Source organism: Denticeps clupeoides, chromosome 2 (assembly GCF_900700375.1).
Source record: "Denticeps clupeoides chromosome 2, fDenClu1.1, whole genome shotgun sequence".
Classification (NCBI taxonomy): domain Eukaryota; kingdom Metazoa; phylum Chordata; class Actinopteri; order Clupeiformes; family Denticipitidae; genus Denticeps; species Denticeps clupeoides.
In genome coordinates this window covers 14,373,276-14,439,669 of record NC_041708.1, presented here as the reverse complement: position 1 = coordinate 14,439,669, position 66,394 = coordinate 14,373,276, and the positions used below count along the sequence as shown (strand labels likewise).

The following is a 66,394-nucleotide window of genomic DNA, read 5'->3' as shown; positions in this document are numbered from 1 at the left end:
GGCCGTGTCAGAATCCGCTGATCTATACGGAGAGCCATATCCACTGCCGCATCGAGGGTCTGAGGTGCTTCCTTGCCGGTCATTTCGTCCCGGACGTGATCTCTATGAAGAGAGCCCGAAGAGCGTCGTCTCCCCAAGAGAGTTTGGCTGCGAGGGTTCGGAACTCTGAAGTGTAGTGGCAGACGGAAAGAGACCCCTGACGCAGATGGAGAAGCTGGGAATCCGGAGCCCTCTCACCGCTAGCTGGGACGAAAGTCTTCCAGAGTTCCTCGGAGAAGAGAAAATAATCATTGCAGATGGGTGATTTGGTGTTGTATAGGGCCACCGTCCACTCCTGTGCACACATGTGCAGAGATGTTAAGAGAGCCACCTTGGAGCGAGACGTCTCATAATGGGAGGAGTAGCACTCGAAAATCATAGCCGTCGACCCCGTTCCACTTATCTGGCAGAGCAATGCGAGGACCGGCAGTGGCGCCGGAGAGCTGGCGCTGTAGCACAGTCATGGAGGTTGAGAGCTGCAAAATGGAGTCCTTGAGAAAATTAATGGTGGTGGCTTGCGTATCAACAATACCACGTAGATATGTGACTTCCGCCTTCACGTGCTCAAACTCCGCTGGGTCGACTACGGGCTCAGACATCCTGTCAGGCGTGTAATGACACAGACAATCGCGAGAGATCGGAACGGCCTTATAGCGTGCGGGATTGACCCAAACGCGGAGAGAACCGCATTAGGTTGGAAAACACACGCAGTTGTTGTTGTAACGCTGGAGCGCTAAAAGCGGAATCCCACTAGGGAAACGGCGTTACGATATACCAGCCGACAAAGTAGCTCATGAGCTGAAGAAACAGAGAACTCACGGTACCGGAGATGTAGAGATCTGGAGACGGGATCAGGAAATAGTAGCTACCGAACAGATAGGAGCTCATGGACAATGTAGGAAACATGATTTCTGAGCAAGGAGCAGGTGACAGGACTTCCTGTTTATATCCTGTCCTAACCAATCCTCGCTCTTCCTCGCAGTCACCTGACTCGCTCACCTGACAAGTTTCTGTAACTGAAGTCAGTCCTTGGCAAAAAGAGTTGCATTACATTTGGAAAGCTTCATATTGCCTATAGAGCCATTTGGGCATAAAAAACCTTGCTGAAGAGAGGTGGGATTTATGACAAGTGCTTGTGTCAATACCATGAAAGAGTGCAAGGAAAGTTAAATTATAGGTTATTTGACTGCATAAGAAATGCTTTACCTTTTGTTTGTTGTTGCGTACAGGGCTTTAATATGTTGAAATGACACCAACCCACCAGGTTCCCCACCGACACCGTGGGTGGTGTGCCCTTCGGTCAAGATGTGAATTTGGCAACTGAAAGACACCTGGGCCCTCATCCATCATGTCTTTGATTGAACAGTGGATTTAATCTAAAGAAACAAGCCGCATCTGGAGCTGGGTCAAGACACCCAACTCGGTGAGAAACGTGGCCTGGGACGTGTAATTGGCCCATTGGTACCACAGATTGTTCTGCACCCATGGAGATTGCAGTGGGTTGCGTGTGTGGGTTGTTGAAGCCCTGCGCTGAATAATTTTGTGCATCACTTGATGATCTTGCAGTGACCAGAAGACTGAAGTGAAGAAGAGGACTGCCATCACCAAAATGGCGCAGCCCCAGAACTGGGGTTTGGTGAGACAGGCCATTATTGTTGGTGAAGGGAGGACTAACTTCAACATTCTGGTCTCAGGGATTATTCTGCTCTGTGGCTGGGAGACCAGAATCAGCATCTAGTCCTGCAATGGCTGGCGTGCAGTGCCTTGCGTGGATCCACGTTGCACTTTCTGCTATCTTTACTGCTGTGTTGGTGACCAGTAGGACTTCATAAGGACTCCATCACCGTTTGGAGTGACTGTGCTTTCATCGAAGATCACCAACAACAACAACAACATTTATTTCTTATATAGCCCAAAATCACATACAGTATGTCTCAATGGGCATTGACAGGCCCTATAGTTGACACCCCCACACTTGACCCTTCTGCACACAAGGAAAAACTCTAGGAGAGAGAAAAAAGAAAGGAAGAAACCTTGGGAAGGAGTGATACAGAGAGGGACCCCCTTCCAGGGTAGAGTGAGCCTGCAAATGGTGTCAGTGCAGGGTTGGGGATGATATAATAATAAGTCCTACAGTTGTAGGGTTGGAGGAGTTCAGGATGTAGTCAGTGTCATGGTCTAGATTACGTGTCCACAATGATGTTACTGGTCCATTTGAAGATCCCTGAAGCTGTAGTTGTTACAGTGGGCGTGGCTGTGGTGACCCTCTGGTTTGTTTCATGGTATGTCCTTGTTTAGCAGTTGTTAGGAACCAGGATTTATTTGCTGGTCTCTTCACTGGGGTCTGCCAGTAGTCTGGGTGCTTGATTCCGTGTCTCGGAGAAAAACAAACAGAAGACGCGGCAGACGGTTGCACTGTACGACCGATACTGAAATATGTGGTTATAGTGGTATATTGGTGCTACAGTGGCCCGGTACCCTAACTAGGACAGCCTAATTAACTTTGTCTGTGTCTGTGTCTAACAGGGGGACTCTGTGATAAACTGGACTTTATAATTGACACTGCGTCAAAGTGAAGTGAAATGAGGGTCTAGGATTTTAACAAAAAGCCAGAGAAAACAGATTGAGATTGGATTTAAACACTGAGACTGTGTCTGAGTCCCAGACACTGACAGGCAAGCCGTTCCACAACTGCGGAGCTCTATAGGAGAAGGATCTGCTCCCAGCTGTGACCTTCTGCACTTTTGGTACCAGTAGTGACCCCGCACCCATTGATCGAAGTGGGCGTGGCAGTTCGTAAAGAACCAAAAGTTCACTCAGGTATTGCGGAGCAAGACCATTTAGAGCTTTATAGGTCAAAAGTAGGATTTTGTAGTCAATCCTAAATTTGATGGGTAACCAGTGCAGTGATTGTAAGACTGGGGTGATGTGGTCAAATTTCCTAGTTCTAGTTAGAACTCTGGCTGCAGCATTCTGTACTAGCTTAAGTTTACTCATGCACCTACTAGAGCATCCAGACAGTAATGCATTGCAGTAATCTAACCTTGATGTAATAAATGCATGGACCAACTTTTCTGCATCATGCATTGAAATGATATTTCTTATTTTCGCAATATTTCTAAGGTGAAAGAATGCTATGCTAGTGACATTATCTACGTGCGAATTGAATGAGAGACCTGCATCAATGATGACACCTAGATCCTTTACTTCAATACTCGGTGAGATAGAAAGGCTAACCAGGGTTATTGTGTAGTCAGCCAGCTTATGCCTGGCTGCTTGAGGCCCAAGTACAAGCACTTCTGTCTTGTCAGGGTTTAACAGGAGAAAGTTGGTGAGCATCCACTGTCTAATGTTCTTCAGAAAATTCTCTATTTTGTTCAGCTATTTTGTTTTGACAGATACAGCTGTGTGTCGACAGCGTAGCAATAAAGCTAATACCGTGTTTGCGGATGACGTCACCTAAAGGTAACATGTATAGAGAAAAAAGTAACGGACCTAAGACAGAACCAAACTCTGTGAAGACGAAACACCATTGATGTCCATAAACTGATATCGGTTGGTCAAATATGATCTGAACCATTCAAGGGCTGTTCCCTTAATCCCAATAACATTCTCTAACCTGGCAAGGAGAATAGCGTGATCGATAGTGTCAAACGCTGCACTCAGATCAAGCAGGACAAGCAGCGAGATGCATCCCTGATCAGAGGCCAACAGCAGGTCATTAACCACTTTAACCCACGCTGTCTCAGTGCTATGATGAGGTCTAAATCCCGATTTATATACTTCATGGTATATACTTCTAGGTATGCGCTCAGCTGCTGGGCTACAACTTTTTCTAAGATTTTTTATATATAAATAGAAGGTTGGATATCGGTCTATAATTTATTATTATATTAAAGAAATTCATAAAATCACCAACACAATGGAAAACAGTTCGTGAGCAAAGCATAATAACACTTCAGCAAAATTTTTGGGTTTCAGTTAAAAAACACATTTTGTTTTCTTACCACCCACAGTCTGGGGTTGCAGTATAACAGGAAAATTGGACTCTGAAAAACAAACTAATGAAGTGGCTTGTTCTTTCGGTCATTACCCAAAGCTCATGACCATAGGTGAGGATTGGGACGTAGATCGACCAGGAAAATCGAGAGCCTTGCTTTCTGGCTCAGCTCCCTCTTCACCATGACAGATTGGTTCAGTGTCCGCATCACTGCAGATGCTGCCCCAATCCGCCTGTCAATCTCCTGCTCCCTTCTTCCCTCACTCATGAACAAGACCCGAGATACTTAAAAGGTCTGAGACTGATGAAGCTAGGAGGACCACATTATCCACAAAAAGCAGAGACGAGATTCTCTTGCCCCTAAACTCGACACCCTCCACGCCACGACTGTGCCTAGAAATCCCGGCGGTGTCCAACCCTCACCGGGAAAAGGTCAGTTACTGCCAGCTATGCGGACCAAACTCATGCTCGTCTGGTACAGGGATTGAATGGCCCTTAACAAAAGGCCATCCACCCCATACTCCTGGAGTGCCCCCCATATGGTGCCCCTGGGAACACGGTCATAAGCCTTCTCCAAATCCATAAAATACATGTGGATTGGTTTGGCAAACTCCCATGCCCCCTCCATCACCCCAGCAAGCATAAAGAGCTGGTCCACAGTTCAATGGCCAGGACAAAATCCACATAGCTCCTCCTAAATCTGAGATTCAACTATTGACCAGACCCTCCTCTCCAGTACCTTGGAGTAAACCTTTCCAGCTAGGCTGAATAGTGTGATCCCCCTATAGTTGTAACACATCCTCTGGTCCCCTTTCTTAATGGGGACCACCACCCCAGTCTACCACTCCACCGGAACTGCATTTACGGCATTTATCAGAGCGACTTACAATCAGTAGTTACAGGGACAGTCCCCCCCTGGAGCAACTTAGGGTTAAGTGTCTTGCTCATGGACACAATGGCAGTAAGTGGGGTTTGAACCTGTGACTCTGTAGCATTTCAGAACTTGCCTGCGCCTGCTGGGACTCATGGCCTCTACTGTAGCGGTGGTTCCGCTGGGTCTGCTAAACATGAGGGATTTTCAGCGCTGGTCTCAGCTCTGCGTCTCTGTCCATGCCGGCACCTCGGCCGTTCTGTCACAGTCTCATAGGACTGCCTCATGGCTCTCCACTGGTGGCAGAGGGTGGGCAATTATTTGTCCGGCACGCCACTGGGTGTCATGCCTCCCTCACATGCTGGGGTGGGGTGCTGTGTACGAAGGCAGGGCGGTCAACAGGCTTTGGCCATCACGGCTTCAGGACGCCCATATAAACTACCTGGAGTTGTTGGCAGTTTTTCACACTTTGGTGTATTTTCTTCCCCACCTGCGGGGCTGTCATGTTCTTATCAGGTCAGACAATACAACCGCGGTGGTGTATATCAACCGGCAGGGCGGAAACCAGCAGGGACATTTACCACCCCTCTCCAGGTCAGCTGAATTTGTGGGTCTGGCCCGTGAGAGGCTGAATTTGGACTCGGTTGGTCTCCCTGCCTGGGAGTATGTATGATAGCAGACGCTATCGTTTTCAAACATTGGTGCAAACATAGATGGGTTGTGCCCTTTGTGTGTTTGGTTAATGATGTGTTATGTTTCCTGCAGGACATGTTGGACAAGGCATTTTCCACTGTAAAAGTTAATCTGGCTGCTATATCAGTGTGCCTCATGGGGTTTGACAACGTGTCTGTTGGTAAGCATCCTCTCATGTGCCGTTTTATGAAAGGTGCCTGCCAGCTCCGGTCAGCGTGTCAGCTTTTAGTCCCATCATGGGATTTGCCCTGGTCAGATGTTCTCAGAGCCTCTCTTTGAACCACTGGTACATGTGAGTGTGAAACTCCTGACCCTTAAGACAGCCTTGCTTCTCGCGCTGTCCTCAGCGAAGCGGGTGAGTGAGATTCATAAATAACACTGCATTTATTCCCGAGGTTGTTAACTCTTCTTATAATTGTAGCACTGTGGAGCTGAGTGCTTTTTACCCCCTTCCATTTGCTTCAGGAGAAGATCGGAGGCTGCATTGTTTGTGTCTAGTACGTGCTTTGCGGATTTACATGGACAGAACCAGAGTGGCCAGCTGTTTGTGTCCTGGGCTCCTCCATACAGAGGTAAGCCTATCTCATCTCAGCGTTTATCGCGCTGGCAGGCAATCAGCATGGCCTACCACAAACGGGGTCTCCTGCCCCTGCAGGGTCTTAGGGCTCATTCCACTAGAGCCACAGCTACCTCTTGGGCTTTATTCAGGGTGTTTCTGTACATATTTGTGCTGCTGCTAGCTGGGCCACACTGCACATCGCTGGGCCATCGCTCGTGCACGCTGTACTTAGTGTCGGTGCTGCTGATTAGTGTCTTTCCGGCTTCGCATTGATCTGGATGGAGGTACTTCGGAAATCATGCAATACGGGAGTTGGCCATATCTTTCCCATAGTGAGATACAGAGCGAATGTTTGAAAGAGAACGTTAGGGTACTTAATGTAACCCCAATTCTCTGATAACATGAGTGAGATATCTCACCACTTTCCCCTCCTTGCATTTCGCACGGGGAAGAGCATGCTAGAGAAGGCCGTTCCAGTGGACTGCAGAACCTGATATAGGGGATATATTCTGGTTCAAAGGCGAGTGTCTTACCCACTAGGCTACTACCACCTGAGCATAACAATTCATTTCACTTCTCATCAGGAGGCTTCGAGAGGGTGTCTCCCTCTCAAAGCCTCCTGATGAGAAGTGACATGAATTGGGGTGCTGACGAGAATCTAAAAAATTGCTGCTGCTCATGGACACAATGGCTGTAAGTGGGGTTTGAACCTGTGACTCTGTAGCATTTCAGAACTTGCCTGCGCCTGCTGGGACTCATGGCCTCTACTGTAGCGGTGGTTCCGCTGGGTCTGCTAAACATGAGGGATTTTCAGCGCTGGTCTCAGCTCTGCGTCTCTGTCCATGCCGGCACCTCGGCCGTTCTGTCACAGTGTCATAGGACTGCCTCATGGCTCTCCACTGGTGGCAGAGGGTGGGCAATTATTTGTCTGGCACGCCACTGGGTGTCATGCCTCCCTCACATGCTGGGGTGGGGTGCTGTGTACGAAGGCAGGGCGGTCAACAGGCTTTGGCCATCATGGCTTCAGGACGCCCATATAAACTACCTGGAGTTGTTGGCAGTTTTTCACACTTTGGTGTATTTTCTTCCCCACCTGCGGGGCTGTCATGTTCTTATCAGGTCAGACAATACAACCGCGGTGGCGTATATCAACCGGCAGGGCGGAAACCAGCAGGGACATTTACCACCCCTCTCCAGGTCAGCTGAATTTGTGGGTCTGGCCCGTGAGAGGCTGAATTTGGACTCGGTTGGTCTCCCTGCCTGGGAGTATGTATGATAGCAGACGCTATCGTTTTCAAACATTGGTGCAAACATAGATGGGTTGTGCCCTTTGTGTGTTTGGTTAATGATGTGTTATGTTTCCTGCAGGACATGTTGGACAAGGCATTTTCCACTGTAAAAGTTAATCTGGCTGCTATATCAGTGTGCCTCATGGGGTTTGACAACGTGTCTGTTGGTAAGCATCCTCTCATGTGCCGTTTTATGAAAGGTGCCTGCCAGCTCCGGTCAGCGTGTCAGCTTTTAGTCCCATCATGGGATTTGCCCTGGTCAGATGTTCTCAGAGCCTCTCTTTGAACCAACAATGAACCATTGTTGCTGCTCAGAGGACTAACATACAGACAACACGCAACGTTTACTATCCCAGAACATATACAAAACTGTCGACTTGTCATGAGGGGACTGGAAAAAAATCTCTCTCATAGTCAGGATCAGGTCCCATGGCAGAAGAAGGAAGTACAATGGATTGGGTCACATGAGATGATGGACATTCCCGGTGCAGTGTGGTCTTTGCTTAGAGACAGCCACCATGCAGAGGTGGGACTGTTGGCAATCTTCCACTGGTAAGCATATGATAACGTGGATGAACTGCAACGTAAGAATATGAAGGCTGGCTCACCTTGCTCATCGTCGGAGTGCCGTGTGACTATCAACCAGCATACGTTGATGTGATAATCAAGCACATTAGATCTCACCCAGCAATGTCTAAAAGGGTTGTAACTTTCGGCTTTGCATGCCAGATGCACAGTGAAATGCTCCTGTTGATGATGACCTGATGCTGACAGGGATATAATAGAATGACCTCCCAATGCTGGAGGTGAGAACAAGGCAGTGTGTTTCAACACAGAGCATGTGGCCCCTGAATCTACCATAGAGGAGACTAAAGTGGACTGTATCATCAGTTTAAATGTGGGGAATGCTTTGAAAGCATTATGAGATAGGTGAGCATATGTATGTGTGTTCGAAGTGTTCAGAGGCTATGCATCATGTTGGAACTCTGGGTTCAGTGTTATGTCTGGCGGCTGCGTATGTGTGAGTTGGAACTGTGGGAAGTGTGTGTTTGTTGTTATGTTTGGTGGTGTTGTATGTATAGAGTGCCAGTGTAATTGAGGTGGGATAAGAGAGTGTAAACATGTAGGTGGTGGGGTGTCACTGTCCTGTTCTTGCATTGTAGAATTTGGATGGGTGGCTGTTCTAATTGCAGTGTCTGTAGTCGTCTTCCACACCTCCACCCTCAGTCCGGCGAGGGTCTCCCGGTGCCTACTGTGGTTGCTGGGGACATTCCGTCATCCAGTATCATTGTTGTCCACACAGGTGGTATGCATCCAACCCCCAAACACCACGGAATATGCGTCCACGCTATAGGAACTTTCAAAATATTACTATCGAAAAAAACAACGATATAGACGATATAGATTTCCCCTCTCCGCGCTCGCCCCGCTCTTCATACAACACTGGCAGTCACACAACGAACATCAGTTTTACGAATGCCCTTGAATGCACCGCTAAAGACACACTACAGAGACAGCAGAGAAATTAAAAAGAAAGAAAATGAGTGCGGGATATAATGCCAAGACATAAATCATCTTCCATTAGTTGGAGGTATTTTGGATTCAGAAAAGACGATGTAAACCAGAGTGACGCGTTGTGCAGGTCGTGCTTAACAAAAATTGCGATTAAGCAAGGTAGCACAACAAACATGTTTCACCACCTGAAACAACACCATTGCGTGCTGCATGAAGAGTGCATGACAATGAGAGAAACACCGGGGACTTCTCAGTCATCCCAAAATAAGCCAAAGCAAAGTTTGATTGCTGACGCGTTCAGTAGCATTACACCGTACGAGTCGACTGTGTCTGTACACCGTACGAGTGTCTGTACACCGAAACATACCACATTGCAAATGACATGACAAGGCTTTAAAAAATGGTTTGGATGCTAGACAAGCGTTATAAAATACCATCCCGAACAATTTTTAATCAAGTGGCCATTCCGAAACTTATAATGAGTGAAAAATGAGTGTTGAATCCGAGCTCCGTGAAATCGATCATTTCGCCACAACCACGGACCTGTGGACAAGCCGGACAACTGAACCATACATAAGTTTAACAGTCCATTTTATCACAACAAACTTCGAACTCAAGACCCGCTGTCTGCAGACATCATTCTTCCCCACGGAGCATACCGGGGATAATATAGCGGAGGAGAGGACCAACAAGTTTGCTTGACAACTGATAATGCATCGAACATGATAAAGGCTATGGAGGTGAATGGCTGGATGCGCCTTCAGTGCTTTGGACACAGGCTACACCTGGCAATAGGTACGTTATGTTTATTTTTCATAACTTTGAGACAGAGAGAGAGAGGTCTGTCTGTGTGAGTGAGTGAGTGAGTGAGTGAGTGAGTGAGAGAGAGAGAGAGAAAAAAAGTCTGCATTATTATTTGGTTATTTAGCTGTTGTAATATAATCATGAATTATTTTTGTACATCTATTTTTCCAAGAAAACGCAGTGAAAGGTGACAGCCGGATCAGCCGTGCAACAGGTGTCTGCAAAAAGTTGGTGTGCGACTTCTCACATAGCTGGAAAAAGAGAGTGGCACTTGAGAAAGCCCAGAAGCGCCTCAACCTACCAGTCCACGAACTCATCACTGAGTGTCAAACTAGATGGGGGTCTAGGGTGCTCATGATTAACAGGATTCTGGAGCAGCAGAAAGCACTCCACAAGGTCCTCTCAGAGGACAGAAACACCCGGCACCTAATTCTTGGATATCAAGATCTGGATGTGCAGGAGTCAGTCAGCAAGGCACTGGGACCACTGCTTGAACTCACGGATGCTCTGTCAACTGAGGATTACATTAGTGTTTCACACATCAAACCAGTACTCAGCCTGTTTAACACAACCATCTTGGCACCAGAGGAGGGTGATACAGACATGACCAAGTCCTTAAAAAAGAACATTTTGGAGTACTTCAACAGCAAGTATGAAGAGAGAGTTTCACAAGAACTCTTGGATCTGGAATCCTTCTTAGATCCAAGATACAAGACACAATACATCAGTGTCAACGACATCCCCATCATCAAAGCCAGACTGGTGTCAGAGATGAAGATGATGGAACACAAGTTAAAAATAATGGTTAGAATGGAGTAAATGAGAAGAGTTCCTTCCATTTAAATGCATTATCTTACATTTTAGTAAATATTTAAGTTTAAATTTAGCAGAATTGTGTTGATCATACAGTAATGATCTAAAACTAATAAAATTCTTTTTTCTTGTTTGTTCTTTTGTTTTTACTATTTTCTAGCATTCTGTTGAGTGCAGAGAGACCAGCTCTCCCTTAGAGAGAATTTTTAGTGCATGAGGCAACATTGTGAGTTGTCAGAGGGCCTGTCTGAAGCCAGACATGGTTAACAAGCTAGTGTTCCTGGCAAAGAATCTGTAGAAGTTGTGCTGCCTGTAACTACCTCTCTGTTAGTAGCAAATGTATTTTCTGCATAGTTATGTGATCTTTTGAAGAATATAAATGTTGCTCTTCAATGTTCCACCAGCTGCTGCATTTGATATTTATTGTTAAAGCAGAGCTGCAGTAAAATGTTTGATTTGTAATTTATTTTTTTGGTAATTTGTTCATGTTGATGACTGGCAGTGAGTTCTTAAAAATAAAACTACACTTTCCACATTTTTTTGCATTTTGCTGATGTTTTTATTTTTCTTAGAAATGCTTGGTTTTCACCGAACCCGTAGTCATATCGTATCGATATCAAGATATCTGGCATGAAAATTGAGATATGAAATTTTGTCCATATCGTTCAGCCCTAGTCCACGCCCCCCTCTGCAACCACGCCCTCTTCCTTGGCCATGCCCTTCCACCATAGGACCCTGGGACACCATTGACAGGAGGTTCAGCATAGCTTGATACAGCTTAGAGTTTTTAAGTTTCTTTTTTTCTGGATGATGTCCTGCCCGTGCTTTGCATGGCAAATGAGTTCTTTCAGACGGACCCCATATTGCATGCCCACGTACAGCTAGTGAACTTGGGCTGCCAGTTCTGATTTCAGTCCTTCGATGATAATGGAGCAGAGTAGACGTTCCCATGGTCCAGGTTTATCACCGAGATTGGCGTTGAAACTCGTTCTCGGCTGAATGGATGAAGTCTTCAATGGTTTCATCAAGACCCTCAATCAACTTTCTCAGTGCTGTGATGTTGGTGTGATGGGGGAAATGGATTTGACATCCCTCTGCCAATCATTCTATGGAATCACGATAATTAACATTGTCGCCGTGTTCCCAGTCTGGGTGCTGAGGCTCATTCTTGAGTCTCTATGGGCAGAGTTTCGGGATGGAGCACACAAGGATCGTCTGGAGACATTGCGGAAGCCTGGACACCAGTGGAAGTGGTAGAAGTCACAGATGAATCTTGGATATGTGAGGCATGTTACGTCCCTGGACGTATGCTCCCAAGTGTTCTGTGTGGCTTGCTGTGTTTTTGTGTCCTGTCTCTTTTAGATTGACTTCATGGGAGGAGTTGAAGACTACCAGCTCCACCTACCATCTACCTATTGGTCACCTCCACCTGTATAAAGACACTTCAGATGGTGTTCGGGAGGTCCTTACTTTTTTGGGAGGTCCCGAGGGTCCATGGATATCTGCAAGGAGCTCTGTTGGGGATCTTATTTGTGTGTCTTGTTGCTTTGTGTGATAGACCCTTTGTTGTTAGCCTGTGTTAGCCTGTAAGCTTTATGTGACCTTTTCGTAAACTTTTGTGCATGTTTGAGTTATCCCCGCTGGACCCTTCCTTTAGGCTGTACTGATGTTTTTATCTGTGCTGAGTCCACTGTTTTATTGTACCTGTTGGCTCACAGTAAATAAAAGCACTTATTGAATGCATTGTTTAGTTAGGTGTGTGTAACAGTGGACCTCCTCCTCTCCACAACCTTGTTGCGTTTCTTAGACCCCTAGACTTAGGAACATAACAGGGAGGACCTGAGGCGGGAGGAACTGGGGGACAAGAGTCCGGATCATAGTCCACCTTTAATGGCATCAGTGCCTGTGAAGCAATAACACATGGAGAAGGGCGTGAGACCTCACCACCCTGATAAGGCGAAAGTACTGAAGCGACTGGGTTTTTTCTCGTTGTCACACCGGTGGCCCACATCCTTGTAGCAGTCCCAACAACCAACCATTTCTTTAAAACATATCTTTCTTTCCCTACTTCTTGCATCTCCCTCCCACAATGACCAACTTTTATTTTGTTGTTTCCACGTGTCAACCGATCTTGACTACACCATCTTGTAACTCATCAATCTTTCCCATTCCTGGGAAAGATTCTTTCCACTGACAATTTCTGACTCAAATGCAAACTTCCCCCTTCAGGAACACCATATTTATTATATCCCAAAATATTGTTGTATTGGTGAAAGTGAAGTGAAAGTGATTAATTGTCACATGTGACACACCACAGCACAGCACCCAGTGAAATGTGTGCAGCCATGACAGGCGCTCGGGGAGCAGTGTGTGGGACGGTGCTTTGCTAGGTGGCACCTCAGTGCCACCTTGGCGGGTCAAGATTCGAACCAGCAACCTTCTGATTATGCGTCTGTTGCCTTACCTGCTATCCTGACTTATCTCCCATGTTGCAACAAGTTTTACCAGCAGGACACCTCCCAGCTGGCCTTTCTTCTCCCAGCCAGCCTTCTTTGGTGTTCTATTAAAGAACTTTTCCTCAGACCCTATTCTATTTGCTTTTCCATACTGTAACTGAAGCAGAAGATTAAGCTGACCTCCCAAAAGCACAAACTGATTCCTGCAAAAAGTCAAAACACACAGGTTTACATGCATAAAAGATAGAAGAAAAAGAATGCAATTTTCCGTCATACTCTAATAAAAGCATAGGAAACATCATCAATTTCCATTACAACTTGATTGCAAAAATATTTTTAAAGCAGAAAAAAAACATGCAGAAACTTGAAGTTAAGTCATTGCTCTGATTTCAGAATGTCACCTTCTCAGAATGGATGATGAATAATGTTATTTGTAATAGTTATTTATTAAGACAGACATGATCATGGACAATTACAAGAACCAAAAAATGGGAAAATAGTTCTCTAAGAGAATCATTATACTGTTGTATGGAAATAACAGTCTAAATAAAGAAGCTGTCATCATCAGGAACCACTTGTAGGCATTAAAGTTTGTTTTAAGTTGCTAACTAACTGCTCACCAATAATATGGATTTGCTGCTTCCTGATTTATAAAGAAAATTACAGCTATGTTGGAAAATACTACATATATTACTTTAAAATTATGCAAGACTGAGAGGAAATAAACACTTCCAAATACTTTTCCTTATACATTAACTCTCTGCACATACTTTTAATACATAAACAGGGCCATGGCTTCATTTAGCTGTGCTTGTTATCTGAAACTAAATGGGCAAAAACTCTGGATTTAATTATCGTTCATCTGGATTTGAAAAGAAAACCACTGAGGAAGATTATTTTTAATGCTGACTGTTTATTAAAGAAAGCAAACAGAAATCCCAGCAGATGGGAAATGTTCCCTTTACAGAAATAAAATGGAAACATGTTGTGCCAAAATAATCAAAACCCAAAAAAATGCAGAAAAACAACCATTTTTGCAGATGGATTTTGGCTGAATATTTATGTAGATTGATTGTGTTTTACTTGGAGACTGGTGCAAGCTACAGGCCCCTAAGGAAGTGATCCATAAAATCAGACAGGTAATGAAAGACTGCCGAAAAAAAACCCTCCATAGTCAGAAACACAGAGGACACTGGCCTAACCTCTAACCCATGTTTCTATAAATATCATATGAAAGATGGCTCCTTAGATGAGAAATAGATCAATAAAAAAACATCAGGAAAGCATTAGTAGAGCATTAGTAACAGCAAAAGTAAAAGTTATTGTGATACACAGCACACACAACAACATTTGTCCTTTTCTTTTAACCCATTACCCTTAGTGAGCAGTGGTCAGCCATGACAGGCGCACGGGAAGCAGTGTGTGGGGACGGTTATTTTACTCAGTGGCACCTCAGTGACACCTTTGACGGCTGGGGATTCGAACCGGCAACCTTCTGATTACATGGCCGCTTCCTTAACTGCTAGGCCACCACTGCCCCTGACGTTTTGGCACCACCCAACAATGTATCCAGCGGCACCACCCCTATTTTTAAAAAATAAATAATGCAGTTGTTCATGTTTCAACATTTATGCTAGAATGTTTTTCTAAACGACATGTCTGTTTAAATGTAGCAATTTAAATGGTATTTAGGTTTACAAAATGAGGATAAGATCAAGTTTGTCACTGTAACTGTACCGGCTAATAGGGCTGTAGTATAATTGAACAGCAGAACATTACTTTGATACAAAAAAAATCTACATTTCTACATCAAATCAATCTCGATTTCCCCTACACACCTCACTCCCTCATTCTGATTTTAATCTCATCTTATGATCTCAGGGGGGATGGGGTATGTGTGCGTGTGTGTGGGGTGGGGTGAGGTGGGGGCGCAGACCACAAAGGACAGTGTTGGGGCAGGGCATCTATGCAGCAGGCTGCCAGTAGTGCTTGTGGGACTGAGAAGGAAACACTTCTCTACGAGACTGACTAGCCTCCCATTGAATGTTCAAATATAAGATACACTGTACAATTTTTCCTGACCATTTCCTGTTGTGGCGTAAACACAAACATTTATTTGATTTACCTCTATTAATAACCTTTCTCCCTGTTGATCCTGTCAAGATAAGTAGGTGAGACCACATTAAAAAGGTTTGCTTGTGTCTGTCACAGCTGAATGAGACGAGATTCACAGTGAGGCGAAAGCTTACAATGGGGAAACAAATTCCAAACAAATTTGATATTCTTATGACCATTTGACTGTGGGTCGTGGCCTGGTCGGGAGGTGATTGTACATCATGTACACTCTACAATGCATGACACATGATCATGCTGTGATTTGGGAAAACAAAACCGGCTCTAAAATTGCACAGTGTATGCATACTCGAGATTTTTAGATGGGCGGTGAGTGGGGATACCAAGCAGGGAGTCAAGGAGTGAACAAGGGGGAAAACCTGCCAACTAATTTGTGCCTTTTCCAGTGGATTTTTCAACTACTGTAGTAAATCTTGTCCATATTCAGTTTGAAGGTAATATATAGATTTTTTCTCAATTTTTTAGAGAGGGCATTGCCCCCTCTTGCCCCAGCATAGAGCTGGCCTGTGTTTGAGTCTTCTGTCTGAAACAGCTGCTGGTCTTAGAAATCACATAGAGGTCAGTGTTGGTAGACATACGATAATTATTGTATTTGTCCAATTTCACCATAATTCCATAATTCCTAAAATGTATGATATTTTTACCCATTAATTTTTGTTATTTCATTAGCATGACAATATATCGGCTTTCATCTGGCCGCGCAGACATACTTGACTTGTTTATGCACAGTTGTCTGCCAATTAATGCACAATGTAACATGTGGTGATGCACAAAGTAAACAATGTGTGGTTTAAGCGTGGATTTGAATGGTGGAGTTGCAGTTAGAGAAGATGCAAACAGTAAGCATACATTTTAAGCTGCTGGAATGATATTTCAAAAATTATGATCTGGCAACACCGCTAGAGGTTGAAACCCTAAAGATGCTGTGGCTTGCTGTGAATACCTGACACATGACGGACACATGACAGGTACCACAGACAGGAAAAGTATCAAGAAGGTTAAGCAAAGGACTCAGAGTGATCTGCTGAAAACAACACATTGGAATTGTAAAACCCAATTAGATAATTCATGTAGCATATGAACATCATTAAAAGCACTTCATTCATCATTGATGCCTGTTTGAGGATTTAAAAAACAAAAACCTAGGGTGCATGTAAAGAGCTCCATCTCTCTGTTAGCCCTGGCTGAGGTGTAGCAGGGAATACTGTACCAGACACGCAGCTGCTCTGAATAAATATCACTCCATGAGACCCCCTGTGACAGAAATACTGAGTCTCTTCTGTCTGAAAACCCACATGAGCCTGATGCTCCCCCACCAATCTGTCTGAGGACCTCCAAATGATTAAGATCTCAGCTATCGCTGCACTGAGCTCCTGTTCATTAGTTTCAATTAAAATCTACACCTGCTGCCTTAGCAGCAAGGACAAACAGTTTCAAAAACTAATTTGAATCAATGATGACAAACTGCTTGTTTGGTGCATTTAATGCAGGCAACACAACTGAACTAAACAATCAGAAAGTCTAATTTGTATAGCCTTTGTGTCACAATTAAACAACTATGTGTTGAGTAAAAAAATAACACCAAACACATTTATTATTGCTGTTGTTGCTATTGTTATTCTTCTTCTGACAGGAATATGACATTTGGATGCCAAAGATGCCAAAGATTATTTTACTGGGCGCTGCATGAAAATGACCTACATACTGACCAACCAATTACAACCAAACATTCATTCGGTATGTGGAATTGCTCCAGGGGAATAAAGGAAATGAATGTCAACAGTCATGTAGCTCCATCTGGCGGCCATTCTACAAACAGACGGAAAATATATATAATCCAGACAGAAACAATTAAAAGGTATTTCACTAAATTATTAATAATTATGTGTTGCCATATTAAATTATTGTTGGTACATACTACCTGGGATATATGAAATTATCTGCAATTGATTCCCAATTACAGGGGAGTTACGGTTTATAATGATTATATTTCAAAAGCTTTGGGACCTGCTGAGTCATCTTGGTCACTAGAGGGCGCTATAAATTAAACCCCACAGTTCAAGTCGGTCGTTTACGCTGTTGCCGGAACTTTACGCACGTTACGTGAAGCAACAAAGCCGAAGGTCGCTCATGTAGCTGTCGGTCTCTGCAGCGGCGTGTGAATATTTTACTGAATAACTCTGGCTCGTGGTAATAAAGGATTCGAAATATCTGCGTGTTTGTCCGGTTAGTTTTTCTACGCAGATATTTTTAGACATCAATAATCCCAGTATTAATGTTCATATTGACGTTCGGTGCCAACAACAATAGGCTAAAGCTAGTTGTCTGGATTTGTCTGAAGACGTTACAAAATACCAATATCTGATTCGAGCTACTGTTGTTTTATTGGAGTTTTGTGACGAGTCACTCTCCAAAACAGACAGAATAGCGTTCAATTTGACAACATATCAAGAAGCTCCTGAAAATACTCGGCAGATCGGCGTTTGTTCACTGGGTGGTGACATGTTTCTCATTTAAATTAATATATTATCATTCCTTAAATAGTTTTATTATTGTAAACATTGTATGACTGACTACGAAATTCACACTTCATTTATATCTGTTAGATACCCATAATGCCAACAGAAGGTAGCAAAGACCAAGACATCCCAGTTGTGACCAGTCCAGTCCCGGGTGAAGGTACATCCAGCCTTAGTACTAGTGGCCTGTCCCAGTTAGACATTGGCCATGAGGAGGCAGCAGCTGCTTGCTTAAGTGAGACAGCTGAACGCAGGAAGAAACCACAGAAGCTGCTGCAGATTGATCGGCAGCAGATCTGTGCTGTGGAACACTCTGCCCAGGCTGCTGAGCTCCTTGGTCTTGGAGTGGATGTGTATGACCAGGATGTGCTGGAGCAGGGGGTCCTTCAGCAGGTGGACAGAGCCATCCAGGAAGCCAGCCAGACAGCAGCAAGAGTCGAGGCACAAAAGGAGTACGAGTTTGTGATGGATGAGGTCAGGTAAATAAGAGTAAAGGCTAAAAGAATACTTCACCACGAGGTGACCATCAGTCACTTTTGTAATAGAACCATTACTGCATTTAGGAGAACTTTGAATCAAAAAAATAATGGTAACACTAGATCTGCAGATCCAGTTAATTTGGCAACATTAATGACACCCATGCATGTTCATGATGACATTCTGGGAGAGTAATAAACTCCAAAATTCTTAAATGAAGGTTTTGTGAATGTCCTTGTAGATCCTGTACGATTGCACTCAAACAGATCAACCGTGTGCTGGACCAGCTCACCCCGCATGCTACTTCAAGCAAAGATATAAACAGAAAACTGGACTCTGTCAAAAAACAAAAAGAGAATAAGGTAAGGGGACTAGCTGGGAGTGGCTGGAGCCTGCTGAACCTTAACTGTGTGTTTTTCCTTTACTGAGAAGGAAAAACAGCTGAAGAAGATCCGTGCAAAGCAGAAGCGGTTGCAGGCTATACTGGGTGGTGAGGATGTGCAGTTGCTGGAAGCTGTGGCTAGAACTAACGAGGATGTGGACGATGAAGGTGACAAGACAAACCCAGGACTGTTAAATCTGTTAAATCTTTTTTCATGTTGATGGCATTAGAGGTGTAATGCAGATTTTTTTCCTCTTTGTAGGATTGTCTGTTCTTGGTAGCATGCTTATGCCGTCACAGCAAAGTGAGTGGGAAGAGCTAATCCGGACTGGTCATATGACTCCATTTGGAACCCAGCTGCACCCAAAGCCAGACAAGAATCAGAAGCCAAGGAAACTCATGTTGAGTGAAAACTCTGGTTTTGACCGCTACCTGGCTGACCAGGTACAGCAGTCTAAGACCCGAAAGAAGCTCTCAGGGAGGCAGAGGCGGGTAGAAGCTTCCAAGGGTAGGACAGCAGGCACGTTCATTAAGGATCAAACTGTGAGCAAATCCTCCAGCAAAGAAAAAAAATCACAGAAGCATATGCAGAACATTCAAGTGTCTTCCTTCAGGGCTCACGCTAAAGCCCGGAATCAACGAACAAACCATTCGCCCCCCCAAAAGATTTGCCATGGTGACTCAGAGAGTAACAGCTCAGAATACGTACCCAGCATTGAGCTTATGGACCGAGATAGGGATGAAATGTTTAGTCTAGATGAGGATGAGGAATATGTTATGAAGCCATACAAGGGCAAAGGTGTTGCCAAGGCGAGGAATAAAATAGGGGGTGACGATTATGTACATAGTGACTCTGAAGAAGAGGAGGATTCTGGGAGAAAGGGCAAAGTGAACAAGTGCAAGGATGATGGGGACATGGAACACTACAGGCAGAGGATTAGGTAAGATATTAGATCTAGTGTGAATGTATAGTTGTTATAACTGCCAGTCCAACTCACTGACTAATATTTTTTTGACCTCCTTTAGCCTTGATTATGGGACACATTCACTGTGGAATTTCTTGTAAAGATGATGGCGTAATCAGACCACCATGCAAATTCTTAATCACCATATGTGTGAAAATGATGCTCTAGGGGTCTCATGCTCTCTGAATCTTAGACTATATCTTGGAACCTGGTCATTCAGTATAGTCAGGTAGTCAGATGACCTGATCATTCTTTTGGGACCAACTGTAGCAACTTCAGATCATAGCACTTCCCCCACAGGCATGTACGGTAGGAACTAGTCATGATGGCTGCATCTTGGTGGGTAACACATCCTCCTATGAACCAGAAAAACCTCCAGGGTGACAGAGTGATACTGTATAAGGGCATCTGATAAATGCTGTAAATATCTTCATGCGCCTCTCTTATTACCCTAACACTCATGAACAGGGTAAGTCTGACCACTTATGAGACCACATGATCTTCTTACATTTCTCCAGAGTATTGATTTCGCCAAACATTTTAGAATGATCATGATCATTCAGGGTTTTTTTTTTGTCAAATTTCTTTCACAAAGACGATGGAACTCCACTACCTTTCCAGTACCTTTAATAATGTGTTGGACAGTTCTTACACGAGTGTTTGCAATCCCCTTAGATTTTTTCTTTTATTGATACAATTTGACTCTTCTGAATCATATTAACATCTTTTCCACAACCACAGGATGTGTCTTTCGACATTGTGTAAGAAATGAGGTTGTGTAAGAAATGAGAAGCTACTCACTGCATCAGTTTGTGTTAAATAACTTTCTGCTAGCTGAAACATAATCATCCATGTAGTAATTATCCAACGGGAGCATCATTTTTTAAAAGTTAAGGTGATTGTGAATGGAATTTGCAACCTTTTGATTACGAGTCCACTTTCTTACACGCTACTACTGAAATATTTCCTTTGTTAAATCCAGGTGGTAAAAGGTATTTTGCTAATCCTTTTGAAAGCTGCAATATATCAGATTTTATGTTCAATGTTGTAAGATTTGTTCTCCAGCTATTATCTCCAGCTAACCCTAACCCTTGTCTAATAATACCACTGTGTACAATAGTTAGGTTGAGTCAAGTCTGTCCTATCTAAGTTTATCATTAGAGAAGTAAATGGATATGTAAATGGATAAATAACAGGATCAGCACTAATTATGTACTATGATTAATCAAAATAACTCTCAGTGAATCTGAAACAGAATGCTCTTTCTCTGTTTTCTGAATGGGTGGAGCCTTAAGCAGTTAATCAACTGAGACATTATTTAGTTCTGACTTAATTATTGGAGTCTGCAGGTAGAGGGAGAAGGCGGCTTATGGAGTGACAGCAATGGGGCTGAAATGAAGATAAATAATTTTTTCTTGCTCTTGTCTTTCCACTCCTTTTGGAGTTGATGCGGCTCATAATCACCTGTATCAATCTTCATTTGCTTTCTGAAGACAGCCACTAACTACCACCTCACAGCCAGAACCAGATCAATTAAAACCACTCAAGAGAGGGGAGTAAACAGAGGCTCTTGTCTGGACCTATGCTGTTTGGGACACATACTCTATTCTTACACACAGACAGCGATTTTGATTAAATTCTGCTTTGAATTTTGCTTAGTTTTCATCTTTTATTTCTGCTTTTCTGATTGTTAGGGATGTGAGAAGACATCATTTGATTAAAAAAACTCCCAGAGCCCTCATTATATTACTGCATTTTCTTTTCTCCACAGCAAACTCCTGGTTGCCACTATAATGCGTGCAGCTAGTGCTAATCAATTGTGAAGCTTTGTTATGTCTGGAATTTAAGCGGTTCAGAAACATGTTCTTCTTTGACTGTTCAACTTTTTGGCAGGTTATTACTGAAAGTTTGGCAGGTTATTACTGAAACAAGTTTGACTCAAGGCACTGCTACCTTGTTAAAAACATTTGATTCAATTTTCTGGAAGCATTATATTTTTAGTAGAAACAGATTGTGTGTAGCATTGTAGAATATTCTCCAGCTTTTGACACTATAATACATTGAGGAATTTTATGTTTTAGTCATACACAGTAAAAATATTTCTATAATATTTTTTGGTAAAAAAAATGTTTTGTTGGTAATGACATCTTTTTTGTTGGAAAAAGCATTTGTTGGTAATGACATCTTAAACATAACTCCTGTATTGAGAAACTAATCGCATGTCATTGTGACTTTGACTGTGTGTTTGGGATGTTTGTCTTGCTTAAATGTCCACCCTCTTTTCAAGTGGGCAGATTCCCATCAAGAATGTCTCAGTAGATTTCCAGTACAATATGCTGAAAATCAGCCCCACAACCATGGTTGAGTGCATTACTTTGAGTTCTTTGAAACAACTATATGTACAATTTTTTTCTGAAGCTTTGTGTGAGTGCTGATGGTGCTCACTGGAACATTCAGAATTGTATAAATACGTCTCCAACCCATGCCATCAGTATGTTTTGAAACAAGTTTGCAAAGGTTTTTTACAATCATGAGATGCTTCTTGTGTGGGAAATCTGTTTATAAACCATCAAAGATGACTAAAACAGCTGATATTAAGTTGCACTTAATATCATTGGTCATAATGTTTTGGTTGTTCTGTAAGTGCTGCTTCACCTATATGACACACCAAATTTACTGCAAATGTGGTGACACTAGGTAGATGTGTCTAAGCTCATTTGTTTTGCTTCTGTGTGTGTGTGTGTGTGTGTGTGTGTGTGTGTGTGTGTGTGTGTGTGTGTGTAATATGAGCAAGTTTTTATATTGCAGGCACTGGAAAAAGCAGAAGTTACATGAGAGGAGGTTGGAGACTGGAGAAGATGAGTCAGAGGACAGCAATGTGGAGTTTGATGAGGGCTTTAAAATACCAGAGTTCCTCTGGAAGAAGCTCTTTAAGTAAGACAGTGCACTTTGACAGGACACAAAACATACAAGATTAAGGTATGAACAGGAGAGCACGGTGTGACAATGCATGGTTGCATGAGTCCATGCTTCCATGTTTTCTGTGGTGATAGTGAAGGGTGCATCTACACCAAAACACTTAGTGTACACTCATCTACAGTCAATAGAGATAATGGATCATAATTAATTCATGGCTGCATGAGTGTGTGTGCACAAGTACATCATTGCTATATGCCTGACTCTACGCAACTGTGTGTCTGTGCACACAGATACCAGCAGACAGGTGTACGCTGGATGTGGGAGTTACACTGCCAGCAAGCAGGGGGAATTCTGGGAGATGAGATGGGCCTTGGAAAAACAATCCAGATTATCGCCTTCCTTGCTGCTCTCAGCTACAGCAAATTAAGAACCCGGGGATCAAATTACAGGCAAGAGACACCAGTAACACACAAACAATCATTATTTCTTTCACCAGTCTCACAAATTGGGCGCAGCATGCACACACTTTTGCACATGCAAACACCTCTGCAGACTGTCAGTCTGGCTAGCATGAATATTTCAGCAGTTGTATTGTGGTTGAGAGAGCTTCAGTGTGAATTATTAAAGACATTTCAATTACAATGTTCCTGTGATTGTCTGAGTGCAGCTGATCACCGTAGAATTAAAGGGAAGGTTCCAGGGATGGGGATTAGACATGAAACATGTAATTAAATACACTGAAAAAGGGCCTTTAGTATATGTCACACTTAGTGAAGATTTGCATGTGTCTGTGTGCATGCGCATGCACATGCTTCGAAAAAGAAGCTTTCAGTTCATCAATACCTTGCCTGGCGTCAACCATCCGCAAATTGATTGTTTGTAAACTCAATTATGGCTCAGTATCAGTGGCCTGTTGCCATCACCAGCTCAATCATTTACATTTACAGCATTTATCAGACGCCCTTATCCAGAGCGACTTACAATCAGTAGTTACAGGGACAGTCCCCCTGGAGAAACTTAGGGTTAAGTGTCTTGCTCAGGGACACAATGGTAGTAAGCGGGATTTGAACCTGGGTCTTCTTGTTCATAGGCAAGTGTGTTACCCACTAGGCTACTACCACCCCCAATCATGCCTTGAATTAATTGAAATTAATTTAATTAGAAATTAATATGAATAATATATTTAATGATCTATGGGTGTCTACAAGTGAAAACATTTCGGTGAGGACATTTGGTAATGCTCATTTTGTTATTCCTCACCAACAGCACTAGTAAGTGAACAGGCTTTTAAGAATTGTTTTTACTGTAAGCATGATGAAATACCTGATATTGCTGACAAACTATGTGGTGTGGTAGAATGCCTGATTTGGAGAACAAGATTTATTATTAGCATCTTAATAGGTCTTGTTACTTATCTGACTTATCCGATAGTCTCTGTTAAACTAATAGTTGTTGATTTAAGTCTAGCTATACAGGTATGAAGATCAGATACAGACTACAAACGACTGATTTAAATCTGCTAATTGCTGATTTAACAGTGGTAGCCAAACAAGTACGTAAACGGACACGTAATCTGTTGCCGGTTCGAATCCAGAACCGCCAAGGTGCCACCAAGCAAAGTACCGTTCCCACACACTGCTCCCCGGTCAACAATTGTCAACAATTCTGTATTTTTCTGTCAATATGGGGTGCTGTGTGTAAGGAATAACGTGAACTGATTTTAGCAATAAATACAAAGAGATATACTTTCCGTACCCTCTGTGTGTGGTCAACTTCGTCTGCCTGAATTAATTGTCTGAGAGACAGCATGTGCAATTTTATATATAAAAATTATATTACAGTAACTACAGTAGTTAATCAGGACTTCACAATCTGAAAAAAACAGCATTTATATATAACACACATATGTCACTTACATACACCCACAGTTGAGTGCACATTTGCTCACACAGCTCTGGTTCTCTGTGTTTAGGTATGTGGGTCTAGGTCCCAGCATGATCGTTTGCCCAGCTACAGTGATGCATCAGTGGGTGAAGGAGTTCCACAATTGGTGGCCACCTTTCCGTGTAGCAGTTCTTCATGAGACTGGCTCTTTCACCAGCAAGAAAGTAAGTGTTTGTGTTTTAGTTTTTTTTGTAGAAATGTATAAGTGTGTGTGTAGTTGATTTGGGTCAGAGTAAGTTGTAAATTAATTAAAGGTGAGTAGACCTAGATATCTGCAGGGGATCCACCCTTCCCCCATTCCCCAATTCCCTACACTCTCCTTTTCTTTGCCTGACAATGTGATTAATGGGCTGTGTATTTGTATTTTTGGTCTCAGGGGCCCAGAGTGTGTGTGTGTGTTGCTGTGAGAGTGTGTTAGGTCAGATTGCCTGATCATGCTAGTTTAATTTTAATGTTAACTCTGCCTAATAACAGATTAATTAAATCAAAGCTGAACCACAGGAGACAGCTTTCATTCCAAAATACAGACTGCAGATTAAACTGAACAATATGTTTTCCTCTCAGAATCACTGCAATTATACAACAGCTGTTATTTAGTTATAGTTTCATTTCATTAACTGTTATCTTATTGGAAAAAACAACAACATTGCTTTATGTAAATATTCTTCTGTTTAGTGGCTCCATGGTAATAGTAAATGTACTATTGTACTATTATTGTACTAATATTTTACAATTACTAAATGTACTATTATTACTAGTAATAGTTAATACATAGTAATTAGTAATAATAAATACACATTAAATGTATTAATAACTGCAAAACATATCTATGTGTGTCCATGTGGCTCCAACAGGAGAAGCTGATCCCGGAGATTATTGCTTGCCATGGCATTTTGATCACTTCGTACTCATATGTGCGTATAATGCAGGACTACCTACAGCGCTATGACTGGCACTACATCATCTTGGATGAGGGCCACAAGATCCGCAACCCCAATGCACGTGTCACCATAGCCTGCAAGCAGGTGGGCAGATACTGCTCATTGCAACACACACTCTGCAGACAGGTGTATAACTTGAATGGTAATCTGTGATTGTCCATTTACCAGTTTCGGACGCCACACCGCTTCATCCTGTCAGGCTCACCCATGCAAAACAACATGAAAGAACTGTGGTCGCTCTTTGACTTTGTGTTCCCAGGAAAACTTGGCACTCTGCCAACTTTTATGGAGCAATTTTCTGTCCCCATCACCATGGGTGGCTATGCCAATGCCACTCCTGTTCAGGTACACTTGTAAAACTCTGCTGATTGGGTGTTGAGAACCTTTTATCATAAACTAATGCCGGCCTAAATTTCTTAATTATTGCACTTAGACTGTAAATAGACAGATAGGTAAAGATTCAGTAAAACATTAATATTATAGACTGGCTGAGGAAGTATAATTTGCAGTGGATGCAGTCCAGCTCTTTAATAATACATGACTTTATGGAGATAATTTCCTAACTGCTTTAAAACAAGTATTGATGTCTCTGTGGCCAATAATAAAAACCTTTACTAAATATTAATGCTATTAAATTGCTGGAGATAGATAACCTTAGAATTCTAGTTTTCCACAGGTTTTTGAGGAAGTAGTGATGGTTTTATTTAAGGATGGAGCAAAAAGTGTCTACAAAAATAATGATATAGTTTTAATAGTTTTTCCATAGCATTTTACATTTATTATGTACACTGTTGACACTGTATACACTAAAGGAACATTACTGTTTGTGCTATTTCCCTTTGTCTAGAAGTTACCTTGTCTATTATATATGAATTCATGAATTTATTTTCACTAATGTATTTCTATAGAAATTTATTTCTATACAGATTTTTCCCCTTTTTCCCATATTAACTAAATAGTTACAAATACAAATAGCATATTATCTAATGAGCCCTCCCCTCTCTGTTTTAACTATTAACTATTCAGAGCTGCAAGGAACTCTGCTTTTGATCTTGGTGCTCTATGGTTTTTACTACTGTACTCCATTTGGCTGCAGGATTAGGCAACATTATTGATAGAGAGCATGCAACCTCCTCTCCACTCCACCTACAAGGCCTAAGCAGCGCTCTCATAAATCTTTAATGTGCCATCCTGCTGAGAGCTCACTGTAAACACTCCACCCGTGTGCAGGTTCAGACTGCTTACAAGTGTGCATGCATTCTGCGTGACACTATCAACCCTTACCTGCTACGGAGAATGAAGGCAGATGTGAAAGCCAGTCTCTCACTACCTGACAAGAATGAGCAGGTACACATCTCTGCCAAAACTCAATTAATTCACTCTGAAACTTCAGCTTCTCATGTTCATTTTCCACAGGTTCTGTTTTGCAGGTTAACTGAGGAGCAGCGGCAAGTCTATCAGAATTTCCTTGACTCCAAAGAGGTTTATCAGATCATCAATGGAGATAAGCAGGTGTGGGGTCATTTAATAAGGTTACCCAAATGAATAAGGCAACATTTTTAAGGCAACCTTTTTTTTTTTTTTTTTTTTAAATGAGAGCCATTTGCGATCATATATGGAATGAGATTTGTGCACATGATCAACTGCATGATTAACCAATTGTAAGTATTGATTAAATACACTGATGTGATCCGTATGTGAAAACTAATAGCTGATTCTGCTCTGCGTGTTCTTGAAGCCCACGTATCTCGTAGTGACAGAGTTTACATTTACATAAGGCATTTGGCAGACACCCTTATCCAGAGCGATTTACAATGTGCTTCCATGTTGCAATCAATGAAGTGATCAATTCTGGTTTACTAGGATCCCCAACTATGAATACAATACAAGTTAAAACAAGTTAATCTAAATATTCTCTAAAGAGGAAGGTCTTGAGCTGCCGTGTGAAAGTGCACAGTGACTGAGCTGTTCTGACCTCAAGGGGAAGTTCATTCCACCACCAAGGGGCCAAGACAGAGAAGAGTCTGGATGAGTGTCTTCCTTTTACTTTCAGAGATGGCTTGGAGTATACGAAGTGCAGTGCGAGGTATAATAAGGGCTGTGAGGTAGAATGTTGCTATGTAGGCCAGAATCAGTATTTTGAATATGATGCGTGCAGCTACTGGGAGCCAGTGGCGAGAACGTATCAGAGGGGTGTTGTGGGAGAATTTGGGAAGGTTGAAGATCAGACGTGCTGTTGCATTTTGTCACTCAAATACCTGCTGACCAATGAGGCCAAAAGTCCAAATGAATCCTCAGACAACGTAAACGTGAAACGGGGCAGAGCGACTGAAAAGCTAGCAATGAAACTGAAGAAATTAGCAGCATAACTGAAAATGAAAAAGAGCGAAACATAAACAAAAAATGTATGTTGTCAAAATTCCAGCCTCTTATTTTACATTTCAATGGCGTTTTTTATTTTTTGACATTAGGAAAGTTTTGTTTCAAAATTTTGGCACAAATTTTATTCCATAAGGGAGGAGTTTCAATCGGAGGATGTTTTGGTATCATTCTTTATTCATGGCTGTGTTCCTAGGCAAAATTGTGAGTGAGCCCACTTCTTTGGATGAGAAACCTGAATGGTCTCAGGATGCTTTACTGTTGGCACGAGACAGGACTGATGGTAGCGCTCAACTTTCCTTTTCTTCTTGGGACAATTATTTTTCTAGATGCCCCAAACAATCGTAAAAGAGATTCATCAGAGAAAATGACTTTAGTCCAGTCCAATCTCAATTTGCAGAATATTGAAGTTTTTCCTGGAGAGAAGTGGCTGCCATTTTGACAACAGGCCATCCTCCAAATGTCTGCATGCAGATGCAATCACACCTGCCTGCTGCCATTCCTGAGCAAGCTGAATCATCTTTAGGAGACGGTCCTGGAGCTTGCTGAGCTTTCTTGGGCACCATGAAGCTTTATTCACAACACTTGAACCTCTCACCTTGAAGTTTCTTGATGAAACTAGCAGTTAAGGAAGCAGCCCTGTAATCAGAAGGTTGCCGGATTGAATACCGATCCACCAAGGTGCCACTGAGCAAAGCACCATCCCCACACACTGCTCCCCGGGCGCCTGTCATAGCTGCCCACTGCTCACCAAGGGTGATTGGTTAAAAGCAGGTGTGCACTGTGTGCTGTGCTGCAGTGTATCACAATGATAATCACTTCACTTTCACTTTAGGTGCAATTTTAGTTGAAGCAATATCCTTTCCTGTGAAGCCCTTTTTATGCTACGTAATGATGACAGCATGATCAATGATCCTTTTAAAACATAAATGACAGTTCACGAGAGGACTCAAAGAGGGACTTTGCAATTCAGCTGATCTCTCTTCATAACATTCCGGAGTATATGCAAATTGCCATAATAAAAACAGAAGCAGCAAACTTTGTGAAAACCAGTATTCATGTCATTCTCAAAACTTTTGGCCATGGCTGTAGTGTGACATTGAAATTATTTTGTTTATTCTCTGGTTTGGCTATGTTTGGTTACATTTACAAGCACTGACCATTACGTCAGTCTTGACGGTGTCTGAATAATAGGATCTGCTAAAAAGCAACTGAAATGATAAAATACCCTTGTTGCCCTCCTTCTCTGTTTTTATAGGTATTCTCAGGCCTCATTGCCCTAAGGAAGATCTGCAACCATCCAGACCTTTTCTCAGGGGGTCCATGCTTACTACGAGGGGTCCCAGCAGAGCAGCTGAGGGAGGAGGAGCACTTTGGCTTCTGGAAACGGTCTGGGAAGTTAATTGTGGTGGAGTCCCTCCTGCGCCTCTGGTTCAAACAGGGACATCGAGTCCTGCTGTTCACACAGTCCAGACAGGTCAGGGTGAAGGGTTGGACTGGGAAGTTACAGTTACACTGTTTTGATGTTAGGGCAAGAAAAGTTATTTTCTGTGTGCTTGGCTGTGGAATATATGAGCAGCTATCATCATCACAGGAACCAGAAAACAATGAGAAACAGTAAACTGATCTCAGATAGGTAAATCAGAATATGGCCTATTGCTATATAAAAACTGGAAAGGAAAACATGAGAATTGATAGACATATCAATACACTCATAATCTTCAAAGAACCCACAAAAGCACTAATAAAGTTATTATGTCGTTTCGTCAGCTAATAGAATTCATTATGGCTCTTATTTCATTGCCGGGTGTTTGTCATGGCCCAGCTGTCTGTGTTCAATAGAAATGAGATTTGGCTTCAAAGAGAATCTAAAAGCTCACACAGTTGGTGCCCCTGTACATGTAATATTAATCTCAGCTAATCCTATTAGTGTCTAATCCTGTTCTCAAGGCTCCATCTGAAAGCATCTCCCTTCCACAGATGTTGGAGATCCTGGAGATCTTTGTGAGGGAGAACGGCTACCCTTACCTCAAAATGGACGGCACTACCACCATTGCATCTAGACAGCCACTCATCGCTCTATACAATGAAGTAAGTTGATAAAACAATAGAAAAATGAGACTATTTCTATTTATATTGGTTGGCCTAGCGGGTAAGGAAACGGACCTGTAATGAGAAGGTTGCTGGTTCGAAATACCGAGGTGCCACCTTTCTTGGCTGCCCACTGCTCACCAAGGGTGATGGGTTAAAAGCAGAGGACACATTTTGTTGTGTGCTGTGTTTCACAATGACAAATGCATATTCATTTATTTTTGGTGCCCTAAACATACATGAAAACTTGTCATACATGTCAAGTGCAGTGAATGTAAGAGGGGCAGAGAAATTTGGACAGCTCCACTTATCACGTTGGCATAGTCAATTCACAGCACAAAAAGTACCACTTTGCATTTTTTAATTTCATGCTTGTACACAGTTAACATGGAATTAACATGAAATTTGGATATATTGAATGGTTACTTACAGATGCCATTTCAAATACAATTCACATCCATTAGCTAAACTGTACCAAGAAAATGTATTTTTTAAATTATGTGCATTTCCCATGTCCCATAGAGCTTATTAAAGGTATGGGGTTACTTTTTTATCTTTTTTTTTTATTGAATAACGCCTTAAATTCACTTATTATGAAGTCGGGTTGCTCTCCCTCTGAGTGAGACAGCAAGAAATGACCCCTGCTTGAGACTCTGTGATGTGTCGTTAAAACCCCTCCAGGGCTTAGGTTTTTTTTTTTTATCTGAGTGAGCTGCAGTAAAGGAGGGAAGCCTGTCTCTCAGAGGAGCAGAGGGATCAGACGGCTGCTCACTGTTTAAATGAATACTGCATTTGATAAAAACATTTTGCTTGAATCCATTATTGTACAGTAACATGACGGGACATTGCACTATGGGTTCAAGGGCCCATCATCACTGCTTGCACCTATATTTAAAAATTATTCTTTGAACTTCACAGGACAAGTCCATATTCGTCTTCCTTTTGACCACCAGGGTTGGAGGTCTCGGAATCAATCTGACTGGAGCCAACCGGGTCATCATTTATGACCCGGACTGGAATCCCAGTACTGACACACAGGTGGTATACCCATGTGCACACACTCTTATACACACACAAACACACAGCCACCTAAACAATATGGGGTTGTTTTTCTTTTGTCCTGGGTAGGCCAGGGAGCGTGCATGGCGAATCGGACAAAAGCAGGAGGTGACAATCTACCGGCTGTTGACAGCAGGAACCATTGAGGAAAAAATATACCACCGGTGATTTCAGAAAGACAATTATACTAGTTCATTAACTAGCGTAGGGTTATGCTGGAACTTGTCACTAGACAAAGGGCTTAGAGAAGGGACCTCATCTGAGGTACAATCATTTGATGAAAATGTTTGAAAAGAAAATGTACTTTTCTTGGTTAAAAGAAACATATACTCCTCTCATGAAACTACCTGGACATGCTATTCCTCTGAAGTCTAGAGGAATCTGCTAAAGAACAACAATTGATTTATCAATTTTTTCATCTTATCCCTGTTACAAAGGGATGTTCATATCAAAATTGGACAAACTGTCTCTTGATTGGCCTTAATTTTTAAATGAACAGTGATCATTACATTTATTCTGCCCTGTCAGAACATTAACTAGAAAAGTTTAATCCATCACTTTTGCAGAGAATCTCGATAGACACTAATCTTTATTGTTAGATATCAGAAACAGATTTGCAAATGAGTCACTGAGGAATGCAGTTTGATCAGAATATGCAGATAATTACCGAAGATTAGATCAGACAGACTGTTTACATGTTGTTTCTCTAATTTCACACCAACTTATGACCCAATATCCCCTTTTCCAGTGGTTCAACATTTCAGTGGGGTAACATTGCGACTGGTCAGGTGGTCTATGTGGACCATTTTTGATTTTGGGTCATTATGTAAATGTCTTAACTAGAGGTCTTAAGTGTATTGTAACCTGACTAAAGTTATTTGGTGCTTCTCGGGTGAAATCCCTCAGACAAATCTTCAAACAGTTTCTGACCAATCGCGTGCTGAAGGACCCGAAGCAGCGCCGCTTTTTCAAGTCAAATGACATTTACGAGCTCTTCACACTCAGCAGCCCTGATTGCTCCCAGGGAACAGAGACCAGTGCAATATTTGCAGGTAATTTTATTTTATTTTTTACCTCCACTTTTTGCTTAAGATTGCTGTTTCATATGTAAGTAAGCTAGGTGTGGCTACATGGCTTAAGCACAGGTATTCAAACTACCATTTGTGATTGCTTATACAAATGTTAGATTATGTGTTTTGTAGTTCCAGTGGTGTGATTCAACAAAAGTTTCTTTCCAACCCAGGCACTGGCTCAGAAGTTCAGATTTCTAAAAGATCCAAGACTCAACAATCTACATACTCCAGCTCCACTGCAACTCCTCAGACTGTGTCTGCTTTAAGCCCTACAACCTCACTGGAGTACACGTCATCAGACTGCACTGCTGGGCACACTACCAATAACTTCTCGATGGATAGTAGCGTTTTCCTGCAAAGTGGAACATGTCCCAGTGGGGCAGGGGCAACTTCACGGCCCAGGGAAGTAGAACACCTATTGGCCAATAAATTAGCAGGCGACTCTGAATGCCCTCAAAAACACAAAGAGAAGAAGAAACACTGTGACAGGGACAAGGGCAGGACACACAACCGGCCAAAAGACGCAAGCTTTGAGGGGCACCGCATCTCACATTTGGTGAAGAGAAGGCGTTGTAAGAGGGTGGGGTCTGAAGCATCTGAGAAGCATGAGCAGAAGAAGGGAGATGACTATGTTCTATCTAAACTATTCAAGAAATCCGGTGAGAACAGATCCTTCTATAACATAAACATAAACAAATTTGGAACCACCAAGGTGCCACTGAGGTCACCTTTCATGGCTGCCCACTGCTCACTAAGAGTTAAACATTTTGTTGTGTGCACCATGTGCAATGTTTCACAATGACAACCACTCACAGTATATCTTCATTTCTTATTTGCATACAGAAAATATTATAGACTGTAATAGCTGCATTTTTAGGAATGCTTTTGCATTTGACTGGGTACTTCCTCAGAGTAACTCAATAGAAATACATCACTAACAGGACATTGCAATTATCGTGGGGTTTCTTTTAAGTCTTGTCTTGTTGTACTGCACCGTTTCTTTAATTATGCAATGCAGTTACTGTACCAAAGAGGCATAGTCCTTCAATCCAATAAGACCCTGTCTCCCCACTAGGCATCCACAGTGTGATGAAACATGACTCCATCATGGAGGCATCCAACCCTGACTATGTTTTGGTGGAGGCGGAAGCTGAGCGGGTCGCTAAGGATGCTCTGAAGGCCCTGAAGGTGTCCAGGCGTCAGTGCAGATTGCCATTTTTGAGAGGCACTGCCCTTAGCAGTCCTATCCTTGCCAGGTAGAGAAGAGACATCATTAATTTACTCATCCATCCATCCGCTCACACCCTGATCACTGGAACCTGACATTCTGAGCCACTGTGCCAACACTGGGTCTGTTACAGGAGGAGGTTTGGGCAGAAGAAGAATCCTCTGATCTCTCAGACACGCACAGCCGCTAATCAATCCCAGAATGAATACAAGGTATCAACAATACTGCCTCTGTTGGTGTGTGCTTTTGTGACTGTGTATGTACCTTGGCTCTCATCTGAGATTAATCTATGCCCCTTTGTGCATATATAGGATGCTGCTGTAACAAAGAATTCATCTATTAAGGCATCAGGGCTTGTGGATCATTTTAGTGGTGAGACAGGTGAAGGGGACTCTGCAGGCCTCTCATCTTCCTTGCTGCTAGCCCGCATGAGGGAAAGGAACCATGTGAGTCAACTAGAAGAGGGGAATGAGGAGGAGGAAGAACAGCAAGCTGGTGCTTCTGCCACTCCCACAGAGCATGACAGTCTACTTGTTGACCTGCGAAACTTTGTGGCATTTGGAGCCCAAGTGAATGGACAGGCGTCCACTCAGGAGGTCCTACAGCAATTTGGGCCCATCCTTAGCCCTGAACAGACACCTGTGTTTAGAGAGTTATTGCGTCGAATCTGTAGTTTTCACCGTGACCATGGCAACGAGGGAACCTGGACACTCAAAGAACATTTCCAGTGAAAGGGGGAAGACTTTGTCTAATTACTTTATCTGGAATGTACTTGAAACTCTGTTTTTAAATGTAATGAGTTGTGAATGTATATTCATCTGCAGCATGTGTGCACTGTTGCCAAGACATGACTAAAGAACAGTAAATCTGGAATTACATTATACTTAACAAATATTTTCGTTCTTCTCCATGTTGAAATGATCTACCTCTAATACATATATTAAAAACATTTTCTGTTGGTTGTTTGCTTAATTTGTGAAGCATTCTGTGAAAATTTTAAACGTTTTAATTACTGAAAAACAATTGTGTTGGTTGTAAGTGGTGTCACATTTTGCTTATTCCAAAATGATAACAATGGTACTTCCAAAAAAAAAGATTTCATTTGCAGAAGACCCAGCCTCTTTTTGGGGATGAAGCTTCATTTAGATGGGAGTGAGTGAGATGAGCTGGCCATGCAAACATTGAAAGACAAATATTCTCTTCCCTCAGCATAAATCCAGGCACAAACCTTCATTAATTAGGCTTCTTCACAGATGAGACTTTTAGTGACACAGGCCTGTTAAGATGAATTGGGGAATGATTTCTCATTAATACTGGGAATTTCCCTAAAAAATATCCTCTATCACCACAATGAAAATAAATATTCAATTTTAACAAACCAATTATTAAAAAGATATAATAAACATAAACGTCGCACATCAAAATAAGTCTAAAATCGGCACAAAATCTTAAGGCATAAAAAATATGTACTATTATTCACATATATATTAACTGCATTAAAATTTTTACTTATATATAATTTGTCCTGCCGAGATTAAAGAAAAGTACAACTCATCCAGTATCTAATAACAAAACAGCCAGAAGAATAACAATAAAAACGTTGAGGGTAGCATTCGTTTCGTAGCTCTACATGTCCCTACAGATCTTAAAGTAAAAATTAATTTCGCGTTCCTTGCAAGGACTATGAATTTTAAATACAATAATCACTTTAATCGTAAATTATTGCGCTGTGCCGTTACACCCTTCACTCGGTGCAATGAAATACAGTTTTGCGATCAAGTTATTTGATTTCAATTTTCCAGGCGACTTTTTTCCGAGGTCATAATACCAACTTTATTTTCAGCAGAGCATAAATTAATTACACGCATTTAATAACTAAAATATCATTATATCCTCCCTTTAATATCATAATCGTTTTTCGCTGGGGATGCCCTTAACCGCGCAGGGGCCCGTTAAGGGCCATTATCCGCATGTAATGCTATTAGCGAGCCAATCACGCGCCATTACGCCGCTTTTTTTCCGCGCGCGACTCCAAATTTCAGCTGCTACTCAGAGCCTAATTTTCCAGCGGTGTCCGTGCCGCTCGTCCCGCACGCGCTTTAAAAGTAATTGAAAGGGTCCCGCTGCAGACCATTTAGGCGGGGGAGGGAAATAAATCCTAGGACCCCTTGCTGTGAACAAAATCAAAAATTTGGACGTACGAGCCCTTAGCTCGCGGATACCCGCGCAAAGTGGACCCCTAACCCATATAACGGGCAATCAAAAAATGAAAAAAAAAAAAAGTAATCCAGATTTTAATATATAAAAAATCCCAGAACTCCAGAGAAATGACGTCCTCCACCACGTGCGCCATCAATGGTACCTCGAGCTGCAGTACCTAATCCAAGTGCCTGTGTGTGACGAGGTCAATTGCAAACCAAATTATGAAAAGACTTGACGTGGGGCTCCGCTCACACGCGTAAACAAACATCAGTTCTAAAGCCAAAAGACATCATGAAACATTAACATCATATACATGTCCTTATTTACTGTGATCTAGTCGTACTTATATATAATGAACTGAACATTTTCATACAGAGTTGAACCACTGTACACACTGTATAGCATTTTATTTAAGGTCTGTGGGAATTCCAGACACTTTGTGTCACTTTGACAGAGGGACAACTCTAGTGTCAAAAGCAACATACAGTGCGGTTAAGATGCAGATTGCAGTTTGAAACGTTTTTACCCTTGATTTTGTACAAAAACACACTTCTACAGAGAGAGGAAGAGGGAATGGGGAAGAAACGGGGGGGGGGGGGGGGGGGGGGGGGTTGTAGGTGGGAAGATTCTCTCTGTCTCACTGATGCTGCTGCACATCATGCTTATAAAAGAGGAGCCGTGAGAACCACCTCTGCGCGCTTCCATCGCCACTTCGTGGAGTCCGGACGCTGCTCGCGCTCTCGAGGTTTAATCATCTTGTCTACGGATAAATTTACAAAGTTTATTTCAAATACTTTATAGCATTTACATGAGCACGACGGCGATTTGCTTTAGGAACGTTTCACTTAAAACACCCTGAGTGTCAGGTTCATATTTAGTTTTATTCATTGCCGCTGTTATCTTTTTTTGTGTATGATTTAAAGACAGAGCAGAATGTTTTACTTCCACTGTCCACCGCAATTGGATGGAGAATGCTGTAGGACCAACAGCTGTGAGTATTCACGCGACTTCCTACACAAAATGGTATTACAAAACAAATCAACAACAAAACATATCTATGAGGAGAAGCATGAACAATCAAATTAAAGTCAACATTTAACCTGGGTTTTATACTTTTTATATTGCTAGATTACTGTTACTGATTTGTTAATTGTTGTTGCGCTGATAATGAAATTGTCAACACAACTTGTATCTTTCAGTTTTGGCATAGCCTATTTAAAAAACCGAGAAAAGTGTCTATCAAATTGAATTGTTCATGTGAATTCTTTCATGAATTCTTTGTGTTTGTGGTTTTTACTCTCGCCCCGCGGGCTCTACGACCGCCGTTTGTTCCGGGGTCAGGAGGCTTTTGTTGCTCCGTGCACGGGCACAGATGTTCGATGTCATGCCTTTCATCACGCATCTTTTATAGACGCCCCAACCTACCCCCAACCGCGACAAAGGAAGCGTGTCGCTTAATCAGCATCCAGAATTCAATGTTAAAATATTTTTATAAAACATAAAATACACTGGATACAGGATAAAAAGAAAATGTACATGTACAGAAGCTTACGTTGTAGGCCACGTATCTACCTGGTCTGTGTGAATTTTTTAAAAACAGTGAACTCGAACGGATTTGGGAACCACGGTTCTGGGGATTTTGACGACGGTTTTCTCAGGCGGAAGCAACGTCGAAACCGGACGACATTTACCCTACAACAGGTAGCGTCTGTTTCATCCCATGTATATTTGCTGTTTTTCTGGTTCACCTTAAAGAAAACAAATACCGCGTATTGAAACAAAGCGTGTAGATTAAAAAGAACATTGAGCATAGGAATCCGTAAAACAGTGACCTGTTTGTGCTCGCGCTCAGCTCGAGGCACTGGAAGCGGTGTTCGCCCAGACTCACTACCCCGACGTGTTCACACGCGAGGAGCTGGCCATGAAGATCAACCTGACGGAGGCGCGCGTCCAGGTGAGTGGATACTTTCAAAAATCCCATAAATGAACGCACGACGTCATTCGCACGGTCGTCATGTAGAATCCTGCTTTATATTGATTATTTGGTCATTCATAATTAAGTAGTGATAATGTTCTAGACTGTTTTTTCCCCAGAGGTTGCTGATATATAATATAATTTTGATGTGAAGTAAATGTAGTAAAATATACGAAAACTACTCTATTTATTATCATTTTAAATGGCGGATTTACAGCTTCTTGTCTGCCTGCAATTAAAATTTGCCACACCCAGATCTGTTATAATATAAATCTAGACACATAATCCAATTGCGCGTGCCCTGTACTCCTGCGCTGCAGTTTGTTGGCGGCATTTTCCTATGCTCGCAGATCTAATTGTGAGAAATATAATCGTTTTGCCATTTTTATTCCCCGCGGGTCATCTTTACTATCGCTTAAAAACCAATGGCCTCGGTGCGATAATAGAATTCGCGCTGTTAAATTTGGGGATTGTAAACAAATTACTTCAAACTAATCGGATTATTGCATGCTTCTTATTAAATCTGAACACGAATCGGTGGCAACATGCAAGATTAGACTTAAGTTATTATTAGAAAAATGTGTGCGGTGTTCTGGGTCCACCTCCCCCATTTTAAGTGTCAATTGGCTTTTGCTGCATCAAGAACAAACTGCAAATTGAGATGAATGGGCCAATTATGGGGGCGCGAGAGGGAGGAGATCACGACTCCTCTCTGGAAGGTGCAGGGGTGAGATAATACAGCCACAATTCCGTACGAAATATTGTCGTCCTGCCAGCAAAACTGCTGTCCCCCATTATTCGGAGTGAATGCAGTGTGTGTGTGTGTGTTTTTGTCTGTTGACATGATTGTACCTTAGCACAATGCTGGCCAGGCAGCGGAGATATGACTCCATTATGGGCAGTTTCCTATTCAAATATGATTAATGCGTTAGAGAGCACGGATTTAATCGAATCTGATGTTGTCAAACAATCACTAAATAGGGAAAATAAACGACTTCATCAGCACCACAGTCAGGAGCAGGGGGACTGTCAGCAAGAAGTCATTAAAATATGATAATGAAAAATTGCTCAATTAAACATTGTTATAGGCAATGACCTTCATCAAATTAAGATACAAGAAGTTCTTCCATATATGTGTTTTGGCAACTACATTTAGCAAAACTTGTAGCAAGTTTATCAGGAAATATTCTAAAGTGTGTGTGTGTGTGTGTGTGTGTGGGGGGGGGGGGGGGTTGATGCACAATCATTTTCTTGTCTATGTTTAGATTCAATGAAATTAAGATTCAAAATTCAAAACGTTATAGTGTGTACAGAAAATAAAATTGTACAAGGTTCATAAGAAATGTATAATGTACATTATTATGTGTGCTATATTGTTTCATGTACCTCTCTCTGCCACAGGTATGGTTCCAGAACCGCCGTGCAAAATGGAGGAAAACAGAACGAGGCAATTCAGAGCAGGAGGGGGTGAAGGAGCCCTTGGGGGAGGGACCTCCACCTGCCAGGACCTTCAGCCAGTCACCTGTTGATCCTGGCAGGGTCAAAAAGGATTCTGTTGATCTGCAGCCAAAGTGGGTGGAGTAATATGTATTATTATTATAATCAACAACGATAATAATAATAATAATTAATAATAATACACTCAATTAATCTCTCTTCTTCACCCACAGCATTAACCGTGCAGTGGGACCTGGGGGGGCGTTTTTCCCATCCTGTCTACCAGGGACACTGTTGAACACTGCAACATACACACAGGCGCTGGCTCAGGTGGCAACGCTCAAAGGTAAATCTGCCTTGTTAATCAACTTGATTAGATTAGCAATTGATATAGCATAGGTATGATAAATAGTGAAAACCGTATGAAGAAAAACAATCATACATAATAAAAAACAGAAAACATTAACATACAGTAGATGCGTTAATTCATAATACCGAAGACACTGATATTATTCATAAATAGTATTATTAAAATTCTGTATATGTTACCCATAATGAAGAACCATGAACTCAATAAGTAAGTGGGATAAGGATTTATGTGTGTTACATGTAATGTTTTCTGTTTTTAATATGAATGTGTGTATGTTGTCAGGTGGACCTCTCTGTTCCTGTTGTGTTTCAGACCCAATGGGACTGTCCTTCTTGCCACCATACAGTTGCCAGAGCAACCGCACTGCCAGCGTTGCGGCCCTTCGAATGAAGGCTAGAGAACATTCAGAAGCTGTACTGCAGTCTGCCAACATGCTCAATGCAGTCAGTGTAGGGGTCAGTGACCCAAGCACCGGCTTGAAATCCCCTGCAGTGACTTCCAGTGGCTCTGACAAACACCCGCATGGCCCAAAGGAGACCAACGAAAAGAAATGAAGCAACTGTTGCCTCTGCTGGATGTGAAGGCAGAGAGGACATTCCGTCCATATTTCTGAATGAGACATGCAAGATGTACAGATCATTAAAAGAGACAATTTTATTTTACTTAATTATATATTTAAGTTTGTCGCATGGGATTAGAGTTAAAAATTGATGTTTTATGCATATTGTAAGCTTTTGAATATGTATTGGTGTAAATGATCACTGTGTAAATGGAAATGATGAATGTGAATGTTCAACTTCAGACATCTGTTATCTTTTGTTATAACGGACAAAATTCTCGTCTTTATAGAATAAAATAATACTGTTCTTTGCATAAAAGTAAAGAACCTCAGGATATAATTGTGATGAACTATGAAAGATGAAACGAAAGTCTGATTCTGTAGAAATTTAGGATTAAAGTCTGGTTCCTTGCAATGAAACATGAAAACATGAAACATCTGTTCTTCTGTGTGGTGTTCATGCCATATGCCTCTCATCAATAATCAGCCAGCTTCACACACACGCACATACGCACACATACACACACACACACACACACACACACACACACAGGGAAAGATGCACTGTGTGTCTGTGTATGTGAAACGTATATGGTTTGTTACTCATAATCATATACCCACAGAGGAAAAGTGAATTTCATTGGTCTGGACAATTTTATGTGTAGCATGTTTCTGAGCTCTGTAGTGTAGCCAGGTCAGGAACTGTACAATTACTACATTACTACAGTTCACAAAGAAGAGCTCTCCTGATTAAATTCTTACGTCCTTGAGGGTTTTCAGGAAATTACTTTTGATAGTCAATAACACAATTAAGTAAACTGCACACACATTAGCATGAATAATTGAAATGAAATTATGTATTACCACAAAGTACTGATTTAATAATTCATGACGCGACACCCCAGTGACATGGCAAATAATGTTATAAGTGAAGTGGCGCATACACATGCACTCATGGAAGGTTGTGCTTTTCAACATCCTTCATGAAACATCAATGTACAGGCCATAGTTAAACACTGATATTTGATTTTATTACTGCCTCACTCAAAACAACCTCTCATTTAACACTGAATATCAGTTAACTATTGGTGATACATACAAATGGTGCTTTGTTGACCATGACACTAGCTGAAACCTACTCTCCACTGTCCAGTACCTTCAAACATGGTCAGATCTTTTCTCCAATGCACTATTGGACTATTAAATTCCAGTCTTACTCTTATGCCTATCAAACTGTTTTCTTGAACCAGTCAACACCAATTCTGCTCTGACAACTATTGCACGCTCACTCTACTCTAAAAGGGGGTCCCTTTCCCAAAGTTTCTTTTTTTTCTCCATGAGTTTTTTCTTTTGTGCAGGGTCCAAGATAGGGGGTCAACTGTAAAAGCCATAGCCTATAGTGATTTTGGGCTAAATAAGAAATAAAGGTTGTTACTATAGTTTTTACTATTACTGTAGTTAATTAGGCTAATAGTGCTTCTCTACATTACATTTTACAGGCTTTTGAGCATTAAATCTAGAAACAATAATTAAAAAAACATTCCTGCAAATCTCTGTTAATAACACCCCTCTGATAGTCTCTTTTGTCTAATGTAAAATGTGTTTTGTAGATATTTTGTCACATAAAACACACACATTGCACTGAACTGAAATATCAAATTATCTGGAAAGCAGCCAAGCAAGTGCCAAAAATGTACACAAATTGAATACAGACGGCATTTGGTGCATTTTTGCTTTTCCACAATGGCATTAATGGATTTCTTTTGTTATAATAATGAATTATTGTGCATCCAGTAGTCTCTGCGTAGGCCTGTTTTATATCACTGCTTTCCAGGTTACAATAAGGTCATAATGTCTAGTTCCCTCAGAGCTTCGCATTAAAGGATCAATAACGCAATCAATTTGGCTCATCACAAACTACAGACATTGCACTTTCTAAAGTGGCCCACTTAGTGACTTAGACATTTCCCTTGAAAACAGTGTACAGGAAGGCAAAATGATCCCATACAGCAAATTTGTAGTAATTATTGAATTAACAAAAAAGAAAACAACTGCCACAAACTTTGGACTAAATGTTAAAATACGAATTAAATGTGAATACAAAATTAGCAATTATGTAATAAAATAGTCAAATGTGTCACATTATTCCATTAATACTGAAAAAATTTATCACAATCAAAAGAAACTTTGGACAAGGCTGAGGTTTGACTGAGAGCAATTTAAGCCACTCTGTTATGGTGTATATCCTGATTAAAATGGTATAAGAACTACATTTTCTGGATATAAAAATGACAAAATCAGTTCGTTTTATTAACATTGGAGGAAACTTCCAACTATTGCCACTAGAGGGAGAAATTAAACCGAGACTGTAGAACAGTGGAGTAAAGTTGAGAAGACCTTACTATGAATCTATACTGATATTTATTTAAAAAACATTTTTGGGGGGACTTCAGTTATTGGGGACTTTCACTAGATGTGCCTTCAGAAATACACAAAAAGTAACTTAAAACCATATGCACTTTTTTTTTTTCTTAACCGGTTGCACATATTTAATCAGAGTGCAACACCAAAGAAAGGCTTATCATGCAGTGAAACAAGTTTTCCGGTCAGATGGAATCCAATATGGTTACATCCTTGCTAAGTTCTGCATTATATGCAGTAGAAAGAATTTAATTATTAGAATTTAATTGGACACTTCAGCAGAAACCTCAATTATATGTTTATGTATCTGTTTTTTAAATCATAATATCAATAATAAGAATTATAATAATGGTTCATTTTCAATTCACTGCCAGTGTCCAATTCAGAAAAGAGCCACACATTATTTTGCAGTGACTTCTTAAATTATTCTTCTATAAATTATTATGTGTATAAATGTAAATATTAATCTAGATTGTTTGTGTTGTATATTTTGAAAATCTTTGAATTGGTACAGGTGCTTTTTGGTATTTTTCCTGTTAATATGATATCTTTATAAATAAATTGTTGTCATTATCTTGACACCTTGTCATTTTCATGGAGTCGTGCATGTGCATATTTCCATGTACCATGTTTCTGAAGTGAAAGTGAAGTGATTGTCATTATGAAATAGTCAGAGGGCAGCCATGAAAGGCACCCAGGGAGCAGTGTGTGGGGATGGTTCTTTGCTCAGTGGCACCTCAGTGGCAATTTGACGATTCTAGATTCAAACTGGCAACCTTCTTATTATGGGGCCTCTTCCTTACCCGCTAGGCCACCACTGGAACACACATATACACAACCAAAGTAAATTATAGTAATAGTGTATTTATTTAATAGTAATAGTGTATTTATTTACAGTGCAGGCAAGTGAGGCAAACCAACAAACAAACCACTATGGCCCTAAGACTAGGGACATAACACACCATAGACAGGCTAGGGGAACTGGTATTATTGAAGTGAAAAAAAGTGAAAGTGAAGTGATTGTCATTGTGAAATACGATGCACACAACAAAATGTGTCCTCTACTTTTAACCCATTACCCTTGATGAGCAGTGGGCTCATCATGACATCTACTCTATGATTTTAATGTATCCTAATTCTTAAGATAACATTTGACTTTCTTTGTTTGTTGCCTTTTGCTGCTGCAGTGCTTCATTATTCATGGTTTTGTTGTAATGTATACTCACCAATAATGGAAAGAGTACTGAAAAAATGTAATTAAGTAAAAGTATCAAATTTACTAAAATTTATTTATTATACTCAAGTAAAAATAAAAGTACCAATCAAAACATTTACTTGCGTAAAAGTAAAAAATTACTTAATTTAAAATTTACTTAATTAAAAGTTACTTTCAGCAGCACTAGTCATTTTTATTGAATGGTATTTAGATGGTATAATGCTATATTCATTCCACCCCATAAAACATTTCTAAGCACAATAGGCCACAAAAGAACCAAATTCTGAATTGTATGCTCCAACTCAAATATTACAATAAAAAAGAGAAAATAAACCCAAAATCTAAGTATCCAAAATTGTGAAAATGTTACACAATTCCTTATTAAGAAACTGTGCTTTTTGTTCTTTCTATAGCAAACAGTTTTATATATGTTGTCTTTACTGACCAATGAGCACAATGACTGCAGATACTGTATAAGAAATAAAATAAAGCGCCCTGCCCCACAGAATATTAGACTGTATTAGACTGTATTAGTATTAGACTGTAATCTCTTCTTCAGTTTGAGCAAGGTAATGTATGGAATACAAAGGCAAAAAGCATATACAGTGTGTCTGGAAAGTATTCACAGCACATCACGTTTTCCACATTTTGTTATGTTGCAACCTTATTCCAACCTTTTCCTAATTTTTTGGCAAATTTCTTAAAAATAAAAATCCGAAAAGCACAGGTACATATCTATTCACAGCCTTTGCATGAAATAAAAAATTGAGCTCAGTGGCATCCTGTTTCTCCTGATCATCCTTGAGATGTTTCTGCAGCTTAATTAGAGTCCACTTGTGGAAAAAACACTTTTACATGATTTGGAAAGGCACACACCTGTCTATATAAGGTACCACAGTTGACAGTTCATGTCAGAGCACAAACCAAGCAAGAAGTTAAAGGAATTCTCTGTAGACCTCCGAGACACAATTATCTTGAGGCACAAATCTGGGGATTTCTGCTGCTTTGAAGGTCCCAATTAGCACAGTGGCCCGCATCATCCATAAGTGGAAGCAGTTCAAAACCACCAGGATACTACCTAGAGCTGGCTCGCAACCTAAACTGGGTGACTGGGGGAGAAGGCCCTCAGTCAAGGAAGTGACCAAGAACCTGAAGGTTACTCTTTCAGTGCTTCAGAGTGGACAGAGGAGAAACTTCTAGAAGGACAACAATGTCTGCAGACATCAATCATACCTTTATAGTACAGTGGCCAGACGAAAGCCACTCCTCAGTAAAAGGCCCATGGCACATGGAGTTTGCCAAAAGCCAAATGTAGAACTCTTAGACCAATAGAAACAAAACTCTCTGGTCTTTGGTATGAATGCCATGTGTAACATTTGGAGGAAACCAGGTACCGCTCATCATCAGGCCAATATCATCCTTAAAGTAAAGCATTATGGTAGCAGCATCATACTGTGGGGATGTTTTTCTAGGATCCAGCCTTTGTTTCATAGTGAGGCGCTGCTGTCCGCGGTCTGAGAAATATGTTGTTTGTAAACCTGTGCAATTTCCTTGGAGTGCAGGCAATTTTTTTCTTATACATTTCATTTTTACTCAGTAATGGAAGTTTTTTACAATGTAGCGAAGTAAAATACTTGCCTGAAAATCTCCTTGGGTAAAAGTAAAATTACCTTTTTTTTAAAACAAATAAAAAAAATTACAAAACTACTCAAATACAGTGACCTGAGTAAATGTCATTTGTTACTTTTCACCTCTGATACTCACCAGTTACTTTATTAGGTTGGATCCCCTTTTGCTTTCAGAACTTTCTTAAATATTCATTGTACAAGGTGTTTTTGATGATAACATCAAACAGCTGCTGCAGCTTTGTTGACTGCCCACCAACAATATAAAAGTATAAAAAACTATTGCTTTCCACCACGTTCCAAAGGTGCTCTGTTGGATTGATGTCTGGTTACTTGGGACACCACTCGAGTACAGTCAACTCACTGTTATGTTCAAGAGTGCAGTTTGAGATCATTTGAGCTTTATCACATGGTACATTATCCTCATTTTCAGAAGATGGATACTCTGTGGTCATTCTCATGGATGGACATGGATCCATGCTTTAATCCACTGCCCTCGGGATCTTGCAGGTTAAACCTAGACTCATTAGACCAGTCAAACTTTTTCTAATGTTCTATTGTCTGTGCAAATTGTCTAGTGCCCTTGATGCAGCCCCTGCCAACGACCATGTCAACGACCATGTCAAAAACTACTTTGTGGACATTTTCAGACATTTCTTTGACAACTTCGCTAAGATTCGATGTGTATGATGTGTTTGTTCCCATCCAATTTGTGAATATCAATGAAGCATTGGTCAAATATGGAGAAACCTATGGTTCTATCCTAAGATCTGTATTGTTCTCTATATATATGTTATAATTCGCAAACATAATATCAACTTTCACTGCTATGCAGATGAGATACAACTGTACATCTCGTGGACAAGAAGTCAAACTTTAGAGTCAACATTTAGAACGACATACTGGACACGAGTGGATGAACAGCAGCTTCCTCATGTTAAGTTCAAAGAAGACTGACATGTTGTTACTTGGTTTCTCCTCAATATTAATGTACTCCTTTGATGTACTCCTACACCTTATTACCACCAAGGACTTAACCGACAGAAATCTATCCTTTGATAGCAATATTTGTAAGACAATATGTATCACACTGATCGGTATCAGTTTGTGGACATCAATGATGATTCGTCTTCACATAGTAAAATAGAGTTTGCTGTTCCACAAAGTTCTGTCCTAGGTCCATTGCTATTTTCCTTATACATGTTACCTTTAGGTCACGTCATTCGCAAACACAGTATTAGCTTTTATTGCTACGCTGATGACACACAGTTGTATTTATCAGAAATGCCAGACAAGAGGCATCAGCTGAACAGAATAGAGAATTGTCTGAAGGACATTAGACAGAAGATGCTCACCAACTTTATTCAGTTAAAGACAAGACAATGTGGACTTTAGTACCAAGCAAGAGAGGACCCACTAGACCCCTGTCATCAACAGGAGCCCAGTGGAGAGAGTGGACAGCTTCCGATATCTCAGTGTTCACATCACACAGGACCTGTCATGGTCCTGTCACATCAACACCATGGTGAAAAAGACCCGGCAGCGTCTCTACCACCTCAGACACCTGAGAGACTTAAAACTGCCCTCCAAGGTGCTTAGGAACTTCTACTCCTGCACCTGACGGGAAACATCACCATGCAGGACAGGCAAGCCCTACAGAGATGAACGCATCATCTGTACCAAACTCCCTGACCTTCAATCAATCTACAGCAAGAGGTGCTGGACCAGGGTGTGACGTCCCGTGGCAGACTATGGGTGTTTTCTGTTGTGTTTGTGTGTGTCTCTCTCTTTCTGTCTCTGTAATGTTGCAGGGTGGCTCCTCATCAGCCATGATTGGACTCCTCCCACTTCCTGCCGTGATTGGTGGGCTGTAATCAGGAAGAGGATTCAAAATGGCGGCTGCTTTGGTGAAGAAGAAAAGTGTTGGTGAAAAGAGGAGAAGAATGTTTGGTGAAGAGAGGATGTTGGGGAAGAGATAGGATGTTTGGTGAAGAGAGACTGTTGATGTGAGAGAAGAAGGTTGTTGGTGAAGTGAAGGATTAGGACGAGAAGATAAGACTTAGACTGCCCAGACCGGTTTTGTGTTTCTGTTGTTGTTTAAATGTCTTTGTTTGTAATAAAAGATTAGCATTAAGTGTTGTTGCGTCGTTTTGGAGTTTATACTCATATGTCCCATTTGTTATGTCCCTGACCCTAGACCGGGGACGTAACACAGGGTCAGGAAGATAGTGAAGGACCTCAGCCACCCCAACAATGGACTGTTCTCTCTGCTGCGATCAGGGAAGCGCTTCCGCTCCCTGAAGTCCAACACAGAGAGAATAAGGAGGAGCTTCTCACGCAGGCTATACGAGCTCTCAACAACCACAACACTTCATAGGACAGAACACTAATACACTCCAGCACTTTTGCTTTCAATTACTTCTGGACTCAATCCCCCTGGAAAATAAACACTTTCACTTCACTCATTTGCACACCTTCACCTTACCTGTTACACATATTTTATTAATTTTATTATATTATATTTTATTAAAACATAAAAGTGTAATATTTGGTTACGTTTGCAATATTTGCATATTGGTTAACTGTATACTTGCAATATTTGTCGCTAATGTGTTTCACTTAATATCATACCATGTATGACTGTATGTGACACATAAAATTTGAATTTGGAATTTGAATTTGATAAGACAGAAGCTCTTGTACTTGGATCTCAAGCAGCCAGACAGCTGGCTGACTACAACATAACTCTGGATATCCTTTCTATCTCACCAAGTACAGAAGTAAAGGATCTAGGTGTCATCATTGAGGTCTTTCATTCGACTTGCATGTAGATAATATCACTAGGATAGTATTCTTTCACCTTAAAAATATTGCAAAGATAAGAAACATCATCTCAATGCATGATGCAGAAAAGTTGGTCCACGCCTCATCATGTCAAGGTTAGATTACTGCAACGCATTGCTGTCTTGATGCTCTAGTAGGTGCATGAGTAAACTCCAACTAGTTCAGAATGCTAGAGCCAGAGTTCTAACTAAAACTAGGAAATTGGACCACATCACCCCAGTCTTACAATCACTGCACTGGTTACCCATCAAAATTAGGTTTGACTCTAAATGGTCTCAATCCACCTTACCTGAGTGAACTCTTAGTTATTTACGACCCGCTACGCCCCCTATGATCAGCGGGTGCGGGGTCACTACTGGTACCAAAAGTACTGAAGGTCACAGTGTTCGGGACTCAGATACAGTCTCACTGTTTAAATCTAAACTGAAAACACATCAGTTTTCTCTGGCCTTCTGTTAAAGTCCCAGACACAGTGTCAATTATTAAGTCCACTTTCTCACACAGTCACCCTGTTAAGCACAGACAGTGTTAAATTCACCTTAGTTAGGCTGTCCTAGTTAGGGTCCCGGGCCACTGTTGCACAAATATGCCACTATAACCACATATTTCAGTATTAGTTGTACAATGCCACCGTCTGCTGCTGCTTCTGTTTGTTCTCTACGAGACACAGAATCAAGCGCAGACTCCAGTGAAGAGACCAGCAGATAAATAGGTGTCAACTGTAGGGTCTGTCAAAGCCCATTAAGACATACTGTATGTGATTTTGGGCTATATAAAAAATAAATAAATGTTGTTGTTGTTGTTGTTGTCTAAGAATCTGGCTCATAGTCTTTGAATAAAAAAAACAAAACTTTCTTGCCAGAGCCGAGACAAAGTGGAAGACAGACTGGCTAATCCAAGTGCACAATCCCTTGTACCTAGCTGGCACCTGAAACCTTCACCTGGAGCAGTGACACACTTGGGGAACAGTGTGTGGGGACGGTGCTTTGCTCAGTGGCGCCTCAGTGGAACCTTGCCGGATCGGAATTCGAACTGGCAACCATACCGGCCACTTTCTTAACTGTTAGGCCACCACTGGTTATAACAGGTTCTGATTGGTCTGTGACAGCTTCCTGTAGGTCAGGTGTATAAAGGATTGTTCATGTGTGGTAGCGGGGTCTCTTTTTCTCATTTTTTTCCCCATCGGAACCGGGCCTTTTTACATACAATATTTACATGTAACTGCAATAATAATCTACTGGGGTTAATAAATTAGAATCTGTTCATCCTTTTAACCTCTATTGTGCCATGCCTCTTTCTGCCAGGTAACATCAAGTTGAAGTGGTTTGAATACAGTGCTTTTGTGTGTAGAGAGAGAGAGTTTTTCCTCTATTCTCCACGGTTTTACATACTAGAGAAGACTGACAACTCAATAAACATATATAATAGAACAAAAGAAGAACACTTCAAGGTCAATAATAATAATACATGAAATGAAAAAAACCTGACCTATAACCAAAACAATGTTCATTCAGTAATCCCAAAAAAAACAATGAGGACAATTAAAAATAAACGAATTAAACAAGTCAAGCATAAATGCAGAACCCCAAACACAAAACTGTCCTCAATCACTGTAAGGGGCACCTCTTTTAGAGTTTCAGATGTTAGTGGGTAGACATTTTTTTTTTATTTGTAGCATCAAACAAGTCTAGTCTGGATAGTCTGGATACAGCTCTGTACACCAACCTTGCTTAACCTGAAGAGGAGGTGGAGTCGCATTAATTTATAATGATAACCTCAGTCTCGCACATAAACCCAAACATTTAATTCTTTTGAGATTCTCTATACAAACATAATGTAGTCAGACAAAATAAAAACATTATTCCACTAATTATTCCACTTATTCCACTAATTATTATCTAAGAAGAGCAATTTATCCAATGTAAAATAAGTAATTTCCTGTTACCAATAGGTGGTGCTTTGAGTATTCCGGGAAATGACAGAAACGTCCTCTTTCAGGGCGAATCATCAAACGCACACATCATTTCACACATCATCATGCCCAAGCTCTTAATGCTCTTCACAACAAATTTCATATATATTCGATACACCGGTGAGGAACAAAGCAACATAGAGTAATGCATGGCATTTCCTATTGCAACTAGTTGGCGCTTTGACTAGTAATGAAACTTCACACATAGACTTAATCAGTCACCAAGGCCTAAAGATGAGACTCACCAAATATGACGTGGATCTGATAAAAAAAATAGGTTCAATAGGTCCATAGGTGCTTCGGGCCTTAATAATCTTTGCAAAAACGAAAAGCGCTTTGCACTTTCGGTTCAGGCCAGCCTAATGCTCAGACCCTAATAATAATCCTAACAGATTAATAGGTCCTATGCACCATATGTATGGTGTATGGTGTATAATATTTTTTTTACATTAATTCTGTAGTTTTCATTTGTTGGGAAATCTAATATGAATAATCATAACATAAAATACAATTACCTTCTATCATTTTAATTTTAATAACAATTTTTTTCAAAGTGTTCCTAAAAGACAGTTCATAAAATTGGCAACTTCAAACTTCAATGGTACTTCAAACTTTTTTGATTTTAAGTATAACATTATTTTTTCAGTCATTTTCACTGATTGATAAACACAGTCTAGTCCATTAAATCAATAGGATATTAGAAAAATGAAAAGAATAAAAAGAACTGTAAATTCATTCATCATTTTTAGTGTGTGTTTCAGCGTTTAAATGTCATTTGAATGTTTAAAGTCACATATTCCAAGTCCTCATGGAGAACTAACTTGTGTTCATGAGTTCAGCTGTTTAGAAAGAGGCAAATACAGAATCATCTCCTAATGACTGGCAGATTACAGTTATAAGCAGCACACTTACTGCACTTAAAAATGGAATGGTCAACAGGCATAGATCAATTTCTCTGATTAATCTAGTTACTCAACATCTTATTATGCTACAAAAAAATTTTTAGATTTTGAACATGTTTAAACAGCTTTCTGCTTTAGACACTTTCCATGGCAAAGTCCTCTAGTTCACTCATGGTTATGATGTCCAGGTGTCTCTGGTCTACTTTTTCTTCATCATTTCTGTATTGTGTTTCAGGTCCAGGATACTCCCTTGCCATTGTGCTGCGAGTCTGATAGTTGACCTCTGGGCTCCAGGGAGCACTAGTAGCCTCTGTTTTTTCCTGTTCCTTCATGAGAGATGCAGGTGCAGACATTTGTGAGCTGGATCTAGCAGGGGGCAGGGAGCACACAGAAATAGGCAGGAAGCCAGGGTATAAAATGTAGCGTTGTTTCACAACATCTGCAGTCTGAGACAGAGATAGTACCCTCTCTGCAGGCTGACGAACTGACAGGCACACATACTTGCTTGTGATTGGGTCAAAGAACATCTTTGTTTTGAGATGGAGGGGCATGTCCACCATGAAGTACTGCCCAGAACAGGGGTCCTGCAGCAGCTTCCTCTGGGTCATGGGGATTGACTGTGCACCAGGCCCATATCCATCACCAAAGTGGTATTGAGCCGTGTGCGGCACAATAGGACCATAACTGTGGTGCATAGGAAGGAGCTGAGATGGTGAGGATGGCATGCTGGACACAGCACGAATGGGCGTGGCCTCCAGCCTTGCCATGTTGTTCATTGTCATCAGAGTCTCTTCTTTTTTGATTTTGCGGAAAGTGAGGTGCTTTGCGCGACGTAGGGCCTTTTCTGTTTTTGGGGGGACAGCAGGAGGTTTGCTAGATGCCCTGTCACTAAAACTGCAGGAAGACATTGGCCTCTCAGACATATCGTCATTCCCACCCATGATGCTTGGCATGCATTTGTCTACATCCTTGAAATATATACTGATTCCTGAGTGAGTCTTGTCATTGTCAATCCCCATGTCTTGTCTGGAATGACTCTGTGGTACCATTATCAATGAGTGCTTTTCTGAAGATGCATTATCGGACACCATGTCTTTTGCATGGGGCAAGCAGTGCAATACTGGTTCATGTTGTGTGAGCAGCTCACCAGACTCATTCTTCTCTTCTAGCTCTTGAGACCTCTCTCGGGCATCTCCTTGCAAACAACTCCCATGAAACTTTGTTCTGGGAATTTTGATGAGTGATGTGGCCATTGAGGTGTTCTCCTTCTCCCTGAACATGGACAGTGTGCCCAAAGCTGGAGAGGAGCACGGGGCGCAGAGGGGCTGAGACATCTTATAGTTGATATGCTTTTGTGTTAAGTCCATCTCATTTTTCCTTGGTCTACTTGATGGCTTGGGCTTGTGCACTGAGCGATTGCGATAGGTTATTTGGTTGGACTGCTTATCTGTGTCAGTGTTATTTACTATGTAGTACTGAAGATCATCTTTGTCTACTTCACAATTACTGTCAATACTCTCATGATTTTTTTCCACCAAGAGCTGAGTCATTTCAGATTCCTGGGAACTGTTCTGAGACAGTTGACTGAATAAAGAAAGGTCTCTACTCTGACCTTCAACCTGCAATGGTAGAGGTCTGTACGGACTGTGGGATATTTGACCTCCCTGACCCCCAGAATGCTGAACAGCCTCCTTTGTACTTGGTGAGGTATGATTCATGGAAATCACATGATCAATTAGCATAGCTCTAGAAATTGAGGGACTCAAGGGTACTTGTTCAGACTGGAAGTCTGGCTTGGATGTAGTTCTGCTTCTTTGAAGTTTGTCAAAATCTGCAATTTGCCTAAATGAGTCATTTTGTTTAGAGTTAGCATAAAATATTTGTGTGTTTGTATAATGTAAATTGTTCAAAATGTGGCCATCATCACACTCAGGCAGAACCTTAAGCCGGGCATAGTCTGCAAGTGCAGAAATTTCATGTCTTGTAAATCCCTCTTTACATCTGCTGCTTTTTCTAACAGGCTCTGAGACATGGCTTTCTGTGTTCTTTCTCAGTTCATTCTGACTCGGAGACTGTGGACTTTCTTTCACTTTGGGATGAATGGATTCCCCACTTTGGTTCTCCATTGTCTCTCTCAGTGTGCTGCATTCTCCTATTTCTGAAGAATTCTCGAATCTTTCGGATTTCTTTTCTTTGTTATTCACAGAGAACCAATTTTTACTTTTCCCCATTGGGACAGGTTTTTCTTTTCTATCAGTAATCATCTTACAGATATCTTGCGTATCCGATCTATGTTTTGCTGCATGATCTGTGTCATTATTCCTGTAGAACATTCTCTTTTCCTTTACTGTATTTCTCTGTGCTGCTGATTCTCTATTACAGTGTGTCTCTTGATTCTGAGGCTCCTGCAGAGCCAGCACCTTTGCTGTGGCTGTAATATCACTGCTTATTGGTGCATAATTTTTAATCACTTTTTTATTCTCTGTTAAAGGGTTCTCCAGGGCCACAGAGACATCCTGATTTCCTTGGACAGCAGTCTTCCCCTGCCTCTTCCATTCTTCCTTCCACACAACGTCATTCTCATTACTTACACCTGAATGTTGGCTAAAGGGCTTTGGACCTGCCTGGTGCTGCCTCTCCTCATATAATAATTCAGGTGTAGGCTGCTCCATTTTGTTTTCGACAATATGTCTTTGATTATTTGATTGGTGCTCTCTTAAAATATGATTTGTTGTTACATGCTCATTACTAATTTGCATATTTAAGCTACTTCCATTCTCTAGTGGACATATGTTGTCTGTACATGTTGCTGCAGTGGGCCCAGGTTTCACTGACTGCATCCAATGCTTCAAACTATCATTCATAGTAGGTTCCACTGTAATTGGAAAAGCTTTTTCAGAAACATCATCTATGTGATTCTCCTTTTCAGTGCCCATTGCATCAGCATGAAGTGTCCCTAATGCATCCTCCACAGTAACATTTCCCTTCAATCCCTTCACGTCTTCATTCTCTTGTACTTGTACTTGTACAATGGACTGGATTTCAAAAAAATATCCAGACTCATCAGTTTCAGTTGTGTTATTACTCCCTATCTTTTCATTATGTTTGTGAGGCTCTTCTTGTCTCTTTGTTGTTTTGTCATATCTCCCAGACTCTTGTAATATGGGATCCTTTTGAACTATTTCATAATCATTTGAACATTTTTTGACATTGGTTTTCTCTACACATACCCTTGTTGGGTCTGAGAATAATTGTCTTAATCCCTGCTTTACAGATTCTGTCTCATCAGACATTTTGTTACCTGAAGACATTTTCAATTTGTTTTCAGCTGAAATGTCATTTAGGTAATATTCCTTTTTTGTGTATATTATTCCTTCCTTAAGTGTAGAATCTTCCGTAGAGCTACCCAGGGGTAGCTTTGTACCACTGTTTTTATCAGTCGTTATTTTATGTTTTTGTAAATCCATCTTGAGCTCAATATCATTTGGTTCTGAATAAATATTTAGAACTGGAGTAAGGGCCTCATTTAATTCCTCTACATTTGTAGCCTCAATTTTGTCACTTTGCATATTATTGAATTCATTATGGTCAGCAGGGATTTTCTTCCAGTCTAAAGAACATGTTTGAAGTTTATTTTTAGAGTTTATATTTGTTAATACATTTGGACCTTCCTTTGAAGTACCTCCTTTGCAATTGGCTGCAGAAACACACAAACCCTCCCTGGCCTCACAATGCTTAGCATTCTTGCTTGCATGTTCGTTTGCTTTAGGTCTTTTGGTCCTTTTTTTCATATCTATTGGCTGACCTTCACAAATGTTCATTAGGAACTTGGGTGATTCTTGATGGCTATTTTCAGTATTGTCATTCATAAAGGTTTTGAATCCTTTGGATGATTGCTGCTTGTCACTGCAGAAGACAGCAGTTATGGTATTCCAGCTGCTAGTGAGATCTGTAACAGTTATATTTTCATCTGCCTTCTGTGTTGATCGAACATCCAAAAGAGCTTTACTGGCAGCATCTGTCTCCTCCCTAAATGGTTTTGTTGAAACCATGTCTGCACCAATCTTGCTGTTGGTATGCTCTTTTTCATTCCTTGTGGGTCTTTTGTCTGGAGCTCTTACTTTTGGACTTGGTGATGCATCTCCACCTGTAACTGCATCTCTGTCTTGTAGAACTGACTGATTTGATGTGCTTAAGACAGTTTCCTCTTTGTTGTGAGGATTTTTTGTATGTTCTTTGTTTTTATGGACATCTTTACACTGTGTGTGATTCAGTTTGGCTGGAAATCTTTCTGTCTTTCTTTGTTTTAGTGGCTCTCCAATTGGGCTTGATCTGGGGTCATATTTTAAAGAAAACCCCCTTTCTTTGAGTGCTGATATTTCTTTTTGGGCATGTGCCTTCACTCTCAATGTCAATATCTCTTGTTTGCTCTGAGTTCTTAGTGAGGGAGCTCTACATATTTTTTCTCCATCTTTAAACATCACAGGTAAAGCAGAGCCATGTCCTTTAGGCACAATCAAGTCAGTCTTATCACTTATCTCTTGCCTTATCTCTTTTTTTGAGATTACCTTATAGTCTTTCACAGTTTTGTTTTTACCCATCTCAGCTGCATTTTCACCAGGTTCATTAGTCTGAATAACATCAGTGAATCCATGTTTGTTCTCTTTAAAGCATTCTCTCCTCATGAGCTCCTTGCCCCTGATATCATTGATATTTAACAATTCCTCCTCAACAGGCTGCAAAGAATACTTGTCATTTGTTACATAAGTCTGGCTTGGCTCTTGTTTTACTGAGAATGGATGTTTTTCCCTTTCATAGTGGACAGTAACTTTATCTTCAGAGGTATTGTGTTTGTTATTGTGTTCCATTTCCGGAGAGATCATGTGGCTGGTGATACATTCATATGTTGTTTGAGTCCTCTGTTTAGTGTAGCTCATTTTGGGCTCATCGTCATTGAGATTGATTTGGTGTGGTGGTACCATACACCACTGTTTCTTTTGGTTGAAAGTGTACTGTTCATTTTTCAGAGATACTGGTGCATGTGACTTGTCTGGAATAGATGATCTGTTCTTTATATCACTAGTAGAGAAAGGAGTATTTCTTCCTGGGTGTATTACTTTGTTGGCCTGGTCAAATGTGGTAGAAGTTATTATTTCATTGTTGCCAATCTCTTTGATAGAAAATGGTAGCTTCTGGTTGTTTTCTGGTTGTTCATAAATGTTCTTTGTAAACATATTTATAGGTGATGCTCTTTGTTGGCTATGCGAATGGAAGTTAAGACTCCCAGTGTATGAATGTTTATCTTTATTTTTTAAGACATTTCTGTGCCTTCCCTCTTCTAGCTGTTGGTTCTGTGTTTTTTCCAAGTCAATTTTTTTCTGTCTGTCTTTTTCTATCAGTGCTGCAATTTCTCCTCTAATGCCAAGAGACACTGCTTTGTTGCTCTTGTCATTGACACTGAGCACCTCTCTCCCTTTGCTGACATTCTGCTGTTTCTTGGTATGTTCCTGTCCAGCAGTGTCACATGAACTGGAATCAGTAGACTGCTCATTCAGTTGTGCATCTATTTTGGCTGCAGTGTTGTGATAATAATGATAATCATGCATTAGTGTGTTTTGTGTATTTGTATAGGACAAAGCATGGGGATTAGCTTGATGGTCTGCTGTGCTTGCAGTGCTAGATAGCTGTGTTCCACATATTCCATTTTCTGTTTTCATTGAAAGTACATCTGGATGGAGTGGGGAGTTGGAAGGGGAATTCTGCAATACATTCTCCTGTTGAGGGAGGAGGTCAGGACATTTGCCCTGTGATTGTCCATCATTGCAATAGATTTGGTGTAGAGTTGTTGAAGTGGTTTGCATATGGGAGGTCGGGATATTAGGGTACAAGGTATCATGGGGGTATTCTTGCAAGCACATGCGTTGCACAGAGATCTCAGAAAAAGAGTCAGATTTTTTGTGCTCCAAACTCTCAAGTTTAGAGGACTGCTTACTGTAATCTGTAATTTCGTTCCCTCTAAACGTATTGGGGCTGTATGTACTCTTGACCCGTTTGCGATTGTCTTTGACATTGAACAGTAGTTTTGAAGCCCTTAATTTGTAGCTATTTATTTGCTGCGTGATTTCCACTGCAGGCTCCTGCTTAGCTTCTCTGTGCCAGGCCACACTGGAGGTGTTTGTTGAAATTGATTCATTGATTGCCTTAGATGTCTCTGTGCTCTGTTTTATTGGTAGGACAGGTGTCAGAAGTTGTGTGATGTTGAATGGTGTTTGGAGGTGATGTGTCTGGCCATCATGGAATTTGTGGACATTGTGCAGAGCCCCCATGGTTGAGAAGAGGATGGAGTCTGGATATCGTTTCCGAACACTTATGGGGGAGGCAGTAGCGGGCCGACTGGCTGGCAGGTTTCTCCTTGTTTGGTGGTTGTTTTGTCTCAAGAGAGGTCCATTAGATGCCAGTTCAGACTCAGAACGCTTTTCAATGGCCAGGGCTTTATGCATAACCAGGGATCTGGAACATTGCACTTCATTGATCATATTCTCAACAGGCTTTGTGTGCGATCTCATGCTTTCATATGGTGACCTTTGCAGTGGTGGTGTAGTCAACACTTCCTTATAGATTGGAGAATTATACCATTGATGAAAATCACTGGATGATGCAGCCCTTGAGATATTATGCGTTTCAAATGCAAACCTGCTATAGTCCTTCCACATCTGAAAAGGACTAAACTCACTGTGCAGGAAAAAATTGTTTGAATTCAGAGATTGGAACCTGCCAGATTTGCTGGGTCTCATAAGGGAGGTTGTGAAACCCATCTGTGTCACAGCACCAGCCTCATTGGATGTTTGATTTTTTTTTCTGGGAGGGTGGAAAGACTGAGATTTAAAATTCTGATAAACTGAGAACTCTGAGAGTTCTTTCTGAATGCTCTGCAAGGCTGACCTGTCCAAAGACTGGCTTTTCACACTGCCATATTTGTCCTTGGTTGCTATTGCTTCAGTGAAGATGCCTCCATCTGCAAGCACTTCACCGGAGCTAAACGCCTTAATTAGAGAGGAAACCCTGGATGAACTCTGTCTTTGCTGACAACTTATTTCTTCCATTCCATTGCTTTGATTAAGCGACATTGCTTGTAACTCCTGCAGATGTTCTGCATTAGCTGTAAACGATTCTCGAAATGTTGTGGCTGATTTTGACATAAAATCTCTAAAATCTCCATACTGCTGAAATCTGAGGGACAGGGTCTGATGAGCCATGTTTTTTGAAATGGAATTATTCTCAGCTTTGAAACTTTGGCTTACGATTGGTGATGTTGAGACATCAACGTCGTTGTAGATTGCCTCCTCACCAATACAGAGACTTCGAAAGGCTCTGTCAGTGAGGCTGCTGACCTCCCGGTCTGTTTCATCGATAAAACTGCCAATGCTGGAACAGTCACTAAAGCCATCAGAGTGCTTCTGGTGTCCTTGCATGCTTCCTTGTTGGCCACAATGGCATTTTTCCAGGGAGGTCATTTCCGGGACAAAGGTGGTCCTTTTTCTTGTTATCCACACTGCACACTGAACGATTGGTACCCGTACTTCAAGGTCTTACTTTCCTACAAGATACAAAGTAACATTCTGTTAGTGACAATATACCAAATGTTACATTTGGGGCTCTATTTTTGCCCTGGCTCTATTTTTGTCCATTTAAAGTCGTGCAAGGTACAAACTGGTCTATACATACATGTACATATTATAAATGATCCCTTCCTGATCACATAAATGAACAACAGATGTGGTCTTCACTCCACAAGAAAGAGGACACATTTGTACGACTAGATAAGATTGGAGATTTACTTCAGTGTGGCACAGCAGACAAGACCAGGTGAAAACACCTCTACATGAATACAGAAATGCATAAAGGTAATGACCAGTGATGGTGCAGAATAATTCAGGGCTGATTGGAGCAGGCAGGTGCAGGTGAAAATACAGAAGTAAGCTGGGTAGTTCAGAAGTAACTGGTGGAGTGGCATTACTCCCCCCGCCCCTAAAGGTGCACCACCAGGGGATAAGACCAGAGCCTGGAGGTAGGAATCAGCATATACAAGGACCACCCTGGGAGGTGGTGAAGCTGGTGGCAGCAGACATGGGATCACCACAGACCTAGCCCTGGCTTTGTTGGGATCCTCCTCTGTGGTCTGTGAGTGACCATGCAGGCCCGGGAACTCAGAAGCTCTCCTTTCTTGCACTGAAGTGGGAGGCAGGCACACCAGTTCCTTTGGCGCCCTTCTTTGGTTTGGGTTGTGAAGCCGCCCTGCTGTCTCCTCCAGGATGCAGGACATTTAGCCCACTTCCCTGTACTCCAAGGTTCTTTCTTTGCCCCTCCTCTAAGGAGACAATGTAGGAAGGAGAAGAAAGAGACAGACAGGATCACTGGTGAGGTCAGAGAAATGAACAGGACCACTGTTGAGACAGTAAGAGAGACTGACAGGATAACCACCCCAGAACCCCAGGCAGAGGCACAGACTCAGGCAGAAGTGCTGGCTGCTGAGCTATGGATGGGTTCATACGTTGAGTCTCAGGCAGGGCAATGGGATGAGGGACAGGCACAAGATGCACAAGGGACAGGAAGACTGGCTGTGGGGCAGTGGTGGCCTCCAAGTGGTTAAAGGAAGCAGACTCATAATGAGGTTCCTTCCCAATCCAGTCCTCTCTAAGCTCTTTGTCCTCCTCTGACTCACATTCATCCTCTTCCTCCTGTTCCCACACATACCATGGGTATTTCCATTCCTCTGGGATGGTAAAGTGGGCCTGATATTCAGGTTTTCTTGCCCTGCCAGGCAGCAGAGAATGAGTGCACCTCTCACTTGCAATTTGGCAGAATCAACCAATACACAGAGTTGCCACATGCCACTTCTTCAGAACCAGGTGGAATCAATCACCCTGCAGGCTTAGCACAAGCACTGATCTAATCTGTCAGCACTGGGAAGCAGTTTGGGGAAGTATGGGCAGTGACTTCTGGTGGAGAAGTGGTGAGAGGAGAGGTGGTGATGCTCTGTGTACGCGGTGATGTGATCAGTCAACTGCCTGTCAGAGGCAGATCAGGATAAAAAAAAAAATCACTGGGTCCATTGTGAAGGTCGATTTTTCAGTCACAAGATGGGGTATGGAAGACCCAAACGTGAGTGTTTCAAACAAAAATAATGAATTAAAGGTTCTGATTGTCTTTTGAGTTCTGGCAATTGCCACATGCCTGCGGGCAGTGGTGGAGGAAGTACTGAAGCCTAGTACTTAAGTAAAAGTACAAGTTACCTGCAAAATATGTACTCAAGTAAAAGTAGAAGTGCTACATCAAGTGCTACATTGAGTAAAAGTCCTAAGTACTTACTTTCAAATTTACTTTAAAGTATTTTTTTTTAAGTAAAAGTACTCACACAATGGTTTGTCTCAACATCTGGGGTGTGCCATTTTGTAAAAGCATAGTACATATACTGACTTTTGCCTGTACTGATGTCATTGCTCGTAATAATTACAAACAATTATACAGTATATGTGTATTGGAAAGTTTGGTGTGCTTATTGTGCGTGCACTCTGCAATACTGTACCTTAGAATTATGTGGATGACAGGTTATCTACTAGGTATTACCCACTAATATACCATTAAGATAAACCAATCAGGACATCATATATCTTTAAATCATTTATGTACTTGCAAAACTATTCAACATTTCTGTTAAGAGCAGTAAAAGGGAAACACAACAGTAACCAAACAACAGTGGTAACAAAGTAACTAGCACAATCAAGTATATTATTAGGCCTATTTACTGTGTTAAACTATGTATATAAACCTTATAATTACGAGAGATTGCATTTAAGTGAATACAAAACCAAATTGGAGGGGGTCCTGAAATATGTGAGAAACCCAGGAAATACAGGAGTGTTGGTCTATTGTGATCACATCTCTAGTCAGAGATGACTACTGATTGTGAAACAGGCAACCAGTGTTGTGCATGAGCGCATTTTTTCCGTGAACGCTGAACTGAACAAATCAGTTTACAAATTATGAATGTGAACGTGAGTAACGTTCACTCTGGCGAAACTGAACGCGCTCACGTTTTAAAGTTTGCTGATTACAGGCTAGCATGGCTGGTGCTTCGAGTCCGGACACCTCTGCAGAAGCAGTTTCTTTACATTTTCACGGACTGAAAAAACAGACTGAAACTAAAGAACGAACGTGAACTAGTTAATTTTTTTAGCTGTGAACTTGGTTAAAAATAAAAAAAATGAACTATGAGCTAAGAACTAGGGAACTAGTTCTTTTTCTGTCAGGATTGACTGCAGCTGTGCTAATCACCGGTGGCCAATCCTGACAGCGCTTAAATACCCTTGTTTTCTGCCCCTTCAGAAGGGACTGCATTTTCGTGGACGTTAGTGCACGTATGTGACTGTGTATTTTCAGTTCTGGCAATCGGCACACGCCTACGGGTTAGTTTTAGTTCTTTATTTAAGTTAAATCCTTTTTGACCACCGTGCCATTGTTTCTTTGTGTTTATTGTTTGTTATAATAAAAACCCCTTCCCAGTATGTCAGACCTCTGCGCTTCCTTTCCCCGTAAGTCCGTAGTCGTGACATTTTCAGTGTGAACTGGCACAACACTGAGCTGGACATTATGCTAGCAAAGACATTAAGCTATCTTATCTGAGCTAATAAACCAGTTTTATCCTACCACCGTGTTAAAAAAATAATGAAGCTACACTGGTGTGATTTTTATACCATTTCTGTATGTCAACATACATTTTGCTAGATAATAGTATCATAACATGTCATAACATACTCAAAAGCATAGCATACCATAGCATAGCTTACCTCTATATGTTTATCAAGCCGGTCTAGTAGCTTGTGCTGCTAACTGACGCGCGCTCTGCCATCATTGGAGCTAATGAAGCCTGATTGGTAGGAAATGGCAAGCAACGCCAGAACGCGATAGGCTAACTATTTTTTCATGCAAGATTTTGAGGAAATTGTGTTCATAAAATGTAACGAGTAATGGCATAAATTGTAGAAATGTAGTGGAGTAGAAAGTACAGATAATTGTAGTAAGCAACGGAGCTGGGTCCTCCGGTAGCTGGTAAGGAGGCCGGGTCAGGCCTGGGCCTGCATCCGCCTCCAGAGGGATGGAGCTCCACAGAGTCGCCTGGAAGGCATGAGGACCCACCTGGGACAGGCAGGAAGAGGGCCTGCTTGTCGCAACGGATGCAGAAGGGCTAGCCGGATGGTCTGGCAAAGCCCCCACAATGGCACCAGGGACGTGCAGTGAGAGGGGCTGCATGTTACCAGAAGGCATTAGCCTGGAGTGCCGTAATCGGTCACCTCCCTGCATGGTGAAGAGAGAGAAGCTAGCCGCTCTGCTAGCAGGGATGTGCAGCGAGAGGGGCTGTATGATCCCAGAAGGCACCAGAAAGGGGTGCCGTGAGCGGTTGCCAGGGGTTCCAGGACCGCCTCCCTGCTTCCCTGCCCTTTGCCAGATCCAACATTTTCGTGGACTCTCTTGTGAACTTGACCTTGCAACGGTTCTGCTTGTCTTCTGAGTTCTGGCAATCGCCACACGCCTGCGGGCTAGTTTCAGTTCTCCCCTTATTTCCCTTTTTTTTTTTTATGAATAAATCCTTTTCTTCAGAATGTCCCACCTCTGCGCTTCCTTCCCCCATCAGCTTGCCATCCTGACTATGTGTACAATTTTCATAATTACATTTACATTTACGGCATTTATCAGACACCCTTAACCAGAGCGTAAGTCGCTCTGGTTAATCAGTAGTTTCATGGGACAGTCTCCCTGGAGCAACTTAGGGTTAAGTGTCTTGCTCAGGGACACAATGGTAGTAAGCGGGATTTGAACCTGGGTCTTCTGGTTCATAGGCGAGTGTGTTACTAGGCTACTACCACCCCTATCCAAGGTCAAAGTGTAATATTTGCCCGAAATGGTTATTTCAAAATATTTTTATTGTTGTTTATTATTATTAATGTTTACAAAACAATAATTTATTATCTATTTAATAATAATCCTTCTTTTCCACATTCTAATTACAGACTATGTAATGCCACGGGATGAGAGAGAAACGCAAATGCTTGTCAGTTTTAAACAACTGTTGACTTTATTAAATTAAAAGAAAAGGGTGTGCCTGTATGCTGCAGTGTGGTTTTGTGTCATGGGCTCCTAGGCATCACAGAACCTCCCTCAGTTGGTGCAAGGTCGTGATTTGGAGGCATGGCTGAGGATTCCACAGCCTGGGAGCGGGTGGCTGAGCCCTTTTGGCTGTCTGATCCCTGCAGTCCTCTTCATCATTGCTGTTATGCTCCTCAATTTGCCCATCTTCTTCCCACAATGAATCATATTCTCCCCCATAGTTTTTTTGGCCTTGTGAGACCAGCTGAACAGCTTTATATTCGCTGCGCTGTCTGACCCTCTCCAAAAACGAAAAAGCAAAGTTGGAGAGCGGTAAATCTTTTTCTTCCCCATCGGTCTCTGCAGTTGTGGGTGATTAGAACAATTGCACACCTGTGAAATTGTGGCATGAGCACCTAGGTATCACACTGAATTTTTGAAAATAAAGTTTTATTAGCTTTCTTTTGTACATGCACAACACAATCTTTAGCCCCATCTTTTTGCACGATGTACAAATTTGTTCACTCACATACTTGGCAAAAAAACAAGATTCTAATATGCACAAACACAACAAAAAGTGTGCTAGCACTTAGGAGTGTTGTACTTTACATGATCCAACCTTAGACGATAAAGAGCATTGCGCTTGTGTTGGCACAGTCAAAATGGACCCGTGATCTACAACCATTTTAGAACAGAATACAAATTTAAAGTTTTTAATACAAAAGCGCCTGTATAATACAAAATGCATACAGCATTTTCAAAATTGTGTTTTATATGCATCCTAAAAGTATTCAAAGTATATTTACTAAAATTAATTAGGTATCCTGCACAACCACAAAAACATTGTCATTATTTAGTGTAAGGCAAAAATGGCCATTACTGTGAAGAGTGGAATAAGCAGAAAATTATCACCAAAAAGCATATAGTTAAAGATGACATTTCTTTTACAAATCATTTATACTGCAAAGCCAATAGTGATGGGTTCATTTAAGCAACTCATTCTGGGGAGAAATATAAAGGAGAAGGCAAAGCATTATCATGTTGGCTTTGACCAATTCAAATTGCTTACATAACAGCAAATTGCCTGTATAATTATTTTGTATTAATGCACTGACTCCACTCACAGAATAATTATTTACATTTATAAAACAGCTACAAATTATTTGTGTACAATTTTGATGTTTAAATTCCCTTTTTAAACAGGGGCCGTGTTGTTTTTACTTAGACTCGCTAACCTTGAAAACTGGTGTAACTCAGGGTATCATGTGCCTGTAATTTTACTGCAGCTGCTGGGCAAGCTTCACACAGAGCCAAGAATAAATCTCAGAGAGATTTCATGACAAAGGAACTGGGCTAGGCTGTACCACAGCTTAACATAGCGGTACACAGCTCCTTATAGTAGCACTGAGCACTGAACACACCTCATCATGTATTAATGACCACAGCACACCTCATGAATATCTGAGACGCAATTACAGCGGCTAACCACACCTATCCAGACCTAACTATATCTAAATTTAGCTTAATAGACTACACCATAGATTATAGATATGTTTTTGGTAAGCTTCCTTTAAAATATGAATTAAAATTTGAATTTGAAAATATATAGTTTATGTGTTTAATTAATAATCAGAAAGATTCACTAAAACTCACAATATTGTCACCCACATTTCTCACCAAATGTAATAGCACCAAACAATACCCAGTCACACTGAACAAACACTAATGTACAGCTCGCACACCGCAGCAGAACCATGCTCTGCCCAAAAGCAATTATTCACCAGTGATATATTTTAAACAATATGTACTTCTCACAAATAACATGGAGTATTAACTTGTCTGCTTACTGCATCAAAATAATTTAGCTCTAGTTGAAGAGGTCATGTTTTCAGAATTACTCCAATCACAAGAATGAGAATTATTTTTATTTTCAATGACTCTAGAGCAGCTGTAGTCTGACAGATATACAAACATCTGCTAGTGCAACATGTTTATTTTTATCCAATGAGGAGCCAAGGATCGAGAGTAGATTCCAATGACTGTGAGTCTTACTTTTGGAAGATTCATGACATTAGAGAATATAAATTTACAGATTAATAGTAACAAATAACATTTTCATATTATCTTATGGTTGTTTTCTTACCTCTTATGTTTATATTCCATCTTCCAACAGTTTGAAGTTAAGTAGATGTCACTTTCTAGGCCAGCTGTAGCAGTAAAGTGAATTAGTGACATGTTGGCACATCCTCATGAAAAACATTCTGACTTTTAAACTAAGCAAACCTCAACGTGTGGCCTGCAGACATGTGATTGTCGCATCTAAAACTGGCAAAGCCATCAGAAGCCATGTGGTGTCAAGTGTCCAGCAGATGAAGAAGTCTATTTTTGGAGTAAAGTCATGAAACCCTGTGCACTTTTGGTTTAGTAAATATTGATATTCTGAAGACGTTGGTTTGGTATTTTAACAAGACAGCATTGGTAATGTACAACAAATATATATACACTGGGGAAAAAAAGCCTTTTGTCTGGAAGGCACAATTGACCAGAATTTATTTTACTGAAGTACAGACTCAGAAGCTGGATGAGATGGTCCACAACCTGCAGAGAAAGACTTATTGAAACCAACTTGGTCTCACCAATGCATCATATTAATACAAACTATGTCATATTAATACAAACTACGGGAAAGAACAACGGCTGCAGAAGGGATGCAGGAACAACAGAGCAGTGGTTCGAATCCCAAACCACTGAGGTGCCATTGAGCAAAGCTCCTTCCCCATACACTGTTCCTTGGTTGCCTTTCATGGCTGCCCACTGCTCACCAAGGGTGATTGGTTAAATGCAGAGGACACATTTTGTTGTGTGCACTGTGTGCTGTGCTGTAGAGAATGACAATCTCTTCACTTTCATATGAACAGTTTATTTATAGATCACTTATGTCCCTGGCATATCCACCACTCCTCCTTGAACTGTCACCTTATCGTGGTGGAGGAGTTTGAGAGCCCTAATGATCCTAGGAGCTATGTTGTCTGGGGCACTTGGCTCCCATGACAAATTGATCTTAGCTAAAGGGTGAGACAAAGAACTGTTCAAAAGATCTTTCATGGAAGGAACAACAAAGAGTCAGTGTGCTCGGTCTGGAGGGTTAACGTGCGTGAGTGCCTGGTGGATGGGCTTTTGCCCATGGGGCCTGGCCGGGCCCAGCCTGAACCGGATACATGGGATCATCCAACTGTGGACCCACCACCCGCAGAAAGAACATGAAAGGTACGGTGCAATGTGGATTGCGTAGCAGACCGAGGCGGGAGCTTTGGAGGTCCGATCCCCAGAAAAGGAAACTGGTTATTGGGACATGGAACGTCACCTCTCTGGTAAGGAAGGAGGTGGAGCTTGTGGAAGAGGTTGAGCAGTACCGGCTAGATCCGGCTAGATATAGTCGAACTCACCTCGGCACATAGCATTGGCTCTGGAACCCAAGTCCTTGAGAGAGGTTAGCCACTCTCCTTTGCTGGAGTTGTTCCGGGTGAGAGGCGGAGGGCTGGGGTTGGTTTTTGTTAGCCCCAAGACTCTCAGCCTGT

At 41.4% G+C, this 66,394-nt stretch overlaps 4 protein-coding genes across 13 annotated transcripts; 3 read left to right on the top strand and 1 right to left on the bottom strand.

Moving 5' to 3' along the window:
- The first annotated feature begins 6,814 nt into the window (after window positions 1-6,814).
- Window positions 6,815-12,665, top strand: LOC114784255 (uncharacterized). Its single transcript, XM_028969513.1, has 2 exons — window positions 6,815-9,761; window positions 9,943-12,665. The coding sequence occupies exons 1-2, from the start codon at window positions 9,689-9,691 to the stop codon at window positions 10,587-10,589; spliced, it is 720 nt and encodes a 239-aa protein (XP_028825346.1). The 5' UTR covers window positions 6,815-9,688; the 3' UTR covers window positions 10,590-12,665.
- A 4,589-nt stretch (window positions 12,666-17,254) lies between these two features.
- On the top strand, window positions 17,255-34,110 carry ercc6 (excision repair cross-complementation group 6). 7 transcript variants are annotated; one of them, XM_028964142.1, is made up of 22 exons: window positions 17,348-17,398; window positions 17,779-17,851; window positions 18,013-18,170; window positions 18,410-18,530; window positions 18,601-18,718; window positions 18,813-19,491; window positions 22,324-22,449; window positions 22,725-22,883; window positions 24,407-24,542; window positions 25,233-25,403; window positions 25,488-25,664; window positions 26,550-26,666; window positions 26,736-26,831; window positions 28,957-29,175; window positions 29,679-29,789; window positions 30,708-30,827; window positions 30,918-31,012; window positions 31,755-31,900; window positions 32,092-32,580; window positions 32,997-33,177; window positions 33,283-33,361; window positions 33,461-34,110. In XM_028964142.1, exons 3-22 carry the CDS (start codon window positions 18,157-18,159, stop codon window positions 33,878-33,880), a joined length of 3,774 nt encoding a protein of 1,257 aa, XP_028819975.1. In that variant the 5' UTR covers window positions 17,348-17,398; window positions 17,779-17,851; window positions 18,013-18,156; the 3' UTR covers window positions 33,881-34,110. The 7 variants fall into 7 exon arrangements, with proteins under 7 accessions (XP_028819948.1, XP_028819930.1, XP_028819956.1 ...); XM_028964115.1 differs by having other exon boundaries at window positions 17,255-17,362; window positions 17,779-18,170; XM_028964097.1 differs by having other exon boundaries at window positions 17,259-17,398; window positions 17,779-18,170.
- Window positions 34,111-36,017: 1,907 nt separating this feature from the next.
- Window positions 36,018-39,957, top strand: drgx (dorsal root ganglia homeobox). Of its 3 annotated transcripts, XM_028969784.1 has the most exons (7): window positions 36,035-36,096; window positions 36,275-36,342; window positions 36,952-37,052; window positions 37,204-37,305; window positions 38,728-38,897; window positions 38,997-39,109; window positions 39,416-39,957. In XM_028969784.1, exons 2-7 carry the CDS (start codon window positions 36,285-36,287, stop codon window positions 39,685-39,687), a joined length of 816 nt encoding a protein of 271 aa, XP_028825617.1. In that variant the 5' UTR covers window positions 36,035-36,096; window positions 36,275-36,284; the 3' UTR covers window positions 39,688-39,957. The 3 variants fall into 3 exon arrangements, with proteins under 3 accessions (XP_028825618.1, XP_028825616.1, XP_028825617.1); XM_028969785.1 differs by having other exon boundaries at window positions 36,018-37,052; window positions 39,446-39,957; XM_028969783.1 differs by having other exon boundaries at window positions 36,018-37,052.
- Window positions 39,958-49,580: 9,623 nt separating this feature from the next.
- Window positions 49,581-65,130, bottom strand: c2h10orf71 (chromosome 2 C10orf71 homolog). Of its 2 annotated transcripts, XM_028970360.1 has the most exons (3): window positions 65,100-65,130; window positions 64,960-65,023; window positions 49,581-58,269 (listed from the first exon to the last, which is right to left on the bottom strand). In XM_028970360.1, the coding sequence occupies exon 3, from the start codon at window positions 58,184-58,186 to the stop codon at window positions 50,807-50,809; it is 7,380 nt and encodes a 2,459-aa protein (XP_028826193.1). In that variant the 5' UTR covers window positions 58,187-58,269; window positions 64,960-65,023; window positions 65,100-65,130; the 3' UTR covers window positions 49,581-50,806. The 2 variants fall into 2 exon arrangements, with proteins under 2 accessions (XP_028826193.1, XP_028826192.1); XM_028970359.1 differs by having other exon boundaries at window positions 64,960-65,130.
- Between the last annotated feature and the right edge of the window lie 1,264 nt (window positions 65,131-66,394).

Coding starts and splice junctions, on each gene's coding strand:
- c2h10orf71 (XM_028970359.1), bottom strand. CDS start 58,186: ATGACCTCCCTGGAAAAATGCCATTGTGGCCAACAAGGAAGCATGCAA.
- drgx (XM_028969783.1), top strand. CDS start 36,882: ATGTACATGTACAGAAGCTTACGTTGTAGGCCACGTATCTACCTGGTC. Junction 37,306..38,727: donor TGACGGAGGCGCGCGTCCAG/GTGAGTGGATAC, acceptor TCTCTGCCACAG/GTATGGTTCCAGAACCGCCG. Junction 39,110..39,415: donor TCAGGTGGCAACGCTCAAAG/GTAAATCTGCCT, acceptor GTATGTTGTCAG/GTGGACCTCTCTGTTCCTGT.
- ercc6 (XM_028964115.1), top strand. CDS start 17,788: ATGCCAACAGAAGGTAGCAAAGACCAAGACATCCCAGTTGTGACCAGT. Junction 22,884..24,406: donor ACCCGGGGATCAAATTACAG/GCAAGAGACACC, acceptor CTCTGTGTTTAG/GTATGTGGGTCTAGGTCCCA. Junction 33,178..33,282: donor AGCAGTCCTATCCTTGCCAG/GTAGAGAAGAGA, acceptor GGTCTGTTACAG/GAGGAGGTTTGGGCAGAAGA.
- LOC114784255 (XM_028969513.1), top strand. CDS start 9,689: ATGATAAAGGCTATGGAGGTGAATGGCTGGATGCGCCTTCAGTGCTTT. Junction 9,762..9,942: donor CAGGCTACACCTGGCAATAG/GTACGTTATGTT, acceptor TATTTTTCCAAG/AAAACGCAGTGAAAGGTGAC.